This window comes from Cuculus canorus, chromosome 4, assembly GCF_017976375.1.
Source record: "Cuculus canorus isolate bCucCan1 chromosome 4, bCucCan1.pri, whole genome shotgun sequence".
Taxonomy (NCBI): domain Eukaryota; kingdom Metazoa; phylum Chordata; class Aves; order Cuculiformes; family Cuculidae; genus Cuculus; species Cuculus canorus.
In genome coordinates, this window is record NC_071404.1 from 20,859,541 (window position 1) to 20,910,189 (window position 50,649).

Consider the following 50,649-nt stretch of genomic DNA (forward strand, 5'->3'; position numbering starts at 1 on the left):
AAGTGGGAGAAGCAGAAAGGCTTTCCTGCTGCCAAACTGCAAAGCTTTTTGGGTTTTCTAGTCAAAATTTGTTTCTGCGTTACAAATTTGAAAATGCAATGATGTATACCACAGAGAAAAATACAAATTAAGCATATCTGGTAGACTTCAAAATTTAAAATATATAAACCCAAGTATTACAGCAAGAATTTAGTTTCATTGTTTCATTTAAAGCTAAAATAAAGCCAAAAACATGAACAGTATACTAACAACAACAAAGTAAAACATGAATGGAACTTATGTCTGGTCAGAAAAATAAATTCTAATTTCATTGTTTAATTTAAGAAAATAATTTGGCTTCATCTTTTTTATTCAGTCCTCTACATAGAGTGGAATTCCAGTACTTCAGAAGACAAATTTCTCACATCTTGAAAAATGACTTCAAAACTTGCTGAGTTTCTTGTCACTGTGCTACTCTGTTCAAGTATGTGAATGGCATTAGCTCTGTATTGTGATTTTGTACATTTCTAGAATTATTCAAGTGGAATCAGAATGTATCAAAGCATTCCACAACCAGTTGTTCTAGAGGTCAGAAAAGATCTGCTGCACAAGCAGGGGAATTTCTTATCACATTTAATCATCAAGTTCTTGTTGTCCTAAGAAGCCTCCAACGCCGTTATAGGGCAATATTAGATGAGGGTTTTTTCATTATCCAGTAAGCACAGAGGGAACGATGTGCCCACTTCTCAGAATGTGGCAAGTCATGGACACTGGCAGAAGCAGTGCAGTCTCTTATACCTCAGTTTATTTTTAGATAGGAAGGTGTTACTCTAAGCCTGCTAGATGTTTGTCTTAAAGCTAGTAAGTGCTTTTTCTCCCCCTCCCCCACGGTCCTTATTTTATAGTAGGTTGTGGTTTTACTTCCTTACCAGCTTAAGCAGATGTGCACTGTAGATGTACGTTGCTGAGTATAGCCTTCCTTTTTCCAGGTCTTTTACCTGACCATTTTGGTTAATCTCAGGATGTTTTTCTTAATGAAAATGTTTTTGGCCTCTGCATATTCAATATCTTATTTACTTAAAGGCTTTTGTGGAAAGTCATTGCTAGTGTAAGGAGTGTACTCTCATGTTAAGTAGAACACTAAGTGTATAGCAGGATATTTCTGAATCATGCTTGGCTACGTTCTGCAAGAGGTTTTTCATATCATTCTCTGCTGGCGTGTAGGAAATACGTTGTCATCTATTTTGTATTAAATAGAGTAATGTATTAAATGCATTGAATGGAGGGATGGGGTACTGGTATGGGGCCCTCCACCTGCTGTCCAGGGACATGCTGGGGATGCTGTGGCATGGCTGAAGTCCTGTGGAGATGAGTGGGAGGCTCCTAGGGTTGTAGGTTTCAGGGAGGAAACTTCTCCAAAACACCTTATAGATAATAAAGGGTCCACCAAGAAGGCAATGCAACCGGTAGCCCAGCTGAAGTGCCTCTATACAGACGCATGAAGCTTGGGCAACAAGCAGGAGGAGCTGGAAGTTGCCGTGCTTCTAGAAAGCTATGATCTAGTTGCCATCACAGAAACTTGTTGGGACGAATCCTATGACTGGAGTGTGGCTATCACAACAGGCTGTTCAGAATGGACAGACTGACAAGAAGGGGTGGAGGCACTGCACCCTGTTTCAGGAAAGGGATAGAATGTGAAGAGCTATTATTGAAGACTAGAAGACTAGCCAGAAGCAGGTTGAAAGCTTATGGGTCAGAATAAAAGACCGAGGAACCAGTGGGAATCTTGTGGTTGGTGTATGCTACAGGACACCTGATCAAGGAGAGCAAACTGATGAAGCCTTCTTCCTCCAGCTACAGGAGGCTTCACACTCGCCATCTCTCATCCTACCCAGGGACTTCCACCACCCTGACATATGCTGGAAAAGTAGCATGGCAAGCTGTAGGTAATCCAGGAGACTCCTGAAGTGCATTGAAGATAATTTCTTATTCCAGCTAATAGACCCTGACTTGAGGGAATGCAATAGTGGACCTGATGGTCACTAATACAAGTGACCTCATCAGTGGCATTAGGATTGGAGGCAGCCTGGGCTGCAGTGATCATGCACTGTTGGAGTTCAAGGTCCAGAGGGATATAGGGCGAGTGAGGAGTATAGTCTGGACCTTAAATTTCATGAAAACAGACTTCCAGCTCTTCAAGGAGTTACTCAGTGGGACCCTCTGAGACGTGGTCCTCAGGGACAAGGGAGCAGAACAGAGCTGGCAAATATCTAAGAATGCTTTCCATGAGGCACAAGAGTGCTCAGTCCCCATGTGTAGGAAATCAGGCAGGAAAGGGAAGAGAACAGCGTGACTGAGTCGAGACCTGCTGGTCTAACTCAAGAACAAGAGGGAACTGCACAGGCAGTGCAAGCAGGGACAGGGAACTTGGGAAGAGTATAGGGACACTGCCCGGTTGTGTAGGGATGGGGTCAGGAAGGCCAAGGCACAGCTGGAGCTGAACTTGGCAAGGGAAGTGAAGATGAACAAGAAGGGCTTTTACAGCTACGTCAATAAAAGGAAGAAGGTCAAAGAGAACGTACCCCCACTGATGATTGGAAATGGTGACCTTGTATCAACAGACGAGGAGAAGGCTGAGGTACTTAACAACTTTCTTGCCTCAGTCTTCACTGCCAACTGCTCTTCTCACCCCTTCTGGGTCATGGGACAGCAAGATGGTGACCAGGGGGTAAACCCCCCTCCCACTGTAGAGGAGGATCAGGTTCATGACCAGCTGAGGAACCTGAACGTATATAAGTCTATGGGACCTGACAAGATGCATCCCAGAGTCCTGAGGGAATTGGCAGATGTGGTTTCCAAGCCACTCTCCACGATATTTGAAAAGTCGTGGCAGTCAGAAGTCCCTGGTGACTGGAAGAAGATTAATATTGTGCCATTTTTAAAAAGGGTAGAAAAGATGACCCTGGGAACTATCAACCTGTCAGCCTCACCTCTGTGCTTGGGAAGATCATGGAACAGATCTTCCTAGCAGCTATGCTAAAGCACATGGAGGTGATTAGAGGCAACGAGTATGGCTTCACCAGGGACAAGTCTAGTATGACCAACTTAGCAACTTTCTGTGATATGGTGAACACAACAGTGGACATGGGAAAAGCAGTGGATGTGATCTGTCTGGACTTTACTGTAAAGACTTCGACATGGTCCCCCACAACATCCTTTTTGCTAAATTGGAGAGATATGGATTTGATGGGTGGACTGTACGGTGGATAAGAAACTGATTTGATGGTCACATCCAGACAATAATGGTCAACAGGTTGATGTCCAAATGACAAGTGGTGTCCCTTGAGGTCCATACTGGGCCCAGTGCTGTTTACTATCTTCATCAATCATATAGAAGCGAGATAGAGTGCATTTCAGTAAGTTTGCAGATGACACCAAGCTGAGTGGTGCAGTTGTCACACCAGAAGGATGGGAAGTCATCCAGGGGGACATAGACAGGCTGGAGAAGTGGGCCTGTGCGAATGTCATGAGGTTCAACAAGGTCAAGTGCAAGGACCTACACGTGGGTCAGGGCAATCTCCAATTTCAATACAGGATGGGGAATGATGTGATTGAGAGCAGCCTGCAGAGAAGGATTTGGGGGTGCTGATTGATGAGAAGCTTGACATGAGCTGACAGTGTGCACTTGTAGCCCAAAAGGCCAACCATGTCCTGTGCAGCATCAAAAGAAGCATGGCCAGCAGGTCAAGAGAGGCGATTCTGCCCGTCTATTCCTCTCTTGTGAGACCTCACTTGGAGTATTGTGTCCAGTTCTGGAATGCTCAACGTAAGAAAGATATGGAAGTGTTGGAACGGGTCCAAAGGAGGGATACAGAGATGATCTGAGCACCTCCCATAAGGGGGGACAGGCTGAGAGAGTTGGGGTTGTTCAACCTGGAGAACAGAAAGCTCTGAGGAGATCTTATAGCCACCTTCCAGTACCTGAAAGGGGCTACAAGAAAGCTGGGGAAGGACTGCTTACAAAGGCTTGTGGTGATAGGACGAGGGGGAGTGGGTATAAACTGGAGAAGGGAAGATTTAGACTGGACATAAGGAGGAATTTCTTCGCTGGGGGAGTGGTGAAGCACTGGAACATGTTTCCCAGGGAAGTTGTGGCTGCCCCATCCCTGGAGGTGTTCAAGGCCAAGCTGGATGGGGCCTTGGGCATCTTGATCTAGTGGGAGTGTCCCTGCACACAGCAGGAACATTGGGACTAGGTGATCTTTAAGGTCCCTTCCAACCCCAAACTATTTTATGATTCATGAACATTCAAGGAACAAAAAGGTATTTCTGGGAATTTGTCCTCTTGGGAGGCATTCACTGTGGTTTGTCAAATCTGACAACTTGATAACTGCTTTTAATCGGCATTTCTGGTCAATGCTACAGCAAAGATCTCCTGGTTATTTAGATACTTGTGATATCACAACTTTTAAAAATCTGAACTTTTTCTCAGAAAGTGGGCAAAGAAAGTTTATTGTTCCGAATTAAGAAGCCCTCTGCTGCTCTGGGAAAAGCTATTGCAAGGAGGTGGTTGATATTTTAGAAGTAACCTACCTGGGAAATTACAAAGAAAAGACAGCAAATTCCAGTAGATTTCAAAAATTGTAAAACTGGGGTAGTATTTCACTGTAAAAATTATGTCTAAACATTTGGTTTTAATTTGGCAACTTATTTTTTCAGGAAATTTGGAGAGCGACCCTCAACCGAAACGGCTCACCAGGTAAGCATTAAAGAAATTCTTTTATAACAATTTTCTAAAGTTATTTTTTAATTCTCAGAAGGATTTCCAAGTTAAAAAATCGTGGCTTGCTAATCCTAGAGTTTTAAATATCAAGACTTTTCAATTGCTGTATGCAATCACCAGCCAGAAGTAAAACTGAAAAGTAAATTGCTTTTTAATAGGATATTCAAAATGCTGTTTTTAGAAATGATGCTGTCGTCCTATTATTGTAGATTATTCAGTAGGATGTGAATATGCTTAGTTTTAAGTCTGCAGAAATGAGCCAAATTTAGTTTCTTGGGTTAAAGTGACTTGTGAGGTCATGTAAAATAACACTTTTTACTGCCAAAATTCAGCTATTATGTTACTGCTGTCATGCAGCAGATAAGAGCAAAATTAACAGTGCTGTCAAGGAGCTATCTTAACCAATCTTTGGTGAACCCTAAACAGTTAGATGGCATCAAGTAGTACCATCAAGTAAATCCAATTGAAAAAGTGTTTAGCATGACTGGAGTACTTTGTCTGAGTCGCTCCTGGTCTGCCTGGGAAGTGTTTACACTAGCTGCTGTTAAGTAGTCATCAGTTTTTCAAATTGTTGCAGCACAGAATGCAAATATTTATTTTTCTTTGCTAATCTTAAGTAGCTACTGAGTTTAAAATCCACTAGATAATTGAAGTACAGAAGATGTGTGGGATTTTTTACAGTTGTGTCTTAATACTGCTGCATAAAGACACAGAAACCCATGGTCACTCTGTCCTACTTCTGTTTTGAATGAAATTATGATGTCTTATGTAAAGTGCGGTGGGAGGAGCATGTACATTTGGGGGGGGGCGTGGGCTGGGTGTCTCATTGAATTTCTGGATAAGCTTTGGGCTGGCTTGTGTCACTAGCTAAGCTTCATTTCAGTGTTAAATTGATCTATACTGACTTATAAGCAATTGACTAAACATTGCTGTTTCCTGTTGGCCTAGCTATTTTATTGGATATTTAAAGATACTAAGTTTTAAGTCATAAACTGTTTTCCATCTGGAGCAGTAACACCTGTTAGTATCACACTGAAGTTGCTGATTAAATTTATCTTCCATGGTTTAAAAAGAACCACAAAAATAGATTGTCATCTATGATTTCAGAACAACATAAAAAATAATGACTAGTCAGTGTAAGGTTCTTTACCTAAGTTGTGTAAATGTTGTGACTGTAGATTTTAGCTACTAGATGTGCCAAGTACACTGTCCTGTGAGCATAGGTGGGCATCTGGGAACTGCTAGCCATTCTTCAAAGCAGTAGCTTATAAACCTTTTATATACTGATAAAGGGTGCGAATAAGCAACCTAAGTGTTTCCTCTGGAGAGAAAAATGCTGAAACAGAAAACCACAGATTTTTAAGAATATCAGTTATCTATGTAATGCTAAAAAATTTATTTGTAAACGCCTAAAGAAATTTAGTTCAATTATTGGAAAATTACTCTGCTATTTTTTGTAAAAGCGGGCCTGTTTATCTAATAATCTGTTCAATATCATGCAAGCTCCAGCAGAATATCACTGCTTAGTTCATACTGTGCAAGTTGGTTTTAGGTGTAAACCATAGTAGAACTACCTTCATAGAGAGTTTTAAGATATAATAATAAAAATGTTGTGTGAGAATTGCAGTCATTTTGTGTTTTAGCAGTGGGAAGGAGTGGAGAGGCATGTTGCTTGTTCTCCATGGAGCTTGGCTTGTACAAGTACACTCTAGCAACAGAGCAGTAGGAAAGGCAGAATTTCTTCCTCCTACAATGCTAAATAAACATTAGATAGCATCTAACTTTTTTGTGGATGGGTTGCTGATTTTGGATATTCTTTTAATAGTAGTCAAGTTGAAAGTTTTTAATATAACAGATGTTCTAGTTTAGTATGACAGTACTCTTAACAGAGTATTTCAAACTGGCAGATAAAAAGTTTTTACACTACTAATGCAGCTAATATATATCATAATGAAATGTGTAATAATTTTCCAATGAATTATGTTATGTGGTTTAAAATCTGTTTGTAAACAATGGTTGTAAATAAAGTATATCTGTGTCTGTGTGATTGAGACTCTTCTTCCATCTGTTCTGTCATGGATAAATACCAGTTTTTACTAATGTCAAATGTAGTTAAATCAAGTTAGTCCAAATTTAAAATAGTAATTCAAGTCTTTTGTCTGTTATATCCTGCTATTTAGACAGAAAATCTAGCTTAGCGATCACTGTCTTATACAGGCATGACAAATGAAAGTGTTTATAAAAACCATGATTAGCAAAGCTGGATTTTTGTTGTTCAACAACCCCTGCCCCCATCTACTTGCTTTTCATTATGAAAGTGTACATAGAGATTTCTTTTTGAAAAGAGCTTTTCAACAAAATATTGCATTTTGTTTTCCATCTTTTTTTTCTGGAAATGTTTTCTTGAGAAGCCAGGACATTTGTTTGCTTTTGTTTTCTAGATCTGTCTAAGACAATTCAAATGTTGGGTGCAGTACACAGACCCACAGCCTTCTTTATATAATTCCTGTTAAATTCATAATTTCTTTTTTCTGGGTGGGGATTCAACCTGCAAACTCCTCCAGGAACTTAAAAGTCTTCTTGTCAGCATTCCGACACAGCTAAACCCTTGGGTGTTGAATTTGGCGTGCTGCTTAATGAACAGTTAGATTATTACAGAGAGGAATGATAGGGTGTATTGTGCTCTTAGTTCTCTTAAGGAATGGCTGTTAGTGTGTTTGAGGCAATTATAGCTTTTATGTGGTGTCTGTCATTACAGAGAAGATAAGCAATAGAAAATCTAATTTTATTTTTTTTACCTGATTTTGTGCAGCAAATGGATGTTTTCTCTGGAAATTTAGATGAAACAATAAGCTGAAGAATTTAATCTTTTCTTGGTATCTTCACAACCAAAAAAGAAAACTTTGCATAAACATTTCACTGATTTAGTTAATAGCTTAAATAAATATTTCAGAAGGATTCGTCATTGTGTGAGACAAAATTGTTTAAGGAGACAATACTGAATAAAGTGTTCTAATCAATATTTGTGGCATGCTATTCTATAAAATCTAGCTTTGAACGTGATGTGGTGATTGGCATTGATACAACTTTACATCACAAGCAGGTTTTATTCTGGCAAGTGTAGTAGTATTTGTAAATGACCACAGAGTCCTGCTGCTAGCTTCAAGCAAGATAGTTGCTTCTTTTTGCTGTGCAGTTGTCCTAAAAATCAAACCAAACTCATCTCTATTAATGGTTGCCTTTTTCAAATTTCAGGTGGAGGGAAAAGGATTGTCCTGAAGCTGTCTTTAGACTATTATCATTGTAAACAAAACTAAAAGCACTTTGAAAGATTGTTTTGTCTTCTAATTTTTAGGGAAGCAATGCGAAATTACCTAAAGGAACGAGGTGATCAAACAGTGCTAATACTCCATGCAAAAGTTGCGCAGAAATCCTACGGAAATGAAAAGAGGTAAGTGTTCTTTCCTGACTTCCTTCTACAGCTTCCCACTAGGGAAACTATAGTTTGTAGACTAGTGCGTAGGATATGCAGAATTCCTCAGACTTTATGAAAAGTAATAAAATATATGCTCTTGTAAGTAATTTACTTATGTAACAAGTGCTGCAAATCTGTGGGATTCAGTATAGTCATGCCTATTTCTACCAGCTGGTTCTCTGATCTGTGGGTGAAGTTCTTCCTAAAATTCTGTAATTTTACACCTTCCACTTTAAGTCTGGAGTAAACAAGGTGATTAATGGTGGTTGTTTGTAGAGGAATTTTTTCCTGAGTAATTTCAACTTTATGTGAAAGGGAAATTGCTCAGCTCAGTAAGATACTTCTCTGAATCAGATCTCTCATACCTTTAAAGGAAATGGCAGGTCAATCATAAAACAGTAAACATTCTCTCCTGAAAAAATCAATATGGTGCGTTTTACAGCAAGAGGTAGTTTAATAAGGGGCAGAATCTACAGGTATGTGTGAGGGTAACTGCTTTTTAAGCAAAGGTGAACTTCTTTCAGATTTCCCTGTATGATATTTTTATTGCATGGCTTGTAGAAGCAAATAGTGTCATCCTTCACATGCAGATTTCTAGTCCTCTTCATAGAATCATAGAATAGTTTGGGTTGGAAGGGACCTTAAAGATAATCTAATTGCAACCCCCCTGCCATGGGCAGGGACATCTCCCACTAGATCAGGCTGCCCAAGGCCCCATCCAACCTGGCCTCGAACACCTCCAGGGATGGGGCATCCACAGCTTCCCTAGGCAGCCTGTTCCAGTGCCTCGCCTCTGTCATAGTGAAGAAATTCTTCCTTATGTCTAGTCTAAATCTGCCCCCCATCTCTTATGATGAAATAAAATTTTCTTTAAGTATAAATAATATTTTTCAACCTTAAATTTTATTAAAATAAATAGTAAGTATTGGATTAGGTTCCAGATACTTTGTATTATTATTTGTTCACCGCTATTCAGCACATTAATAGTTTTGAATTCTTAACCTTTCTTTCACTACAGTTGTGTGAGTCCTGTTACATCATTAGTTTTTCAGTTTTGTGAGATTTGAGATTTTAACATATTTATATATGAAAGTGTTAGAAAACGGGTATCTGTTAGAATTAAGCCTGCAAAGTTCTGAGTTCATTGCTACCAATCTGAATCACACTTTGTGATATCTGTGAGTCGCAGAGATACAGGCTGTATTTTCAATTGTTCTTCAGTATTTCATGCCAGAGTACTTTCAATATGTGTTATGATTTTCTGTTTGCCAGTGTCTCAAGTCCTTTCTTTTGGGCATTGTTCAGATTTTGCAGCTCCATGGAATTGTTTACTCAAAGTGCTTTTTAGATCTCCCTGAAATTCTTGATGAGAGTCATGTGGGAATTCAGTGAAAGAGGAAGGAGGAGAGGCATGAAAGCAGACAAGTCTGCTTTATATATGCTTTATAACTATACAGACCTGTGTTGCTCACTGCTGTGCTTAAAAGCAAGAGGAGTTGCAGTGCAAGGCCTTCCTAGCAGTAAATGATGACCTTAATCCTTTGCAGCAAACTCAAACACCATGATAATACAGGGACCTCTGATAGTTATCTTCTCAGATTGTGTAGTCATTCAAGAGTTGCCTAGTTAAGGCTTACTGCAGATGAGGTAAGCACATTACTCCTGAAAAATGAGATGTCTGCCTGCAGATAAGAAAGTGACTTTCTAAACTGTGTCTGTAACTTCAGTCAGTCTGTTTTCCTGGGGCCGAAGCAGCTCATGAGGGCAGGAAAATACTGCAAAGGCAAAGCTGTCCTGTGTTTTGTTATTTTGGAGAACAAATTGCATTAAAATATAGGAGAAAATAAAAAAAGATCAACTATGTAACTTTGATTATTAAAAGTTCCATTACTGTTTGAAGCATTTACCTAAGTGTTTTAACAAATACAGTTCAGAGCTTCAATTTGGTATTCACTTACAGTTTCTGAAGGTTCCTGTGTTCATTTCATAGCGTTGCTATAAATTCCTGTTGCCTTGAATGTATTTGTATACTTCATCTGATGCTTTAAAGGTCACTGCGGCACATACATTACCTAAGTACTGGTAATGCTTGGTAAATTAGTCATTGGTTTCTCACTGCTTGAAACAATTCCTAACTGGAATTAAGCATTCTTTTAGCACTTCAGATTTTGTGAGATGCAGTTCAGTTGTCTATCTCAGCATAACTGCGTTTGTTGATTAAAAGTATCTCAGATTCACCTTCTAAAGAATGAAAGCATATCAAATGAGTGTAGAGAATTTCAGAGTTTTGCAAAAATAATATGGTGGTGAACTGATTGCTATTCTGGTACATGTATAAAATGAAAGTTTGGAACACATACTAAGATTTCATTTTTCAGTTTAAATATTTTAGTTTCTTTTATGTTTTAACCTGTCATTTAGACTGTCACTGGTACTGTTCTGCTCATTCCCAGACTCTTAGCATCAGTAGTGATGTCCTGTTGTTGCCAGCGCAAGCAAAAATAACTTGTTAAATCCTTGCATCTCTGTGTGCCCCAAGGTGCTTAGTGAAACTGAGTGATGAATTACTATCTTCTTTTCTTTTTTTTTAATTGCTTCTTTTTCATTCATAGCTGAACATACCCTTTGGTTCTTCAAATTGGAAAATTATTAAAGATTTAAGACAGCTTTATGCAATTAGTCAATCAAATTTTCACATTTTTTATTAAATACCATTTCCAAAGTCAGTTGTTTGCATACATCTGTTTTATAGACAGAAACCTATTTCATACCTGCTTTTGAGGAGAAATTTCATATTTTCCACACGACGTCATTATGGCATGGATATAGTCTTGTGAATTTTAGATCTGTGAAGAATAAGTTAAATTGGACTACCTTTGTAACTAAGATTTCAAGTTATGAAACGAGTTACTTAAATTTGACATGTATTTCAAGTAAATATAGAAATCTAAAATAACTCAAAACAAACTTTTGTTCCAGTCTTGAAGCCTTGTTTCTTGTGAGGTCATAGAAAATATTTATCATTAATAAACTTTGCATGGAGTAATTAAAAGGTCAGCAGAATAACTACCTTTCATTATTTCAATTGAGGCCTAGTCTGTGGTGAAATACTCTGTTGAAAACTCACTATAGACGGTGGAGATCTCTGTAGATCTTGCATAGTGTGATCTGATTTAAAGATCTGTCACAGAAAACACGGTTCCAGGTTGTTTTCATATGAATGGAGAACTCTCGGTTAATATGAGGGTGGTCTTAATACTTGTCCCTAATAACAGTAAGGAAAGGCGGCTTTTTTTTTTTTGAGTGGACTCTTCTTATTAGCCTTGCTTTTCTCAAAGTTTATGTTGTCTAGTTTAACAATGGAGCCAGGAGCTAAGAAGCTCAGGGATGGATTTTTGTTGAATTTAAGATTTCTAGCCCAGTATTTCCTGTTGGGTGGCTGTCATCTTATAAAGGAGTTCTGCTGACTAAGACTCAGGTGATGTTTAGTCCCGATGAGTGTGGGTGTTTGGCTTGTGCTGCTATACTTTTTCTATATTTACTATTCACTGAGGCCTCTCTCTTCAGAGGCTGAACAGTGTGAACATCCAGCAGGTTAAAGGACTGAAGTGTTCTGGATTCCAAGATATTGTTCATCAAGTAACTGTGAGCCAGTTTGGTATTTGTGGGTAAAATGCTGTTCTGATTTTAAAACATTATCACTCCTGATTAGCCTGAGAATGGTCTAGCTGCATCTTGTTTTACAGGTGTTAGTGAAGGAGTTTCTGTAATTTCTGCTTAAATACTTTACTGAACTGAATGTGCCTGCCCTTCTGGTTAATGTTCATATTATTGATAGAATAGCCTTTTCCAGGGCTTACCCCATGACTTCACTACTTCATCCTTAGCACTCTAGCACCTAATGATTTTTCATTTGTGTGTTGTTATATTGTATTCTCTAGTGAATAATGTTAGTTCTTTGGCTCCTAAGAGGGAAAGGAGACTGCTGAGTAGTTTCATGCTCAGGAAATTCGGGTGATTGACAAATGTACCTTCTGCCTTAACTGACTTGGAATTGGCCAGCAGGTGCAAAGGAAAAACTTCCCTGCTAATATCATCCTGAACATAAAGAATAACAGCTGGTAGACACCTCTAAATCCTCCTGAAGGCAAAGACTTCTGTAAGATAAACAGGGATGGCTTGGATGATTTTAAAAAAAGCAAACCTTAGTGAACAGAAGCCTGTAGTTTGAAAACAGCATTGAGTGCACCAGAAAGGTAGCAGTGATGTGAGCTGATTTTATTTTCCTCACTGCTGATTGCTTCCTGGCAGCTTCAGTTAGGGTAGCTTCTCTACTTGAAAGTAGCATATTTTCTCTGTATTGATTGCCCTTAATTGACTGAAGGAATATTGTTCTCTGCTTCAGTGATTATCTGATTTAAAACAATATTCCAGATGGTGCCAAAGATTCAACCTATTCCACTTCCTGTTGTTGCAGTAGAGACTTGGAAGCCACTAGAAATTAGCTTGTTCTTCTCTTCAAGTTATTTGGAACAAAGGGGTTCATTTTTTGACAAATCTCAGCTTGGTTTTCTTGCTATGAAAGAAAGTTCGATTTCCAGTTGAGCTGATGGAACATACCTGTTGTAGCACAGATAAGTAACAGCTTTCTTCTGGTTGCTGTACTGAGTTAGTGAGCCTGGGGTCTAGCTTGAGGTTGGTAGTACTGTGATGTTTCTCACTTGAGCAGCCCATGAAATGAGAGTGTAATAAGGCACTGTGGCCATTCCCTTTGCTTTTTGGAGGTTGATCTTCTGACCTTTACTGGTTAATATCAGTCCCAGTGTTTGCTTCATTTAAAGCTGCGCATAGTTTTAATTACCCTGGTCACAAATTCTTGCAAGATGCATAGGAGAAGCATCACAGAGAGCCTCTTCTGAGAAAGTAAGAGCCAACCACAAAGTGCTGTAGAGATATGTTAAAGTATTTGCAGAGATGTAGTATCCCAAAATGTTGCCTTGGTTCAGTCATTGTGCTTTACATCATCCAGTAGGAAGCGCTGAATTTGCATCTCATCATGCAGATCTAACAAGCGTGGAATAGGTTTTGTCTAGGAAAGACATTCGTGGTTGTTAAATTTGCAGTAATGAAAGAGTTTTCGGAGTTGATCAACACATATCATGTGTTTTTTAGATCAAGTTGTTGGGTGTTTACCTCATGGAAGAATGTACTTGCATTGCTTTACTAATCATTCAGCAAGGAATTGCCAGTCTGCTCATGGCATAGAGAAGAGATACTAGGAGAATATGTTATAAATCCAACAAGGAAATTATATCCTACGTGATTTTCCACTGTTTACTACTTCTGCTGAAAATTCTGAACAAGCTCAAAGAACCAGACACAGCTGCCTTTCCTTCAACGTAATTTTCTTTTTACTATAGGTCAGATTAATATTTCAGAAGAATGTTTACCTCCTACTCAGTTGTACTTTAGTTATGTGGTTAAGAAAAGAGAAGTAGGCCCTGTAACTCAAAGGTCAGAGTGTTTTCATTTGTTCCACCAAACATTGTCCTGTCTTATTTCCCATCAGTAACACTAGAAATTACTTGATCTAAATCACTTATTCTGGGGAGGTGATTTTCTTTCTCTCTTTTCCTCTTTATAGTTATCTGAGAGCCTGACTCTCAAAAACATTTGCATTTGTATTTACATTGGAAGTATTTTATTAATGAGAGAACCTGTTCCCAGCAGTTATTTTATGCATATCAAAGACTCTTTAATCCTCTGTGAAAATTAGGAATACGAGGATACTCGTGGCTTACTTGCGCTATTAATCTTTTCTATAGGTGAGTTCCCATGATGGTAAATATGAAGTAAAAAGCCCCCAGACTGTACTTGTCTATCTGAAATGTGACATAAGAGGCTGACATATACAAAAACACACTCAAACTGTGAATGTCCAGACTTCCCCTTGTTTGGGAGTTTTAACCAAACTTCAGATTGTCTAAGCTGCAAAAGTCTGTTCCTTTGTTCAGTAATTGATAGTTTTCCAAAGTTTTTCTCTGTATTGTAATGTAAAAAGAGTGCTTTAATTTTTGTGGCTTGTTTTCTTTTTGTTAGTGGGTTAAAACTTTTTTTTATGGGTCGTTATTGCCATCTAGTGGCCATGGTTCTCCAAAGGACTTGGTTTAGCATAAAGCTGAAAATGAAAAAGGATAGGAAAAAGGTTTGGGATTTCTTTTTTTCTTGTGTTCTAACTAGTGAGATAAATGCAAAAGAGTGCGTGAGGAAGAAACGTAAATGTGCCTTATGATGTTATACCTGCATAGGATACAAGGAGTTTAGTTTCTTTTTTGCAGAGCATTGCTCAGTTAATAAAGGTTTATATTAATTTTTAGTCTGTGTATAATTTCTCTATCAGCATTAACTTATAACTCTTGAGAAGACAATTAGTGGGAGACATCCATTAACACTCAGAAGATCTTGTATTGTCACTCGAGTTTGAGTTCAGAAGCTGACTAGGTATGTGGGGTGTTTTTTCTGGCATCTGATGAGTTTGTTTTCAGAAGGTCAACTCTTGAATGAATGTATCTTTTACTTGAAGTTTAATCCCCCCAAAACTGCATTTTCTAATCTTGGAGTTAGTTCATAACTCCTGTTTGAAAAGTCTTGTTCATTAAGGAAATGTGACAGTGGTCCTCTGTGATCATTGTCCTTGCTTGACTCCCTGCCAGTCTAACAAAAATGTGACTCTCATCCTGTTGCTACCTTCCCACCCACGTGTCTGTATCTGTATCTGTGTATATGTGTTTTTAAATATGTGATCACAATTGTCTGCAGTAGTGGTTTTCTCAGTGTAATGCTAAATCTGTTGTTTCTTGCTCTGTTTTGATTTTCTGTTTCCTAAAACATGCCAAAAGTTGTAGCAACCAGAAGATGAACCTATAAACAGTTTGGTAACAATAATTACAGTATTTGCATCTAGATACAGGGCATATAAATTAGTTTGGTTGTGTAAAAGTAAGTATACACCTTGTACTTTATTATAAACTTTATGATTTTGACCATTGTCATTGCACTGTATCCATCAGTCCTTGTAAGATCTTTTTTCCTTTAGGGTAGAAAAGCATTTGAGGGAAATGAGGTCATGTAATTTACTGATTTAATATTTGAAACAAATGCAAGTGAAAAGTAGGAAATGCACTTGGCTTTGAGGTCGGAAATTTGTGGTAGGAAGGGGAGGGCTTAATTGTCCTATAACAGAAACATATGGTGTTCTTTAATATATATCCCTATTGCATTATTCAGCATCTTCATGAAGAAAGATGGAACAGGAGTCAGGAAGCAGAAGATAAGAAGCAAAAGGCGTAATAGCAAACAAGAATGTGATACTCATTGTGTGCTGTTGATAATATTTATTACTGCTTACTCTTTCTGTTCATGGCGATTTAAAATTTTCAGAACATCTGTTCTTGCAGTAGTAAAGTTACAATAACCCATTGTAATGTCAGATAACTTTAAATTTCGGCTTTGATTCATGGCTGGGGTAGTGGAAGCATTCTCTTGTGCTGCTTCTGTGAAAGTGTTAAATTTCATTTTTTTAGGTAGTTTATTGTGTAGTTTCTCAAGTTGACAATTCCATTAGGAAACATCTGCTCTGCAAGTTGGCAAGTTTATACCTGTTGCCTTGCTTCTGTGTTCTGCGTTTTCAATTGGAAGAAAAAAGTTCCAGAGTCTTTGTAGGGCCCCTAATTAGCCCAAAGGATAAAAAGTTGGTAGTTAAGTATGATATAATAACGCACATGAAAAAATGTTAGTTGTTAAACTGGATGTATTCATTCTGCTTTTTTAATTTTGTTCTTAACTAAATGATGGAAAAAACCACCCTGCAACTGTTTGCTAAGTTAAAGCCAAAAGTGATTAGGATTTGCATTTAACCAACTTATTGTATTATAGTGCTGCATTTAATTTTGAATATGTTGCTATAAGTAGCATCTAGACTGATTTCAGTCAGTGCTTGTAAAGACTAGATCACATCTTTTAGAGTTACTGATGAAGATGTAAAATCATACACTCCATATAAAAACTAAAAACATATTTGTACTTGGACAAAATAGGTTCTCTTCTTGCTAATGGCAAAAACAGTAGCTGCTTGGGAGTTGTAGTCAGCAGCTGTCCATTAAATTAGTCTGTCAAACTATTCTGTCACAGTTATCACTGCATCATGTTAAACACCTACAAAAGCAAAGCACTGTCATTACTTTTAATGCCTTTTTACTTTCTTTGAATATCTGTTTGTAAGGGTAGAAAGTTTGTTTTATAGAGATGAAAACTGTTACCTGTCATATATTGAACTGGAAGGATACTCAGTGACAGTGCATCTTATGCCGAATTTTTATTTGCATTTTAGAAAATCTTCAAGGCAAATGAAGAGCATGCACATATAAACTCAAATGCAAAGTATGAATGGACTGAGAAAGCTTTGGGTGCACAGCAGTCTCTGTCTCAAGAATTTTCTTTAAAGCTATATGTAATCTCTTAATGCATGTTTCATTTTCAGGTTTTTTTGTCCTCCTCCATGTGTGTATCTTATGGGCAGTGGATGGAAGAAAAAAAAAGAGCAAATGGAACGGGATGGTTGCACTGAGCAAGAATCACAACCTTGCGCCTTTATTGGAATAGGAAACAGTGACCAAGAAATGCAGCAGCTGAACTTGGAAGGAAAGGTAGAAGTGTAATAAGCCACTCGGATTACTGCAGAGGATATTAGAGCTACATGGTGCATATTTCAAGGAATACCTTTGCTTATTTTTGATAGCTTTTGTTACACTAGCAGATACTACATAAGTGGTTCAAAAAAAATCCCTCAAAAATAGGTGGGACAATTGAATAGATGGATTTGATTCATGAGCTCATAGCAGGCTACTAACCTTTCATTTGGAGGTTGTTGATTCAGTAAACTGTTAGGTTATTTAGTAGGCATCGATGGTTAACTGAAGTAAGGTTTATGCTCCAAACTCCATGTCCCTCTCCCTCGCTTGCAGGAATGCATAATCTCATCAAGGAATTATCTGTACAACATCTGCTGCTGGAAGTGTTCTTTAAGTTCCTTTGCATATGAAAAAAAAAGAATTGAAAGGCCATTTTAATAAATTTAGTAGATATTTTTTTTTTTTACCATGATGCAAATTGCTACAACAGGTTTTTAAAGATATTTGTGAGTACTTACACAGTTGGAATGAAACTGGCAGCAAGAGTGCTCATTTAAGCTAGTTGTTTTATTAAGCAATATTTTACAGCTACCTAGTATTTTCAGCACGGTCTACTTAGAAGTGCTTCATATGTTGCTGAATAAGAAAAGGATAATTAAACTTCTTTTGACATTTTTTTTAAGCTCCTGTTGTCACCTAGCTTAAACATTTAGTAAAAGGTAACTTTTGAGTGTTTCAAAAGCTAATCATCTCCCATCCTTTCAATAAAAGTTTGGCTCAACACATTTTCTGCACAGGCAGCTTCTAGTGCCTTCCCAGTGTACTGCCTGTAAAGCTATACTCAAATGTGATTTTTAGTAATGTTCTTAACTACTCACAGATGGCTGTGGTCTCTAATCATCTGTTTCCTGGGCCTGATAATGGTCTTTAGAAAGACGCTGAAGTACTGACATTGGGTGCTGGACTTCACAAAGCTAAACGGTAGCCATGAAAGATCCGTATGGAAGAGATGGAAAAAGCCGTTTCTGATTTGTTTTAGAAACTATTGCATCAGTTTTATGATTGTGTTCATAATTAAATACACGCAGTTTCTTGAACTGCATTGACTTGAAAGAAGGAACAACACTGTGTTTTCGCCTGCAGAATTATTGCACTGCCAAAACATTATACATATCGGACTCAGACAAGAGAAAGCACTTCATGTTGTCGGTAAAAATGTTCTATGGCAATAGTGATGACATCGGTGTGTTCCTCAGTAAACGGATTAAAGTCATCTCCAAACCTTCTAAAAAGAAGCAGTCATTGAAAAATGCAGACTGTAAGTATTATACAGTTCTTTTGTTTATGTAGCAATTTTGCCTCCTACTAATTTTTTCTTATGTATTCTGAGGTCTGACTATAAAGTAAATAAAATGAAATTTACAATTTCTCTTTGTTCTAATGTATTCCAGAAGTGTACACATCAGCATATTTTAAAGTATTGCAATATAAATAAGTTACACTGAGTTTTATGCACGCACAGTTAATTATTTAGTATATATAAAAGGTCCACTGAAAAAACTTTATTCTGAGGAGTGAATCCGTGTAGGCAAATGCATAGAGAATGCTCTCCCTCAGCTTTCTAAGCTGTTGGCTCTCTTCAGCTGCCATGATCTGGTACTTAGGATGTTTTAATCAGTATCAGAGATAGCTTTCAGATTGTGATAAATGAGCAGCATCATGTTATCCAAACTGCACTTCATCACGTCACAGTCACCTTCTTACTGGCTCATGTCATATTCATAGTTTTTATTTTTAATATCTTTTGCATGATTCCTTTCAAGTAATTGGTTAAGAAATCTGTGTGGTGATATTTCACCCAGATTTATTTGCTTAGCGTGTTTTTCAACTGAAGATATCTCTGGTGCTAATGTATAATTGGGACCATTTTTGTTTTTCCTCCAAAGTTTTTGCCTGCATACCACCAGAGCACCTCAAGAGATACCCTTTTTGTTTGTTTGTTTTTCTCTCTTTCTTCACTAGTGCTTTAAAAGGCTCTTCCATCTGTGTTGGGCTGGAACCCATTCACCTATGGAATGTGGATCTCGGGGCCGCTAGCTTTCCACAGACTAAAGGCAATCTGTTGCTGTGCAGTTCACGCCCGTGGGCTCAGAGTATGCACTGTTAACTTTGTATTCAGACAGATAGTTTTGATGGACAGTGAATATGAACCAAGCATTCTTCAGTAGTAAATATCAACCAAGTATGAACCAACATCATGCCCATTCCGATGACAAAATGCTAGTTGATGATTTTTTTTTTTAGGGGAGCAAGCTTAGCATTTCTCTCGCTTGAATGATAAGTAAGTTCAGATCTGAGAAAATTTCAAGTTGCATGGTTACAGTTTTACATAGTTATGTCTGTCTTCCTTTCAATTGATTGTGATTTGTGAGAATAATTTTTCTTTATACTTCATATGATCATTGAAGGTTGTCTAAGTACTTCACAATGGTAAGCTAAAGCTTCTGCTCAAAGAATCAGTTGTTAGAGAACTATGAAAAGAAGGGAATTTTCAGCTGGCAAGCACTGGCCAGTTTGACTGAATGGCAAAATTCTGTGGGCTAGCATGCCTTTGGAGACCAGCCACTGTATATGTTATCCCACTTATAATTTTGTGATTGTTTTTGGTCTGTTAAAAATATAAATATTTTCTAAATCAACCAATAGTTGAGAATTATTTATTGATTTCCAGTATTCATCATTTAGTTTACTGTATTTGTGACTTTTTGTTACTTTTCTGTGTAATAATGAAGTCATTTTATAATCTCAAGTCTGTATGTGTTCCTTGCAGTATGTATTGCGTCAGGGACAAAAGTGGCACTATTTAATAGACTTCGATCCCAGACAGTTAGCACCAGATATTTGCACGTAGAAGGTGGTAATTTCCATGCCAGTTCACAACAGTGGGGAGCATTTTACATTCACCTCTGTAAGTAAAATTGAAGCAATGTATTTTTTCACCTCCCTCACTCCATCCCCACAAAAAAAAGTCCTGCATTTTTTTCCTCCATATTAATTGCGCGTATGCAGATTTGGTTTTTTGCTGAGTGTATATTTGATGTAATACCATGATGTTAAATGTTCCTCCTATCAAGAAAAATGGTGATTAAAATAAATAATCTGAAAATTCTTGTTTTGTGCAGTGGACGATGATGAATCAGAAGGAGAAGAATTCACAGTGAGAGATGGCTACATTCATTATGGGCAGACTGTCAAACTTGTATGCTCGGTTACTGGCATGGCACTCCCAAGACTGGTACAGTTTAATTTCTCCAATGCTGTAATTAATTTGTAGATGGCTACTTAGTGTCATTGCATACTTGGGTTTGCATTGTTTACAATTTTTGTCTTTGTATGTTTTCCCTTGGTAATACATGTTTTATATGGAAAATGGCATTCATTTTAATAAAAACATATTTTTATATCTGCAGATTAATTCTGTAAGCAAAGAACAGACTGTAAAGAAGCATAGGGAATTTTTCAGAATTTAAGCCCACTAAAGTAGGTTAATCTGCAAGCTGTCCTTAAGAAAATGTCTGTTTTAGGAACAGTAATATAGGTCTGAGTGTAGTGAAATACTTTAAATATTAATATTTAGTAGAGGCATAAAGTCTTTGCAGCGAGTAGAACTGTTGCGTTAGAGTTCATCACAACTTTAAAAGTACTGTACTGATTTGAATGTAAAAGCACTTCAGCATACTTCTAAGGATAAAGAATTATACCAATATCAACTTACAAAAGTGTTTTGGACATTTATTAATACTGTTTTAAATATGGAACATTGGAAATGCCTTTGGAATAACTTTTTGTTAGAAGGAGATAATTTCAGCCCTTGTCTTTGTAACAGATACAAAATTTATTATATCTAGTTAAGGTTTATTAACAGTAATGTTTTTTGTAAATACGTTTAAGTATGATTATAGGGGTTTTTTTGCCTGTTTTATACACAATGCCTGCCTAAGTGGGATTTTATGTGACTGATAACAAACAGTGCTTCATATGAGAATTTGAATTTGCGGTTTATCAGCCCATTATGAATTTCATACACGGCTTTGCTAATTCCACTTTTAACTAGAAGCAATTTTTAGAATGAGACAACGTAAAACCAACCTTCCCTTCTCCTTCACACACTTACTTTGCTAGGACTGTGAATGAGAAATTCTCTCCCACTGTTTAACTTAGCTAAAAAAGAAGGTAAGCCTGCTCAGAGTAAAGGCCTTGGCCTTCCTGTCCCCATCCCTATGCAACCAGGTTGCATCCATATACTCTTTCCAGGTTCCCTGTCCCCTGCTTGTAGTGCCTGTGCAGTCCCCTCTTGGTCTTCAGTTTCACCAGCACGTCTTGAGTCAGCTTCTTCCCTTCTGTGCTTGATTTCCTACATCTGAGAACTGAGCGCTCTTGTGCTTTATGGAAATTATCCTGAAGTATTTGCCATCTCGGTTTGGCTTGCCTCATCCCTGAGGACCATTTCCCAGGTGGAATGACCAGCTGTTGTTAAAATGCACTATGACTGCTGTGTTTGCAAAACTGTACTTAAGAATATCTCAATACCTTTAGATCCTTACATTCAACTGTTCTGGTTCAACAACCCATCTTCCACAGAATGTCGTTGATACTATCAATGGTGGAAGCTTCTGTAGAAGTCTATTAATACATGACCTGCTGCTCTTTTGTACGAGAGTGTGGACGAAAGTAGATTTTGCTAAAGCATCAAGTTTTTTCTCCCACTGCACGCATGTATTTTATATATACATAAATATATAGGCGTGCAAAAAGCTATTGTACTGAGTGTTACTTCAGTTTTCAAAAGCATTGGGAATTATGGATGTAATATTGGTAATAAAACAGGAGGCATAGATATTAGAAAAAAATCTTTGAATCTTTTACTTCCTTTACTAATAGTACCTACGTAATCTGCAATGTCGTGAAGTGCAGAAGTCCTAAATATATGTGTGCAATTTATATTCACAGATAATTCGAAAAGTAGATAAACAAACGGCGTTATTGGATGCAGATGATCCAGTATCGCAGCTCCATAAATGTGCATTTTACCTTAAAGACACTGAGAGAATGTATTTGTGCCTTTCCCAGGAGAGAATAATCCAATTTCAAGTAAGTTGTTCAAAACTGTTTCAGTAGATGAAAAGTGTGGTTGTCAGGTTTTCTCAAACATTCCCAAAATATGTATGAATGCCTGTCTCCATGTGAAGCCAGTCAATACATGAGGCACTAAGCATGGCGTTCAGGAATTTCAGCATTCCAGTGCCACCTGCTGAGAAAGTTTAGCTGGAAGAGGAAAGGAGAGAAAGGGGGGAAAAGTGCCTGGAGGTGAACTGCTGTACGTGGAAGTGACAAGTGGGAATGCTTTTCTGGAAGAAGAGTCATAGTCTTTCAAGGATTTATGTGACAGAAGGAATAATCCGTTCTTGAAATGATTCTTGACATAGCAAGACTTTCAGAACAAATTCTGTGGCAATTGCCTTCTACTTTGTGGCAGGGATTTATCACCTCTGAAGAAGCCAATTAAGGATCTTCTACAAGCTCTTCCATTTTTAAAATCCATGTTTTTATTCATCGTGGGTTGAACTACATCAGTCCATTCGTGCCAAAAGAACTGTAATCAGCCTGTAGGAAAAATGCTGTGCATTGAAATAGTATTCAACAGTTCCTCTTCTGAAGTTGGAGTAGTAGTTTAGAAGCTCCACATGTTCCTAATAAAGTTATCAGTTGGGTCTTGAGCAAGTTTATCTGACTATTTTCAAGACGGTTGGTTACAGCTACCCAAATATCCTTGAAGTTTAAGGGAAAGAAAAAGAATTTAGGTTTTAAAAGTAGAAATTTGAGTCCCGTTTGTATCTACACCTGTGTTTTCCATCACTTTGTGGATAGTCAAGAACTCCCTAAAAAGAAAGAAAATCTTGTCCTATGGAAATTGTAAACTACTAAAATGTGTTCCACTTCAGTGTGTAGCTGCTTTAGTCACTTTGCATTAATACAACAAGACCTATTTTAGATTAGCTGCATTTAGTTGCTGTAGTTTGTTGGTTAATGGCTGTTCAATACTATTAAAACTATGAAAAGGGAACTAAAATAAAACCCAATAGTAGACAAAAGGTTGGAGAAGTGACAGTAGTCATAGGTGAGAATTAGGATGTTCTCACAAGTTTTCATTTTCTACTAGTTTTGATGAAATGTATGTGACTTTCTCTAGTCATTTTGTTTAGAGGAAAAAACACAAGGAATGTTCTTGAAAATAATAGACATCGTTACCGACTATGCGTTGTTGTTAAAACTCTGGCTAGCAAACAAGTCTATGGGACAGAGTTACAAACTTCTCTTTCTTTCCAAGGCCACTCCATGCCCAAAAGAACCAAATAAGAAATGATTAATGATGTGACTTCTTGGACAATCATAAGCACAGATAAAGCAGAATACACATTTTATGAGGGGATGGGACCGGTCCATGCTCCAGTGACACCTGTGCCTGTTGTAGAAAGTCTTCAAGTAAGGTTTTTTATTTTCTTTTGTAATAAACTCTTTTATGTTATGACCTTTGTCATACTGATTTAACTTTCACAGTACCTTTGTGGAATACTGTAGGAAAGATTTTTACTAGTTTTAAAAACAGGAAAAGTATTTTATGTTGAAATAATTTTTCTCAACTGCATTTTAGGAAACATGAGCTTGTCCATCACGGGAATAATATTGATATTGTCCTATGCATTAAGAACTTTATTTCTTAAAATACTACAGCAGTGATATTCTTCCGACTTCTATATTTAGAAATTGATTTCAGTTAGCCAATTACAAAGCAGCCAATTACAAATCAAAGAGTGTCAGACTGAAACCTCATTAAGAAAGACAGCGTTCTGCCTTGGGAAAACTTGAAGCTCCCCTAACACGTTCTCTGAAAGATTCTTTGTTTTCAAAGCCTTATTGATTTGTATTGTATGTGGGCACTATCAAAACTTATAAATTCCTTCAGGGTATCAAATTGTTTGGCAGTGTATTTTAGATGTGTTACTTCTTTACAGTTCAGTTGTGTTTCTTTCAGTTTTGTCTAGCTAATAGAAGCAGCACTGTCTACAGCTCTTGTGTGCACGTGAAGAAATTTTTTCTGTTTATTTTATGAGGGGGATGTTTGTTTTTATTAATACAATATATGTTTTTTTTTCTTCTTTTTTCTATTCACACCCTTGCCAGTTGAATGGCGGCGGGGATGTAGCAATGTTGGAACTTACAGGACAGAACTTCACTCCAAATTTACGTGTCTGGTTTGGGGATGTGGAAGCTGAAACGATGTACAGGTATGGTGTTTCCTACTACTTTTCTGGTGGTTACATTTTATTCCAGTCTCTACTTTGTGCCCTACAGAAAATGATCTAGTGCCGCTGGTTGACATCAGGCTCAATATGAGTCAACAGTGTGCCTGGCAGCCAAGAAGGCAAACTGTATCCTGCTGCTCAAAAGAGGTGATTATCCCACTGTTTAATGTTGGTGCAGCCTCACCTTGAATACTGTACGCAGTTCTGCTCCCCACAATTAAAGAAGGATGTTAAGATACTCGAATACGTTCAGAGAAGGCCAGCAAAGCTGGTGAAAGGGTTGGAAGGAATGTCCTGTGAGGAGGACTTTGGCCTTGTCCAGTTTGGAGAAAAGGAGGCTGGGAGGTGACTTCATTGCTCTCTACAGCTTCCTGAGAAGGGGAAGTGGAAAGGGAGGTGCTGAGCTCCTCTCCATGGTATCCTGTGCCTGAATGTGTAGGAACGGTTCGAAGCTACATCTGGACAAGTTTGGACTTGACATTATGAAGCATTTGTTTACCAAGTGAGAAGTCAGGCACTGGAACATGCTTCCTAGAGTCATGCACCCAACAGGCTGCCCAGGGAGGTAACAGGCTGCCCAGGGAGTGTAGTAGAGTCGCCTTCCCTGGAGGTGTTAAGGAACGGGTGGATGAAGTGCTGAGGGACATGGTTTAGGGAGTGCTAGGAATGGTTGGACTCGATGATCCAATGGGTCCTTTCCAACCTTGTGATTCTGTGAAACCTTTCAGTTTTTTAATACTCATTTGAACAATACCCTTAATATGTTTCAGCTTTTGGTCAGCCCTGAAGTGGTCAGGCAGTTGGACTAGATGATCTTTGTCGATCCCTTCCAACTGAAAGTAGTCTGTTCTCTCCTCTGTCAGCTAAAGTTTATTATACTCAGTTGACTCTCCTGTTTTTCAGATGTGCAGAGAGCATGCTGTGTGTTGTTCCAGACATTTCTGCATTTCGAGAGGGTTGGAGATGGGTCCGTCAGCCAGTCCAAGTTCCAGTAACTTTGGTCCGTAACGATGGCATAATTTACTCCACCAGCCTTACCTTTACATACACACCGGAACCAGGGCCACGGCCACACTGCAGTGCTGCTGGAGCAATCCTCAGAGCCAACTCAAGCCTCATGGCTTCCAGTGAAACAAATACAAACAGCGAGGGAAGTTACACGAATGTCAGCACAAATCCAACCAATGTCACATCATCTACAGCAACTGTGGTTTCCTAACTACTGTTGTTTGTCTGGACTTTAACTGACTTTAAGTGCTACATTCAAGAGAACGGAACGATTTTTGTGGTTTCATGGGAAAACACCTTTCCATTTTAGGTGATATTTGAAGCTTGTTACCTGCAAGTGCTGATCTTAAATACAGAAGCCACAATAAAAAAAAAACAAAAACCAACCAACATCCAAAACGCAAGAACTTTATTGAAAATCTATTTTTCAGCTGTTTTTTCTAATGGGCAAGAAACAAAAAATGTGGCTGGGATACACGTTGAGCAAACTAGAAAACATGAACACAACATAGTTTTTATGGACCAAGGAACTTGTATAAGCTTTAGTATAAAAGGTACATTTTCACCATACCTTTTTTGTATCACAACATATAGTACACTTTTGTTACCAAATAGTTTATATTTTTTTTTTCCTCTGAGCTTTTGCTCTGAAGTATATTCAGGTTCCAAGCCTGACCATGCTTGTATAATCTAATTACCATACTCTTCCAGTTTTAAAAAAATATATATATTTTTGGTCTGTGGCTGGAACTGTTCCTTTTTTTAAACTGAAGTCTTTTGACTTTTTATGAACTGAAATTGTTTTTATTTCAGCAAGTAGAACCTTGTAAAGGCCAGCATATTTTTTTTAAGATTATATGAAGTCTGTGCAAAAGCTTTAAAAAATGCCTCTGCCTTGCCTGCAATACATGCAATGTATGTTAACTTTAGTGCTCTGTTTTCAGTCATTGTTAATAGTTATTTCTGTTTTCCTTTTTTGAATATGTATTTATAGTGATAATTCATGAGGTTCTAACATTACATGAGTTTTTTTAAGTGGCATCTCAAGCAGTCATATTAATGATTGTTCGTGTCACAGGCATATGTTGGTGTTTTTGAAGGGTTGTTACTGGGTTACTCCCCCCTTTTCCTTGCTCAGTCATACTGCATCTGAAAATGTTTCAGGATCTGTTCAGGTTTTTCTAATCTTGTACATAATTTGTATTAAGTGTAAGTTAAATGTTTTATTTCTAAAGTGGAATGTTCCAAATCACTTCATTTGGTGGCATGTCTTCTGTCTTTTTGGCATGTAACTAAAATACCATGAGAAGTATGTGCTACAAATGGGATTGATAGGTGATGCCCATCATCACTGAGAAGCACAACAAGCATGTTTTTCTTCATACTGTTCAGTCAGTAGGCCAGACTTCGGTGTAACACTTGTATTGAGAACGTGCTTTCATTGTGAAGTGATCATACTGTAATAACTAGAAGTAAATTTTATTACTTAGAAATGGGCAAATAGAAAATCGTAAAAGCACTATGAAGATGTCAACTCCTCCCATCCTTATTTCCTGTGGGTGTCTCTTTCCTGCCAACAGCTTGTGCAGCGTTCAAGTCTTCTCTCCATCATAAATTCAAGGCTCATTTGCACTTTGACTTTGTTGGTTGTTGCTTTTGTTTTTAATTTTTACTTTGCCATGTTTTGTCCCTTCTTGGAGACCTGCCTGCTTTGTTTGTATTTGAAAGCATACCCCAGTAGTTCATTTGTAGTCACAGAACTAGGCATAGATTTGTAGGACAAGTTCTGATTGTGCGATCATCCCCTTTAAAAGCCAAAATGCAAGTTTATGGTGTGTTCAGAATTTCTATACCCTGAAGGAAGAGCCACAACTGCTGTGTAAATGTCAACCTGTGGCTTCCTACAGTGCATTGCTTACAAGCTTGTCTGTTGACCATTTTCATAAGGGTTTTATTTTTGACCACTTATTCCAGTTTCAACACCCACCACCATTTTAAAGCATTGTCTCTGCACCATATTTGTCTACTGTGATGCTCCATTCTACTTGTTTGCTTTAGGGCTCCATTGTGTGTGTGAAAACCATATGGTTAAAGGAAGAAATCAGTTGTAAAATGTACTTAGCTAATAGTTTAAATCAGTGCCACTGTCCTAAAATGTGCTTGTATTCTACCACAGGCCTTCATATTTGCTATTCTGTATTACAAAACTTACTCCCATGACATGGTTGTAACGCTGGTTCTTAGCACTAGTGAATGCTGCCTCACCTCATCTCCATTTCAGTGACCAAGGGCAGAATTCATTGTGGCCTTATCTCTGTTTTAAACTGTTTACTGGCATTTACTTGCAAATCTGTTTACCTTTGTATGTGCTATAAAATGTTGTTTTAATTCTGTTTTGGCAGGAATCATTTCACAGTGTTTTTGTTAGAAGCACATAAGTATCTTACAGTATGGCTTAATTCAGGAGCCACAGATCTTCATCATTAATTAGGCCATGAATTAAAATAAGTAAGATATGCATCAGATTTAGAAAGGTATTCAAGAACAAACCATGATATATACAGATTAGGAAAACAATAACAAGCCTTTTCACCTTCAAGGACTATTTTAAGTAGCTTTTCAGAACTTGACACCTGCTTTTTATATTCATTATTTTAAAATCTTTACATATAAATGCAATATTTTTTATATTCAGTTTCTTTACTTGCAATAATTTTGCCCAATAGATATAATATTCCTTGACTGGTAAAGAACCTAATGACTTAGCCTAATCTCTGCTGTTCTACACACTACAGCCAAGTGCGTGGAAAAAAAAAAGAGACTATTTCTGCTTACAAGACCATTTTAAACCCCATTTTTTCCTTGAGCGTGTGGCTCCCTTGTTGCCGGTAGTTATTCTGTAGTACAGAAATGGTCTTCCAGGTCTTTACTGTTGTTAAGATGTCCAGTTGTTCAGATATATTATCTTCGGAACATTTTCTTGTGGGGTAATGTTGTTACACTTACTGGCCTTGTGAGCTGTTAATCAATGATCCTGACGTTAACAATATCTCAAGATTTTGATAAAATGCTTTTAGAATGTTTCAGTATGAAACTTATAACGGTTCAAGTCTAGCTGTTAAGTCTATTGTTAATTCTGTATACATAGAAATTGAGTCTGTGTTCAGAATGTTGTCATAGTTCCAACTGTAGAAGAAAAAGCAGATTCAGTGCTCAAATTTAGCTATGCCTTTTCTTGTTCGGGACTGCATTTCAGAATTCAACACTAGTGTAGTCTTTAATAATCTGCTGCTGATGTTTTTCCTAATTATTTGCCCTGAAGGCATCCCACAACTGTTTTAATAATGTTATTGTGTACTACTATTGATTGCACAGACTTACATCATGGTTACCTGAAATGACATGAACTCAAGACGTAAATCGGTGAATTCCCCATATACAAAACATTAATGCCAAGTGAAACAAATTGTGTATTGGAAGTTAGCTACCCACTTGTAGGCTAAAATGACTCCATAGAGGTGTTCATCTTGAAACCAAGATGCTCTTCAATTATTAACCATATTATTTACTTTCTTTCAAAAGCAGCTGTGTTTATGAGTACTGAACAAATGTGTATACTTTCCTGTGCCAGACTTTTGACTTTGTTTTCAAGCACTGTACTGTGGGATTGAGTGGCAGCTTTGTTAGAAAAAGAAGTATATTAGGGTTTCTACTTAACCCTTTTAGGACTGAACAACTTATTCCCTTTAGAACCTGTAAAAGAAATGAGCAGTTCTAACTTTGTAAACATTCTGCCTGTGTTCAGCCCTGCGTTTGCCCCATCTGGAGGTGCTATGCTAATGTAATTTTTTTTAAATCCTGAGCACGTGTATACATTCAGTCTTAAAAGGGTTATTTTTGCAAACTCTGCACCTGTAAAGTTTCTTAGCAATAAGGTAGAAAATGAGCAGGTTTTTACCATAATTTTGTAGAATTAATTGCTCAGTTCCATATTTCATCAAGAAAAACCCTGCAATATGGGCAGTTTTGAGGATTAAATAAAAGTAAAATGTAAACCACATAAAAGTGTTTTTGTCAAGTGTACTCTGTGTGTGTACGTGCATATAATACTTGGTTTTATTTTTTTTTCTACAAGACTAAATATAAAATGCTGTGTTACTGTTGATGTGACAGACATAATTGAACGTATGTATGATGATATCATAAAAGTAGTTATGATTTGATCAGGTGTTGAAGCTTGCCACGTTTCTGTGGATTTTTTCAATGTTGACCAAGGAATATAATTATTTTTTTTTTGATGTGTGCAAATAAGCAGAGAGGACATCTACGGAACCAGAACAACACAAAAGAAGACCAACCCCAGGAATGGAAAAGTCATCAGTAGTTGTGAGGCTATGCACACTGGACCCCACTTAGACGGGATATGGAATGTCCACCCAAAAATCTAAGTCGGTTTCATTATTGCTTGTATTATTGCTGCAGTTGGATGAGAAACTGTTTTTTTTCCAATAATGTAAAAAAAAAAAAAAAAGAACCGGTTCACTTTTTTATATTATTTATTAAATAAGAAAATATTAACTGTGTTTAGTTGTTTAACTTTAGCAACTTCATTATTGTAACTAGTATTCATGACTTACTTGCATCCTTTTCTTATTTGCAGAGTGTCTGAGATTTCTTTGAGTTGGTTAATAATTAGAAATCTAGCAAGCTAGCTCATTTCTTGCTGTGACAGAATACTGTAGTAGGGCCTTAAAGAACAAGTAGAAATTGTGTGCTTTTCTGTTGTAAGCACAAGTGACAGTGACTTGTCCCTTGACACAGTCACAGGCACAGTCACTTGAGAAATGTTTCTGAGATGGGAAGTGGGCACAGCAGAGAAGATCTGGAATAGCAGAAGCCTACCAGCAGTAGTTTTGTGTTATGCTAATATGTGAAGTACCCGTTCATCAATAAGGCTGCGAAGGGACAAGAAGTGGTTCTTAAGAAGGCATGGTGAGAGCAAGACAAAGATTTGGTTGGAAAAAATAGTTTGTTAGACTATAAGAAAGCATTACATATTTATATTGAAGCATCAGCAAAGGTGATTGCCATTTTTGTTGACGCAAAATAGCCAGAAAGTCAAAACTGGTAGAGCTTCTGCTGTTTGAAACAGGGACAGCATGGGCAGATTACATCTCAAAAATTATTTTAAAGTCTCTTGCAGTCTGTGTCTGGAATGATAAATTGATTCTTCTGGAACAGAATATAAATTAGATCTGAGGTTTTGGCAAAGAGAATGGTCATTTGCTAGACTTTAGTGTTATAATTGGAAAAAACTGTGTGGAATGGTGCTGGTCCTGGATGAAGTACCTCAGACATAAAAGATCTCCTCATCTAAACCTTGTCAATTAGTTATTTAGATAGTATCAACAATAAATCCTCTTAAAATCCAGAGTAGAGGATTACAGTGAGAATGGTGTGAAGTTATTTGGCTAGAGGAGAGGATTACGTGCAATATATGCCATTTCAGAACATTCAGAATTACAAAACTGGGGCAATTAGTTTACCTTTCACAGTGTCCGATTTAGATTAAATTATTCTGAAGGACCTGAGGTGGATTAACCTTCATGTGGGCATGTGTATCTGTTTTGACAATCCTTTTGCTGCTTCATTCTGCGTTTAGAGCATGCTTGGGTTTAAGGAGCCATCTGGGGTTTGGACTCCACTTGTTGTGATAATCTCAATTGTGAGGTTGATGTTGTCATCTTCCCAGTTTCACACATTCAGAAAGTTTTGGACTTAGAAATCAATTTTTGGTTTTATCTTGGAGATTAGTAATAGAGGTACAAATCAAACAATGGTTTAAAAAATGTTTTTTATTTAATTCGCAAGTAATCTTGATAAAGAAAATCCTTTTCCTTCTTTCGGCATAAATGCAATCGCTGAGTGCTTAAGTTTTCAATTTCATCAGTACTTTATACAAGTGGTTCATTTTTAGAGTTAACAATTCTATGCTGTTATTCAAAGAAAAACTGTGATGTGGATTTTATTGTTTTGTATTTCTGTCTTTAGATACCTTGTTCTTTATCTGAGCTATCATGACCCGAGTGTGTTTCATCCTAAAACTTAGTATCTGAGTGTGTGAGACTAGACTACTTCAAAATGCAGAGTTTCAAATTATGAATTTTGCTAAAATTCTATTTTTGCACAGCTCTTTACTGTCAGCTTACAGGTAAACTTATAGAAAACAGATATCAGCTACCAATATAAATGTGTTAAGTTAGAAAAAAAAAAAAAATCATCTCCTCTTGATGTTAGGGTGGTGCAGCAGTAAACTAGGCTTACTGCCTGCGTGGGATTATCTTCACAGCAAGGAGAAAATTTAGATGTCACGCAGTCATAGTTTTTAAAAATGATAACATGAATCTCTGTTTGCAACTTGTTCCTCCAGCTGCCTTGAGAAAGACGGTTATGAAATATGAGTAGAGTTTTGTCATTCGTCTGCTATGATGTGAGACAAGTTCGTTAACCAGTTTCAGATTATATTACAATCTAACTTCTTTTTCTCTCATCTGTACTTTCATCCTGTTTTAACAGGTATATTCTTTTCAGTTGGTCGTATTAGAGTGAACACTAACTATATTGTTGTTTATCTTGTTTTTCAAATAATTCTGCATTTATGTGCTTATGAAAATGCTCCTTTCTTTTAAAAACTGTATTTAAATGCTAGTCAGATTTTGAAGCGTCCTCTGCAAAAGCACTATGACATGCTTAAAGCAAATTAACTTTTTCATTATTAAGCAGTGTGCCCAGGTGGCCAAGAAGGCCAGTGGCATCCTGGCTTGAATTACAAGTAGTGTGGCCAGCAGGAGTAGGAGAGGATTGTCCCCCTGTACTTGGCACTGACGAGGTCAAACCTCAAATTCTGGTTTCAGTTTTGGGCCCCTCAGTACAAGAAAGACATTGAGGTGCTGGAGCGTGTCCAGAGAAGGGCAATGGAGCTGGTGAAGGGACTGGAGAACAAGTCTTACGAGGAGTGGCTGAGGGAACTGGGGTTGCTTAGCCTGGAGGAGACTGAGGGGAGACCTTATTGCTGTCTACAACTACCTGAAAAGAGGTGGTAGCGAGGCGGGTGTTGGTGTCTTGTCCCAAGTAACAAGTGACAGGACAAGAAGAAATGGCCTCCAGTTGCACCAGGGGAGGTTTAGATTGGATATGAGGAAATATTATTTCACTGAAAGGGTTGTCAAGTATTGGAACAAGCTGCCCAGGGAAGGTGTTGAGTCACTGTCCCTGGCGATATTTAAAGATGAGTAGATATGGTGCTTAGGGACGTGGTTTACTGGTGGACTTGGCAATGTTATGTTTACAGTTGGACTCATTGATCTTAAAGGTCTTTTTGGTGATATTAAGGCTATGAAATGAAGTAAAGGGAACTTGAATGAGATATGAAATTTTGAAGTGTTAAAAAAAAAAAAAAGGTGAATGTAAAGTTACTTGATCGTGTAATTAAAAAAACAGGTGTTCCCAAGTGTCCCTTCTTCAAAAGCCCTTCCAACTGCTATCTGCGATAACTGGTGGCACAGGTGGAGCGAGTCTCACAGACACAGTAAAGTACTCAAAAGCAGTTGCACAAATATGTTCCTCCAGAGAAGACCAAGGACAAATGTAAGTAAATACCAATTCTTGGATCAACAGCAGAGCCTGAAGTTGCACAGATGGCTACATTTGGGCCCACAGGTGTATGGAAATAATATCAAAGTTCTTCAGTTTGTTTTATGTAGTAGCAGATTAGAAAACATTATTCAAACTAAATTTGGAGAGAGTGCACATGCAACATTAGTCAGTTATAAAATTGCATTTTGGAAAGTTTAGAAACATGTTCTAGATAGAGTTAGGAGAATAATTGAATGCATAAGGCACTCTTGTCTAAGCAGACACATAGATGTGGAGGTTATTGTCTGGCAAAGCCAACTGGTAGCACTGAGATACATAACAGACTGCTGCTGCCGGTCATCAGAATGATGATGAGTTCCACAGAGGAAAAGAGCTTTAGCAAGAGTGAGCTGGAGAAGGTACACGAGAGGCAGTACCTATTTCCCCCTAGCAGGAGTACCACTCTCTGGAAGTTCATTTAAAGGATGCCAGTGAAGAGCAGACCGTTTCAATTCCTGGTAACTATTAAACACAGTTACCACACTTCTGGAGTAGAGGAAGGGGCTGATTTGGGGGGAGGGGGGAGGTTCTTTTTTTAAAAATCCCTTCATCTGTTGTTTTTCTACTTGCTTGACTGCAACTGGTTTTCCTGGTTTCTGAAACCGATGTCGGTTCCAGCTCTGTCTGATGGAGTGTAGGGTCCCTGGCTGCTTCCTGCGGTGTCAGTGGTAGCAGGGATGAGTTCTGTGTTGGCTGATGGATGAGATTTGGATGCAGAGTGTTCTGGGGCTTTAGAGTATTAGAGGAACGTAGGGTTAATATTCTCATAGACAGCTAGGGTAGAACATAACAATATTGTGACAGTGTGGTTTAAACTCCTATCATGGGAGAAGCCCACCTCTTACAGATGTAACGCAGGACGCTCTGCTTGCCAGCAGTGCTCCGTACGCATCAGATTCACTGTGGCCCTGAGAGCCCTCCCGTATCTGGCTTCTTTGCCTGGCGCACGCTGCAGAGCCCCCCAGCTCCACTTGCCTGCTCTGTGCTCTTCTCAGAATCTCAGCAGCAGCAAAACCTTATGCAAACCAGTAGAATAGAAATTCATTCCAGAATACTTGTTTTCTTTTCAAATCACCCCTTTGAACTTTGCTGAAAATGAATGGGTTTCTACCCAAAATGAAGTCTGTTTTGTTTTTTCCCTTCCATCTTGCTGCTTAAGGGACCTTTTGTCTATCCCCTTGTGCCTCCGTCCGTACAGGACACAGCTGCCTTTCCTCTTGTTCTCAAAGGGGTCTTGACAATCCAAACCCAAAAGATGTTTGCAATGATTTTCTCTTTCTACAGATCAGATCACATAGTCCTTTCCTCATTATTTTTCCCCCATTCTACAAGGCTGAAATGTTTCCCATTCACCTTTCCTTCTATTCCTCCCCGTCTCCTGTGTCTGGACCCTACAGAACAATGTTTCCAGCTGCTAGTGCACCAGATTTAGCTTTGTCTTCCTTCACTGTTTTTCTAAATATTCAGTCTTCTACCAGTCTCATTAATCTCTTCTAAATTTCACAAAAGAAATAAAGGACAAAGCTATACAACTGCAGCGTGCTTTTTCTCTTCTGTCTTTTCTCCCTCTCTGTGCAGCCTTGGCGTCTGGAGGCTTGCCACTCTTGGCTTCAGTGTGTATAGCAAAGAAAGTCTATCATGGTTTTAGTAAATATTTGACAAATTATTGCAGCAGAGGAGTCACAATGGATATTAATGGACTTTCGATGTCTTCTGGAAAACACTGCCCTTCAATAAACATTCTTTGAATTTCCACCAGCTTTTACTTTGCAGTGCTTGAAAAAAAGGAAGGAAATAAATACAAAAGGAATTAAAATATTGCAAAATACTAGGGAACAGACAGCTATGCCTGACAGTCTCTCCTGCACTGTATTGATTTGCTTCAGTCAGTTGACACTACTTAAACAGGTTTCCTTTTTAATAAACACAAGGGCATTCATGTTTTCTGGATTCTCCTCCTGGGTCTCCAGTCCCAAAGAAGCAAGGCATTGTGAGAACCTGTCTTATAGCTGAAAATTTGCTTTAGTCACTACTGATTTTCTTCTAACTTAGTTGAGCACTGACCACATCTGGACTGCAAATTAAGAGCGCTTTGTCTCCAAGATGCAGCAGCCTCCTCATCCTGCGCTGACCTCTATCCTTCCCATCAGATGATCAGAGGTGCATTAAATTAGTGACAGCACCCAGGGAAGCTGGAAGGGACATGAGGTTGGCTTTTCAGCAGAAGCAGCAGTTGTGCCCTCTGTTTCAGTGCCATAACCCTAGTGTTATTTTTCCTACTTGCATGTGGACTGTGGCAGGACCATCTCTTGGGAAGCTACCAGAAAAAGTGACTCCAAAGACAGAGTATCTTGGATGATGTTAGTACCCTTATATTCCTTTACTATAATAGTGAGCCAGTCACCGCTGCGTGCCACCAAAGGGATGTGCACTGGGTTTTGAACCAGTTTCAGAGCAAGGAAACAGTTCTGATTCTTCGACATCTACCTTCAGTTTAGCTATGAGGATCCCAGGTGCCAGAAGACCCATGGCAGGTTTCTAAGAGTCATTGCAGCATTCCCCGCTGGCTGCCCAGTTTTCTCTTAGGTATTGTCATCTGTTTATTGCAGTTGCTCCCAGGCCTTCACTTCTGTCCGTCATTCTTCACTTGATCGTGCATGAGGCTTCTTATCAGTTGCTGAATACTCTCAGAACAATGTCCCGAGCCACTGTCCATTTAATTAAAATAAAAAATACAATTGGCTCTGGTGACAAACCAAGATCCCGAGCAGCTGATCATCCTTCCAGTTGATTTAGGTTCTGTACGTGTGACTGTTCTCATGCTTGATTTGTATCTGTACAACACTCATAGGAGCTATGCAATGATTTAGCTGCTTTTTAAATCAACTCAGTGTGCAAGCTCCAGTTCTTTGTTCTATCAGGAGATAGTTTAAAAGTTGTTAATAACTGCCAAAGTAACAGGAAATCAATTAAATGGTATTAACCCCATGTAGAATGATTCCTACTTGATGTTTGCTACCTGCTGATGCTAATGAAGCTTTTTCATTATCATCTCACAGTACAGTGGACAACTGACATCTCACTAGCTCAAAATTAGTGCTTTTTGAACACAACTGGTAGCAGAGGCCATGGAAAACTCTTCATACCATAATTATCTGTAGAGTTGCAGACAAATAACTCCTCGCAGGGATGATTTGCCACTAGACAAATAAAGCAGGGGCTTTACAATTCACAAACGTTTCCTTCACAGCTTTTTCCCTTTGGTAGGTACCCACGGAAGCCTAACAAGCATTGCAGGGGTTAAAAATAAAAAGGTCATGCTAGAAATGGGTCTTTTTATAAACCACTTAGACAGAAATTCTGGTATCTTTAAGGTGCACTTTACTATGATGTGGAGTTAACTGATGAGAAAAGAGCCAAGGATGGATTGATTGTGCATAAAAAGCTGTAGCTGTCTAACAGAAATGATGATGTATATAGAAAAATGGATAGGAAAACTATGGTCAGAGGGTGGACAAAATGCTGACCTACATGCATACCCGAGTCACAGGTGGTTTGGTTGGTCTGTGTTGTGTTTTGAATGGAAGACCAAGACATTTTGTAAAAAAAAAAAAAAAACAAAAAAAAAATCTCAAGTACTTTTTTATGCTTTCTACCACCCTGTCTCTAATGCTGTGATAAAAACATTATAGCCTCTGCTTTCATATAATTCTTACTCAAAGCCATTAATTTTTATCTTTCTTCACTTTATTCTTGAGAATAGGCATCTTTTCCCACCAGGAACCCTAGGTTTAAATCAACATCCATTCACAGTTTAGACTGAGGAAAAGAAAAAGTCACATTTACCAAAGTCCTGAGGAATTGAAGGGGAAGTAAGTACAGTCCTTGAATCTGAAGACACTCTTAGTTTGTGTGTGTATATATATATATATATATAATATAAAAAAACATCAGCTATGGAAAATGGGTATCTGAGAAAGTAAAGGAGATGGGTAGCTATTAAATTCCTCTTAGCACCTAAACGAATACTTACAAGATCAATGCTTTGTGAGGAAAAAAAACCATTTTAAAACTTCATTCACCATCATAATTGTAGGTTTACAGGAGAGTTTGTCTGCAGTCGGTAAATGCCTGCCGCATTCTGGTTCTGCATACCATGAGTATATCTGACTATAGATTATCTTTGTTTCGGAAGCACTAGCAGTGTTTACGCTTTGCTACGTGGTTGTTCATCCACGTTTTCCTGGTGGCCCCTACTTGTGAGTTTTCAGAAAAGGCATCTATCTGTCTTCAGACTAACGCTCTGCCCTGGTGCGGTGGTGCTCTGTGCCAGTGCCTGCTCTTAAGACAAACCCTGATAAACCCTGTTAGGAACTGTGTGTGCACTGATGTGCTGTGCTTTACGCTGCAATATTTCAGTAGGGTATTGTCTTATTTAATCATTGTCTGATCCTGAAATAATCTGTTCCAAGCCAGAAAAGCATCATGTGAACATGGGTTGCACCCCGCCGGAGGCAGAGGCAGGAGGAGCAGGTGGGACCCCAGACAGCCACAAAGGGATTGGCAGCATGGGAAAAGAGGCCACAACTCGAGTAAGCGGGGTGTAAACCTTTAGTGGCTGCAGTTCCAAATCCACAGGCCACTTCTCATCCAGAACACCTGTATTTTGCCCTGGCAACAGTGAATTCTATCCTCAGTTTGACCCCTCATCAACTGCTATATTTAGTAGTTTTTTCAGCACCTGTCTTGAAGCGTGTCCTAATAATACAGGTTGCAACTAATAAGGACAGAAGTACCAAAGGAGAACTTGGCTGTTACTTAGTACTATGTTTTTGGGGGTTTTTTATGGACTAGTATCTACTGATGTTTGAGCAGGGCTGGAGCCGGTGTTCGGGGGGGCGATTTGTGAACTCAGATGTAGGGTTGTAAGAGGTGATTGCAGAACTATTGCTTTGTGGGCAGGAGATATTGCTTGGAGTAATGTGTTTCAGGAGTCTGTCAACCTGAGATGATAGGGGGAAATGAAGATGAGAATGCTTTTTGGGAAAGTAAATCTCAAAGGAAAATAAACCTGTCAAAGAGGGGAAAAAAAAGTCTATTTCAGCAAATATTAGTGGGGGAAAGTAAGCTAGAGATGGGGAAGGAATTAAAAAAGCAGTAACAGGCAGCTGAAACAGATAAGAGAAAGACAAAGGGAGAAAAAAAAAAACAAGCATGGGAATCAGGAGAAAGGGGAAGAAGAAAGAGACTTTGCAGATTTATGGGTCTCCCACACCTGAAGTTTATTACTTGAATGCAATTTGTCTGCTCTATCTGAGAAAGAGCTTGCCCTCAGCTACTGCCCATTGTAAAAGTAGACTTTTGGGGTAGGATTTCTGCTCCCAACCCCAATGATTAGTGATGTTAAAATAAGGAGACTTCATAATTTATCTTATTTTTGTATCAGTTTATTCCACTCATATTTGTTATTGAAGGTACGTTTCCATTAATAGCAGTATCTGAATTAAAGTTGCTGGCAGGATTCCATGACTCTAGCAAAGAAAGGGCAGCATTCAGAGGCAGGAATGATTTCTGCAGTGCACAGACCAGGGAAAATGACATTAAAATGCATGCAGGTTGCGGAAAGGCTGAAATTTCTTCTGCTAGGAGATTGGGGCAGAAGACGACAAAATGACCAGATTGATTATTAAATATTTACTACTTAATTCCTGCTTGTTGATGAAATCTAGCTTAAGGCTTGTGGCTTTCAGAGCTTGGTCAAGAGTGAATGCACTGATTTTTTTTTTTTTTATTTTTTTTTAATAAAAGGCGTGTAGGGGGCAGTGGAGGGGAGGCACGACACAGGCATAGAACGGGCCAGGACAAATGGAAAGGTGTCCTTTCTGGCACATTTCTAACCCTTTTCTGATTGTCACCTGACCACTGCTCCATCAGCATCTTCCCTCACTTCATCACCTCCAAATTGTATTCCTTGATAGTATAAGTGGGGAATCAATCAGAGACGCTGCTCCTTTCAGCCCCAGGCACCGAAGGCCGTGGGGGGCTGTGATCTGATTAAGGCATTGTTGAAAATAGCTTTTGCCTTTCATCTGAAAGCACTATCCTCAGACTAAATCACTTGGAGCAGGTGAATGGCACACATACCGCTATGTGGGCTCTAAGGGTACCACAGAATCTAGATCTTGGAATTTGCCTTTTAAAGTGCATAAAGAGCTGTGAAAAAGGCTTTATCACTATACAGCACATAGTCAGCAATATTCACATCCAGTATCCTATTAAAATATGATTTTTGGTTTTTACTTAAACAAAAATTTTAAGAATAAGGCCTATGATAAAGCCAGGCTTTCAAACGTTCCACATGAATCCATAGCAACTAAGTTTGTTCCTTCCGTTTCAACACACAGAACAGGTTTGTGGAGGGTCTCATCCTGTATCCTTAAGTCAAATAAAATTTTCATTTCATTGTTATAAATTAAATACCATAATTTAATCTGGTGGGTATTTGTAAAAGGTCAGATCGATGTCGGTACTCTCAGCAGTGTTCCAGAAGCAGTGCTACTTTATTAACAGGGCAGGCAAAACATTGTTTCTATGGATTGCACAAACACTGCTTTGGATTTTTTTTTTTTAATTTCCTGTCTGTGGACAAGCTGGATGCAAAAAAAAAAATAATAACCAAAGTTGTTTGCTAAGTTGTATGGGTAAACCATTCCAGGCAATAACTGAGTGCAGAACATGGATCTGGGTGCCTGGAACTCAAACTATATTTCCAATTTAAAATTATTCTGTAAAGAGATCAGATTTTCCTGATTAAAAACCCTGAAAAGGGTTATATTTAATATCCACATCTACATTCCACACTGTGCTCAAATTTAATCTGTCTCATAACAAGTTTTTTAAACGATATTGACTCAGCTAGAAGATAGAAGCATTTCCAACAGAATATTTTTAACAAAACAAATTATATAACTTCTACTGAGCACCACATAGCGAAGGGCATGACCTGAACACCCACACTAACCCCCACAACGCTGCACAGGAAGGAGCGTGAATTCCTCGCTCAGTAAACCACCAATAATAGTTCTATCGTTCAAAGATTTTCTTTCTACATTGAGTCTGCTTACAAATACGTGTAGTTGGAGAAAACAGGTGTTCTGAAGTTTAGAAAAAAACATGTTTTCAGATGAAGTCTTTCGGCCTTTACTTGTGTCTGCTGTTTCTGCCTTTCTTGCATCCTAATGGCTTCCATTTTCATGTAGGCAGAACCACAACAGGAGTGACTGTGAATGTCTGTGAAATGCACTGCTACCAAGGCCATCATCCTATGTTTTCAGTCTTATGTCTTTTGTAAATTGACCTCTTTAGCTTTATCCCACATGTTTATCCCTGTGTTTCCCAGTGTGACAATTTCCACACGAGCCTTTGGGGCTCATCTGAGACGCAGCCACTTGTGCAGATAGATGCTTGCAGCTTCACAGAAAAAAGCTACTTCTTTGAGCTTGCTCTTTGGGGCTTAATGAAATAAAAAATACAGGAAATTATGTTAATTTAGATGATTGCCTAAGTGAAGAATATATTCCATCCACAAAATCACAAATATTTATTTTCATTTTATTTAAAAAAAAAAATTACTTAAAAGCATTATTTTCACATGGACAGCCTGTTAGCCCCACCCCAAAATTATTCTTTTAATTGACCATGACACCAAAATGATCTCAACATGTATAAGCTCAGCTAAAATAATGTGAAAAAATACTGCAAATGTAACCGAAATATTTTGATTATAAAGCATAAATGTTGAAGTGAAGACTGCAATACATGTATTTGTGTTTAGAGAGAATCTATTAGCATCTTGGAAACTTCAAGAGACACTCAGAACTGCAGCCGAAAACTGAGCAAAACTGTTGATGTAAAGGACACCAATTCTTACAGGATAATTTATGACAAATAGAGCTTCTTCTAAGGCTTTCTATAAAGTCCCTTGTCTTCAAAGAGCCCTATTCCTCTTTTGTACTTTGGAAGGAAAAGTGATATAAAGCTCAAACAGTGATACCATCCATTTCACATAAAATTCTCACTGCATTTACTGTCAGCTGAAGCGTTTCATTACCTCAGATCTAAATCGTGTTCAGCTGATGCAACAGTCACTTTCCAAGACCAGATGATAAACACTTGAGTGTCTGTAGGCCACTGGTAGCCTCTTCTGATGCAGCTCAGGGGGGTGCAGATGCATTCATTTGCATGTAAGAACATTTGGAGAGTGAAGCCCCTGTTGTCTTCCCCTCTTCTTCATCGCCCACCTCTCCCCGTATTGCAGGGGGCTTTTGCTTAGCACAGCAGGTGAAAGTGGCCAGAAAACCCATGCGGAAACGCTTGTTCATAAAGCAGTATATGATAGGGTTCACGCAAGCAGAAGTGTAGGACAACAAGTGGATAAAGGAGATAGGAGCTCCTGAGAGGCGCTGGTCTGCCGAAGTGGTGTCAAACGCACGCCAGGCATTGACACTGAAGATAGGAGTCCAGCAAAGGAAAAATAAAATCACTATCACCATCAACATGCGGATGACGAGTTTCTTGGCCATTAAGTTGGCAGAAGAGCTGCTGCTTCTCACCCTTTCTATTTTGCTATGGCCAGAAGCAGAGAGCTGTTGCAATGGTATTTTCCTTTTTCTTTTGGTTTTGTTGAGGTAGCATCCATCTCCATCCTCATATTTGGCACTGCAGGTACTTATTTTTCTTTCTGTGCATAGAAATTAGTACTTAAATAGTTGGCAAAAATATCTCTGAGCCATGATTCAAAATACAAAACAAAGTATGGAGTCTGTCTAAATAAATAACACAACTCATGGATGAACAACTGCTGCAAAGAAAGCACTGTCCTAATTCTAAGTCAGTTGTATATCAGCTTCTTTGTGTCTGCTGGCTCCCAATATTTTCATGATTCAACTCCATAAAAATTGATGCAAAAGATGTAAGGACACTGTTTGCTCAAGTACTTACTGAAGATAATTTTAAAAATTATACGCTTTTATCTTAATTTGACAGCTTTTATTTTGGTGTTTATTTACAGAAATACTCCTCAGCCATGGTCAAAAAAACCCCAAATTTGATGGTTCTAGAATAAGCGAATTAGAAATTTAACATATCCTACTCAGAGTCTTTGCAAACAAGTCATAGGTGAGGAATTATTTGCTAGTGAATAATGAAATGGCTCCAATGAACAAATGCATCTGGCAGGTTCACAACTACAACTGACCATAATGATTTTTTTTTTTTTTTTACAAATAGAAAACTCTACCTAAAAACAAACAAACCAAAACTAAATGTGTTCTTTCGTCACTGTGAGGGTGGTGAGACACTGGCACAGGTTGCCCAGGGAAGCTGTGGCTGCCCCATCCCTGGAGGTGTTCAAGGCCAGGTTGGATGGGGCCTTGGGCAGCCTGATCCAGTGGGAGGTGTCCCTGCCTATGGCAGGGGGGTTGGAACTGGATGATCTTTAAGGTCCCTTCCAATTCGAACCATTCTATGATTCTATGTGTTGTTACCTCGTGAAGATTTTCTCTGGCTGGCATCAAATTTTATTCCTCTGTAGAGTTCCAAAGAAATGAGGCCATATGCAACCATCATTATAATCCCAGGTATAAGAAAGAGTATGAGTAGCAGGAAAGTGTACCTAAAGGATCAAAAGACAAATTATGACCAAGGAACAGCACAAAAACAGAAAAACTTTTTCTCCAGATGAGAATTTGGTGGGTGTTGGGGAGGATTTCAAGATTTTGCTGGGTTTTTTTCATGCTAATACAAAGCATCATTTTGATAGCTCTGGAAATTAGAAGCTTCCCGCCTCTTCTCTTCCTCTTTCTTCTCTTCAGAACAGCAAGAACAAGGCTAATGTGGCTGCAAAACATCCACCACCCAACCTCTGCAGGCCCAGAGGTGACGGGCAGCCCTGTGTTGGTTAAAGGCAGAAGGTCTCTGCCTGTGAAGTGGGGCTCTCTGCTGTAACCAGATGAGGTTAGATGTCCTATAGTGTTGAATGCTGTTAAAATGGCTTTGAAGAAGCCAAATGGGCAGCTGCCCATTCTCAAAGGAGCCCCTGGTACTGTCAGTCACTGCTTCAGTGAGCTCTGACTTGCCAAGTGTTGTGGCACACATGGTTAGGGCAGAGCAGCCGTGGCCTGGGCTTTCATCCCTGGGGCCATGCAGAGCGCTCGAGGAGGGATCCCAGGGGTGGCAACCGCTTCACTAAAGGAAGCAGCTTTTACTTCATTTCATGCCTGTTACTCTCCCAGGCAGCTTCTCTAATGTGATTAAAAATTGGGAAAATCATTCTGCTTAAATACATCTACAAGCCTACGTCTCCTCTGCTCCCCATGTGCAAATTCACTAAAGCACCTGGGAATCTGCGCTGACACCACGGAGAAGAGAATTTCACCCTGCAGCTTCTCTCCTCATCTATACTCAAACTGGCAAATACCTGAGACTACTGGAAGCATTAATAAAAATTCGCTGTATTTATGGATACACCACAATGGAGTGGGGCATAATTTAATCTTGTTCCCAGTTCCAATTGGCCTTCAGTAGCCATAAAAAGTCTTACTTCTTCCCAGTGCCAGTTAAAGCATTTAGTCATCGTGCAAGGACACAATGTCTAAATAATATTGCTGCTTGATAGCGCTATTATTTACTTACTCTGCCTGGACGTGTAGGATTTGGAGCACTATTTCCCCCCCTCATCTCTCTTCCCCTGTTCTCCATAAATGAACATAGGGTTCAGTTCTATAAGTGCCCCCAAATGGCATTTGCAACCTTTCCAAATTCTCATATTCTACTTCTCTGCTTCACAGGACCTTCAGACAAACAATTAACAAATTAACAGGCAAGGCAGCACACAGAAGGATACTTGTATGTGTCTGCATTCCTCAAAAATTAAGGATTTCTCTGAAAATATCAAATATATGTTTACACATAATGAGTGAAGGCAGTATTCCTACTTGCATACTTGAAGTATGAAAGATGCTTCCTTTACAGTGACAGTAAGGGTTATCAAAGCTGAAGATCATAATTTGACAATCATTGCAAAGTTGGGTATCATTCCTATGACAAGGGAAAAGTCATAGAAGTGTCAAAACGGGAGCAGCTTAAAAATTTTTTCTTTTTACTTCTTAAATGAGCATGTTAGAAGTGTAAATGTTTGCTGAAGGTTAATACTTGATTATGAATAAGCTTAACGCTACCATGAAATCCTGTTTCCCACCAGGTTATTATGCATTTGCTAACAGTCAGTTATGTCTTACCAAGACTGCTGAATGACATCACTTGGCCAAAGGAGCCGACACATATTTGCGGTGGTGTTGTTATACTTGGTAAAAGGTACCAGTTTGCTGTAAATTGGGTATGGTGACATGATAGTAAAGGAAACACACCAGGTAGCAGCAATCACTTTCAAGGCATGAGATTTTGTCTGCCAGACCCTGGACTGCAGAGGTTTGCAAATGGCACTGTATCTCTCCAGAGATATGGCAACCAGGTTGAAGGTAGATACACTTACAGAGACACCTATATATATAAAATAAAGAAAAAAGTTATTATTTTCTTCTAAAGGTTCATGCTATTTTAAAACGTTTTTGCTAGTTTTCTGTATGCATATAGAAAATAAAAAATATAGCAAACTTAGAATGTATATAGAAAATTTAATATACATATATATAAATATCATACTGATTAAGTTAGAGCATGTGGGCAACAGGTCTGAGTCTCCAGACTACTGGTGCTGGTCTGCATTTCTCTAGCTCCAAGAAATCCAAGAGAGAAAATTCATTCTGTTAAACCACAAAATTCTGATAATATGGAAAGAAAACATTTTTTCCTTCTAATTCTTTTCTTTGCTGCTGTGGTTTATACGTAAATAATTGCACTGAAATTCAAACAACCATTTGAAATCAGTGGGATTATGCTGTTGATTCGTCTTCCAATGCAGAAGTTCGTAGTCCCTCTTCTATTGTTTTAATTTTTTTTTTAAGTGTCCTGCTTGACTGGTGATCTGATTTTCTCATTCAAGAAAATTAAATGTGTTTAACATTTTTAACTAAATGATAATGGAGTTACAAAGCAGGAGAATCAAAGTCATGAAGCAGAATCTTTGTCCTTCAAGTGCCCTTAAATTCTCCTGTTCATACATTTTAAAGTATAACGTCTTTATTTCTGTCTCTGAGGTGCCCCAGTTTATCGCCACAAGATTATAAATATTTCTTCTTAGCTTTATCACAAATTTTTCCTTGATTGAATAAGCTTTCATTAAATGATCTTTGTGAATGTTCTAATGTAGGTCAAAATATAAGATGCCAATATCTTTATAGTATGCTTTACGTAAATTATCTGTCATTTTAAATAAGGCTTCCTGCATTTTAAGATGAAAGATTAAGAGCATAGGTGATACAATGATATCAGTTGAAGCCTCTGTTAATCAGAACTGCTAATGGGAAATAGCCACATTCTGACTCTTAAAATAAAACACCTTCATAATGAAAAACTTCACATTCAAAAATATTCCACTGGATTTTTTTACAAAGTAATTTACACATTGTGAAATTAGAGAAAGATGACAATGCTTCAGTAATTTTTATGGTATTTCTGGCAGCAATTTGTTATAATTGTTTAAACATGGCCTTTAGTTTTATTAGTTTTATCTACAGAAAGATAAGAGTGTTTCCATTCACACACTTTAGGTGTGTACTTTCTCTTACATCAAAGTTCTCAAGGGCACAGGTTGAAAGGGGACCTAAAGTTTCTGTAATTAACTGAGGGTCCCTCAAGGTAGCAAAAACTTTACACATTTCTTTTTTTTTAAACAACCAAACACACAAGAAATATTGGATGCGAGACAAAATCACTGACGCAGGCACACACAACCCAGGCACTTTGAACCTCTTGGCTGTACAACTAAAGAGGGTACAGCACAGCATATAAAAGTCTTGCTGCAACCTCTAAAGGCAACCTGTAAAACCTGTATCTGCATTTTGTGGTCTCCTGGTGAGTTCCGACTATATCTGGTCTGTTCTCAAAAAGTGCTTGCTCTAGCTTCCAGCTCCACAAACGACACCTACTTTGGCCTATTTTTTTTCGTGTATCACTGCTACCAAAAATCTGTGGGCAAAATTTGCCCTTTCTGAGGCTTGTACAGCTTACTAGCTCTGTCAGCAACAGGTAAGCAAGTGCAGGTGTCAGGTTCCTCATTAAGGCTTGATCACGCAACATACTTCTCACTTAGCCTGATCCAGCAAAACACCCCTATGTGTTATTAAAATTAAGTGATACCTCTACATTTTTGCTGGATCATACTGAGGAAGCTAGAACCACAAATATTTGCACTATGAAGTTGTTTCTTTGTGATTTTGGTAACTGATGGCAGATGGAAACTAAGAGCTTTTTTACTGGTCTTTATTGACCTTCTCACTGATCCCATTATTTGATGTTCAAAGTAAGAATAAACTTCCAAGACTTACCCATGAAATAAGTGGCAGTTTTGCAAACAGCACTACCAAAAATAAAATCTTTCAGCAGGTTGGGAATGAGGGTGAATGGCATGCAGAAAAGGCAGAGCATCAGGTCACTGACTGCTAGTGACAGCAGAAATGTATTGGTGACTGTTCTCATCCGCTTGTTTCTTATCAGCACTGTAATTACCAGAATATTCCCCAATACGCTGAGCAGAAATATCAAACAATACAGCAGAATCCGAATTATCTGATGCAAATCTGAAAATTGCCACAAGATAAAAATCAGTTATGCAATATACAGATCACAGACCTGTATGTTTCATCCTTTAATTAGAAGGTAAATACTTCCAAAAACCTTTCTGTATTTGATTTTACTAAGGCTTATGTCTTTACACCACTATAAAATCAGTTCTGAAAGTTCTGAAATTCTTAAACTTATTCTGACCTAGCTGAATTGCGTAATATTACAACACAATATATGCAACATGATGTCAGTTCGGAAAACCAAACACACTTGATAGAAGCATGTTGTGCTAAAACTACTTAGTGGGAACCACTCACTCACCGTGGGAGTTCCTCCTTTAGGCAGAAGTAAGAAATGATACAGCAATCAAAAATATTTTAATACATGGAATATTTTTTTCAGCCTCAGAGTGCTATAATTTCATAGTCAATCAATTTCCTACACAGTAATAGATCAGATAATTCCTCTGTTATTGAATAGCTCAAAGAGTAAAAATTATGTTTCTCCAGGTCCTTATCAGAGCTGTTTACATTTTGTGCCCAATAATACTGTTGTTTTTAGTTTGTCATTATAGTCAGATTTCGTTCTAGTTGAATGCTGGAAAACCAGCACATGCTAAATTATTTCCTGCCTTTTTCTCATCCCAACTTATTAGCAAGCACTTGGTTTAGCACTCCCTCACAGAAAAAGCCTTGTGTAGCTGTTTCTTTCCATACTATCTCTACTTCCAGTTGGAACTAAAACTGCCTGGAAAAAAAATCTATTTTTCTATACTTACCTTTAGAAGGGTAAGGTGGGTCATCCACACAGAAAAAAGTGTCATTTTCCAGTATGATATCGCACAGGAAAGCAGTAATATTGGTACTGTTCCCGAGGAAGCTAGCATCAACTGTTTCCATTCTTCAGCATCCACAGGTTAGTTTTCATGAAGAAAAAGGTGGCTTTGTAACTATCTGCCCATTCCTTCAGTAAACAAATACATTTCTGAACGGAATCTTCAGGAGAAATTCAAGAGAGGCAGTTGTGCAAGGAAGCTCTTCTAACTCTCCCGTCAGGAACACTCAGCACACAGAGTCCTGGTCAGGCTGAACAAGATTTATTCCAGGGGCACACAAGGCAGTTCGGAAAAGCAAAGCATGCGTGCACAAACACACTCACACATAAGCACCCACATCCACACACACAGTCCCTCCGTACTTTTTAAGATCCACCCTCTTCTGTTACGGCCTATTGTTGGGATTATAAATAGGCTAGAAAAAGGTTACAGCATTAACCCTTTGCAAGATTGCTTCCACTCCAATCTCTGCAATATTTCTCAGAGGGAGTCTGTTTTGCCACGGCAAATAAATCATAACCAGTGAGTGATGAGAGAGATAAATCTATCTCTCAATGAACAGCATTTAAAATGGTGAGAGTAGCTGAATAAAAGGGCACAGAAAAGAAAAACGTAGTGAAGATTCAGAATGCTTTACATGAAAATGGTACTTCACATTTTTCAGAGTGGACTGAAGACTGTGTATGCTCAGAAAAACAAGAGCTGTTCCATTTATTCCTTTGGTGAAGTGCTAGCTTCATACAAAAGCACTGTATGTGCCTCACCCAAATCCCAGTAGGTTCATAGAAAGACTTATTAATTTCAGTATTCTTGGATCAAACCCTATGAAAGTATGATTTTAGAATTGCTGGTTAATATAAGCAGAAGCCTACACATTTTCTCAGTACAAGGACTTGTATATGATTTGAATACAAACATGATGAACTGATAAACTGCGGCACATTAGTTACGCATGAGTGTAAAACGCAGCAGTCTTGATTGTTTAACAGAAACCCTTTCTTCTGAGTTCTGCTTTTTGAATACATAAACATCATCCTCTCTGGTGTTTCCATGAAGTCACGGGCTTTTAACTCCCAGCATCCAGCTTGTTTATGGCCAAAAATGTAAATTAATATTATAAATTAATACCTTCTATAAATCAATTGAAAACGCAATTAAAATCACATTTAAAATCTCTTCTAGTTAAGTAGGCAGAGCAACAATATGTTCCCAGTAATAGGTTTGGACCTCTCACAGTTGATATAAACAGACTGAAAGGCCTGGGTTTCTTTCGCAGTCTGGCCAGCCTTGCTTTACAGTGCCCTTAACATAGAAGAGCAGACTGAAAAGTTACATCTAGAGTTCTGATTTCTAAATTATCTTTTCTTTAGCAGGTTAATTACATTTTTTAAAATTTTTTTTACAAATTCACACAGGTTTTAAAAATCTGAGATGAAACAACTCAAACTGGTACAGGGATCAAAGCATAACTCTTTCATCTGAAAGAAACATTCAGCCCTACAGGAGTCAATTCTGGTTTCAAAGGTATAACGTACCAGTAGGAAATTAATCAAGAATTACAGGTTCTGAATTACTTTTCCACTTGTGAATCTCAACATGGGAAAAAAATAATACTGAAGAAGTAAAAGTTAAAATATATTTCCATTTTTGTGTTGATTGAGCATTAAGCTTTAACATTAACTACCAGTGTCTTCAAAACCCCCATTTTCTCTTAGCCGCCTAATTAGGTTTTACTTTTTTTAATATATATTCTGTGCTTAAGTTGATGGGTGTTACCAAGCAATCTCTCCATTAATTGACAAATGTTGCCCATTTAATACATAGAAAATGTTTGTAGTTGTTTTAGTTTTGAATTTATTTTGAAGTATTCCAGTACTTTCAGAATATTTTCTCTGAAAATTACAATTTATTATATCCCAAACAGCCAAAATGGCAGCCAAGACAGGTGCTGATTTTGTAATGGACATGTGCAGAAAAAGTAATGGGTGCAGAAAAAGTAATGGATACATTTTGGAAAGAACTGCCAAACTTAGGTGGCTTTCTTGCTCTTCTTTATAGACAATGAGAAGATGCACAATACTCTAAGCTGACAGAACTTCTAGTTAACAACTTCTCTTTCCTCTGAAAATGATGTTCTATGCAAGAAAAATCAACAACAAACCAACTCAGAACAAGTTTTGTGGCCTATGTCTGCCCTTATGCTGTGTCCTTTACACTTGAGATATGGATCCTGCTCTCCATATCCATACATGATTCACTTCAGTGAAGTCTTTGAATTTTAGAACACTTTTCTTCTGTCATAAAGAGGCATTCAATCTGAACGATTTTGAGCTTTAAGAGGCCTTTCCATACCAAAAGAAGCTATTGTAATTATTTATAATTATAATCATCTGACCCGCTGCAAAACACTGGCTGGGTAATTGTGTTTAGCAATTCCTTTACTGAATTAAGTAACCCGTAATGGAGTTAAGAGTCTTTTTGTAAGAAAGATCTCTAACTGTTGTTCTACGCTTATTCATAATGTGGAAGAGATATTTCTGGATTCCTGGCACCTTCTATTAGATCTGCATTAGAGAAATCAGTTTCAGTTATGTTGAGTGCCTGACATTACGAGTATTTCTTCTATTAATTTTTGCCATAGATGTGTTGCTGATTGGGGTTGGATTCTCTCTTAATTCCCTTTTAATCTACAGGTTTTATACTGGTTCTGCCACTGTATTTTTAGGGTAAGGGGTTAACAGTTTATACTTTTATGAGTTACAGCCTGGCTATTTCTGTACCTTGAAGAAGAAACATCATACTAATATAATAATACTACATATTTACATTGTCAGATGTAGGATGAGACTGTGCACTTGTCATCACCTCTCTTCCCATTTATTGGAGTATTTATGAAAGTGATGAACAGCTGTAGAAAAGCATCCTGTGGGTCTCCATTTGTAATTGCTTTTCATTCCTACCTTAATTTCTACTTTTTATTTCCAAACTTTTAATCATGCTATTACTGTTTCACTCCAAATCAACGGTCTCCTGCTTGTCCATGATGTTAAATTTCTTCTGACCTCCTGCTTCCATGA

The 50,649-nt window shown here is 38.1% G+C and overlaps 2 protein-coding genes across 2 annotated transcripts; one reads left to right on the forward strand and one right to left on the reverse strand.

The window, feature by feature from the left end:
• The first annotated feature begins 2,972 nt into the window (after positions 1 to 2,972).
• Positions 2,973 to 29,877, forward strand: RBPJ (recombination signal binding protein for immunoglobulin kappa J region). The gene is given in 12 exon segments (XM_009565452.2): positions 2,973 to 3,805; positions 4,699 to 4,738; positions 8,118 to 8,213; positions 16,777 to 16,942; positions 18,071 to 18,245; positions 19,758 to 19,895; positions 20,110 to 20,222; positions 21,938 to 22,078; positions 23,316 to 23,340; positions 23,343 to 23,470; positions 24,170 to 24,273; positions 25,195 to 29,877. Coding segments are annotated over 12 exon segments (1,536 nt in total). The 5' UTR covers positions 2,973 to 3,711; the 3' UTR covers positions 25,511 to 29,877.
• A 10,658-nt stretch (positions 29,878 to 40,535) lies between these two features.
• On the reverse strand, positions 40,536 to 47,910 carry CCKAR (cholecystokinin A receptor). Its single transcript, XM_009565463.2, has 5 exons — positions 47,516 to 47,910; positions 46,500 to 46,751; positions 44,292 to 44,553; positions 42,540 to 42,667; positions 40,536 to 41,734 (listed from the first exon to the last, which is right to left on the reverse strand). The coding sequence occupies exons 1-5, from the start codon at positions 47,634 to 47,636 to the stop codon at positions 41,208 to 41,210; spliced, it is 1,290 nt and encodes a 429-aa protein (XP_009563758.2). The 5' UTR covers positions 47,637 to 47,910; the 3' UTR covers positions 40,536 to 41,207.
• Positions 47,911 to 50,649: the final 2,739 nt, after the last annotated feature.

Excerpts from the sequence above, each read along its gene's own strand:
- CCKAR (XM_009565463.2), bottom strand. The coding sequence starts at position 47,636 with ATGGAAACAGTTGATGCTAGCTTCCTCGGGAACAGTACCAATATTACT. Across the intron at positions 46,752-47,515 it reads CCCACCTTACCCTTCTAAAG|ATTTGCATCAGATAATTCGG; the intron begins GTAAGTATAGAA and ends GGCAATTTTCAG. Across the intron at positions 42,668-44,291 it reads GATGTCATTCAGCAGTCTTG|GTACACTTTCCTGCTACTCA; the intron begins GTAAGACATAAC and ends TTGATCCTTTAG.